The following is a 72,089-nucleotide window of genomic DNA, read 5'->3' as shown; positions in this document are numbered from 1 at the left end:
GTATTCTTCCTCCAAACCTGAATGTGAGTCGGGCTGGGTGCAGTATTCTTGGGGAGGCATTCATTTCATTCAATCTTGTCACAATATCCAACCACTGTCTTCTGGCCTTGAGAGTTTCTTGTGACATGTCTGCTGTAAGTCTTAGGGATGCTCCTTTGAATGTAATTTCCCTTTTTGATCTTGCTGCTTTCAGTATTCTATCCCTATCTATGGGATTTGTCATTGTAACGAGGATGTGTCTTGGTGTGTTTTTCTTTGGGTCTCTTTTAGCTGGTATTCTTCGGGCATGCAGTATTTGATTGCATGTAGGCTTTAACTCTGGGAGTATCTCTTTGATGATGTCTTTGACAGTTGATTCTTCTTGGAGATCTCCTTCCTGGGTTTCTGGGACTCCAATGATTCTTATGTTGTTTCTGTTGAGTTTATCAAAGACTTCTATTTTCATCTCTTCGCATGCCTTGAGTACATTTTCCATTGCCTGTTCGTTTGTCTTAATGTTCTTTTCCAATTTCTTCTGTTGTGTTGAGCTTTTCTGCATCTCATCTTCCAGTACTCCGATTCTCTCCTCAGCTGCTGATACCCTGTTGGCGAGGCTATCCATTGTGGTTTTCAGTTGAGCAACCGTATTTTTTCAGATCTGTTATTTCAGTTTGGAGTTTTCTGATTTCTGTTTTTGTGTTTTCTTCAGATCGATCTATGCTCTTTTTTGAGGTCTACAAACATATTCCATATTTCTACTCTAAACTCCTTATCTGAAAGGTTAATCAGGTGGTTGTAATTTATTAGATCAACCGAGCTTTCGTCTTCATTCTCTATGGATGGTGTTTGCCTGCGAGTTTTCCCCATTGTCACGCTTGTAGTGTGGTTTTTCCTGCGTGTTGTGGTGGGGTTCATTGATTAGGAAGAGTTCGCGGCTGCAAAGGGAAGCGAAGTGGCTGAGCGCTTCTGTTGCCTCTAGTTGCAAGTCCTCAGAGTGAACAAAGGCAGGGCAAGGTAGAGCGATCCCGCAGCCCCAGAATGCAGCTGCTCACCAGCTTCAATATGCAGTTTTTTAGGGGTGCACTCCCTAGGCCCCTGAGGAAACCTTCGGAGTTCAGAAGCACAGTTTCAGGCAGACAGAGATAGGAGTTTTCCCCGAAGTCCTCAGAGTGAACAAAGGCAGGGCAGGGCAAAGCGATTCCGCGGCCCCACAATGCAGGCACTCACCAGCTTCAGAATGCAGTGTTTTTGGGGGGTGCGCTCCCTAGGCCCCTGAGGAAACCTTCGGAAGTTCAGAAGCACAGTTTCAGGCAGACAGAGATAGGAGTTTTCCCCGAAGTCCTCAGAGTGAACAAAGGCAGGGCAGGGCAAAGCGATTCCGCGGCCCCACAATCAATTTTTACTTTTTTAATTAAAATATTTGTGTATGTGCAACAGAATGTTCTACTTAGTCACTTATCTCCATCCACATTACAGTTTTTGTTGCCTGACCTGTGGGTCTTTACACCAGGCATAAAGTTTTATTCCTTGGGCAGAGGGCAACCAACCCTCACTCTCTGCAAGGAACCTCTTGTTTTGAGTTTTGTACCACAGCATTCATCTCTACTAAGATCTACAAAGGCTTTCAGTGGCTCTAACCCTTGTTTGACTCTCTTGGTTGAGGACACAGTCAGGCAGTTTTAAAACCTCTTCTTTGTATTGATCTTTGCTTCTGGAAGATGGACAAGTGTGGCGCATATACATCTGTTATTTTCCACTCTGTGAGAGTGGTTTCCTGAGCACACACCACTGGAGAACATTTGGCTGTGTTCCTGGTCTCCTGGGAGTTCCTGGGTGCCTCGTTTGTTTCCCTGCTGATGACAGCAGCAGTTGTTTCTTACTCTAAGGAGACTCCTTTATTGTCACTGCTAAGACCGGCAAATATCTTGGCAGGAAAGTAGTATCAAAAACAGTTGAAGTGATCATTAATACCTGGGGATGACAGGCAAACAAAAGACTCCTTGTTGTTGTTAAAAATTCATAGGTCCAAAATGACTATTATTACATGTACTAATATGAAACATTTTGAACAAATAAACCATTTTGACAAAACCATTTTGAACAGGAGAGTAATACTCAGGAAAGTAATTTTTGTCACAGAAAATTTGGAATTTATATTTATTTTATTTTGGTTTTGGAGCCACACCTGGTGATGCTCAGGGATTGCTCCTGACACTGCACTCAGGTCTCACTCTTGGTGTTGTTGCTCAGGGGCTATATGGAATCAAACCAGGAATCAAACCCTGTTTGATTGTATGCAAAGATAAGGGTCTTACCCACTGTACTGTGTCTCCAGCCCCTAGAATTTATATTTTTTGGAAAACATAAAAGTCCTCTTTGTCTATGTATGAAAATTATGAAAGTATGTGGTGAACATTTTATATAACATATATTTCTGGTTTGGGCTACACCTAATGATGCTCAGGACTTATTCCTGACTCTGCATTAAGTGATATCCCCTGGCAGGCATTGGGCAACCACCTGGGATTGAACCCAAGATGGGCATGTAGGTGCTGCCATTATACTATCTTTCTGGGCCCCATGTCAAATATTTAATTAATTTTTTGTTGTGTTTTATGTCAAGAACTTGGTGGTTATTAGGGGGAAACTCTTAGCTTGGTAGTTAAGGGTTACTAATTGTGATTCTGGGAAATATGCAGTATTGGGAACCAATCTTGGGCCTCCTGCTGTGCTCTGGTCCTTTGAACCATGTCTTTGGCTTGTGGAAAACATTTAATTTAGCTAATTTATTTATTTATTTTTTTGTTTTTGGGCCACATCCAGCTGTGCTCAGGGGTTACTCCTGGCTATCTGCTCAGAAATAGCTCCTGGCAGGCACGGGGGACCATATGGGATGCCGGGATTCGAACCAAGCACCTTAGGTCCTGCATCGGCTGCTTGCAGGGCCAACACCGCTGTGTTATCTCTCCGCCCCCCCCCTTTTTTTTTGGTAATTTATTTTTTGTGGGCCACACTCAGTGGTGTTCAGAGTTTATTTTTGGCTCTGTGCTCAGGGATCACTCCTGGTGATCTCAGGGACCATATGGGGGACTGGGGATTGAACCTAGGTTGGATGTATGCAAGGCAAGCACCCTGCCAACTGTATTATCTCTAGGGACCCTGGAGCAAATATTTATTATTATTATTATTATTATTATTATTATTGGCTTTTGGGCCATACCACCAGTGCTCAGGGGTTACTTCTGGCTCTGCACTCAGGGATCATTCCTGGAAGGTCTTTGTGGACCATGTGGTATTCTGGGAATCAAAACTGGGTTGGCCATGTGCAAGGCAAGCACAATCTCCTCTGTGCTATCACTGCAGTCCCTGTGGCAAATATTTTAATAAGTGTTTTGCCTAAAGTCTTAGTTCCAAAGATATAATTCTTGTCTATTGTACCAAAATAAACCCATAAAATATGTTTGAAAACCTTAGTGTTTCCTTTCTCACTCTTCCTGATTTGTTTGTCCTGTTTCTGTAGAACCTAAAATAAATACTTTTTTTGTATACACCTATCTCTACTGGTTGCTTTCCTGGTGGTCAGTAACTTGACTGCATGGTAGACCTTTGCTGCTCTCAGTTCCACTTTCCTGGTCCCTTTGCTTCCATATCTGTTCAACTCCTCAGACCTCCACACTCATCCCCTTCTCACTGCTCACATCTTCTCTGTCGGCTGGTGCTGCTTCTCCTGTGTCACAGAAACCAGAACTACAGTAATCACAACCTCTGATCTTTTCAGACTTCTCTCTGCTGCTCACATGGGTCGCCCAGCAGCAGCTGTGTCTTCTTGTCTGGCTGCTGCCTGTTTTTAGTGTTGAGATGCATTCTCTGTGGGGCCAGCCCATACAGTGCAACCCAATCCTTACTCCTCTATTCTATCAAGGTGCGACCACACATCACTTCCATCTTCCTCAAGCCAGATTGCCACTCTGCTGTAGCCTTTCCTCTAAGATCTGCCCCACCTAAAAAGCAAAATCCTGAGCCTGGAGTGGTAGCACAAAGGGTATGTTTTTTGCCTTGCACCTGGTCAACCCAGGTTCTGTTCTCTGTATCCTACATGGTCCCCTGAGCCTGCTAGGAGTAATTTCTGAGTGCAGAATCAAGGGCACCAGATGTGCCCCCCCCCAAGAAACCCACCGAAAAACACACCAAAATTCTCTGTGGGCTAGAGAGAAAGTACACAGTTACGTAAATAACTTGTCTTACATGCAGTGGTGTAGTTCACATGATTTTCTGAGCACAACCTGAAGTATTTCCTGAGCACTGAACCTGGAGTAGCCTCTGAGCCACATCCAGCTATGCTTTGAGTTTACTCCTGGCTCTGCACTCAGGACTCATTCCTGGCAGTTCTCAGGAGATTATGTAGGATGCCAGGGATTGAATTTAGACTGGCTTCTTGCAAGGCAAGCTCCCAACCCGCTGTATTATCATTCTGTTCTCTGCACTTTGGATGATACTTAATTTGTTAATATTTGTTTAAACTGTAGTCCATCACACATATGAGAGAGGATCTAAAACAATCTTTGGATAATATAGCAAATATTGGAGAAATGAAATATTATACTGGGCAACTTTGTAACTATTTCTGTCAAGGAACAGATGATCCCTACCCACAGGAGATCCCTTTTTGTGATTCTGTTCAAGCATATTCTTTTTCTTCATTCTGAAACCTTTCTTGTGTGTTCTGTGGTTCTTTTAGGATTTTGTGTGCATTTGTGTAGAACACTGCTTCTGAAAGTGCTTACCTTTACTGTATTGTGGAATATGAGAGCACTAGTGATGGAAGTTGACATTGGTGGTGGGATTAGTATTAAAATATTATATGCTTATAGCTGAACTATCAAGAACTTTTAAAACCATATTTCTTTATTTTATTTAAAAAACTTTTTTTTTTTTGGTTTTTGGTTTTTGGGTTTTTTGGTTTTTTGGTTTTTGGCGCTCAAGGGTTGTTCCAGGCTCTGCACTCAGGAATCATTCCTGGTAGTGCTCAGGGGATCATACGTCATGCTGAGAATCAAACCCAGGTCAGCCACATGTAAGGCAAGTGCCTTAACTCCTATTCTTTCACTTCAGTGCAGACAATATCATTATCTTTATTTTTTTTTTGAAAAAATATGGAACGCTTCACGAATTTGCGTGTCATCCTTGTGCAGGGGCCATGCTAATCTTCTCTGTATTGTTCCAATTTTAGTATATGTGCTGCCGAAGTGAGCATGACAATATCATTCTTACTGTCAAGGGCCATCATCATTAACCTTGAACTTTAGGATATTCTATAAGTGCTATATATCTATCTATACATCTTTTTTAGTACTTTATAAGTGCTTTCATTGTCTTTTAGAATATAAACTCAGACACAGATAAATGTCTGTTTTCCGTAGCTCATATCAGAGTAGTGAGTGTGCTTAGTTTATCTTAATGTTTGTCAATTTTATCGATCTTTTCAAAGAACCTACCTTTGTTTTCATTGACTGCTCTCTATTGTTTTTCTGTTTTATATTTTATTGATCTTGACCCTAGTCTTTATTATTATATAGTCTTCATCATAAACATAAATAAAAGTGTTTAACATTTATTATTTTTTTCTTCTCTTTGCTTCTGGATTGCTCTAACTAATTAAGGTGAAAGCTTAAATTATTGATTTAAAATATTAAAATTAGTATTTAGATATTTATAGCAAAAAATTAAAAGTAATGCTCTATTTACATCAAGTATATTATGTTTTGGTTTGGGATCACTCCCTGTGATGCTTAAAGCTTACTTTTGGCAGGACTTTAGGTTTGGGAACTGAACCCAGGTTGATTATGTGTTAGAAAAGTTTTCTACCCACTGTACTATCCCTCAAACTTAATTTTGCTATATTTAAAGTTTTTATTTTAAATAAACCTCTGAGTGATGCTCCGAGGTTACTCCTGGCTATGTGCTCAAAAATCACTCCTGGCTTGGGGGACCAAATGGGACACTGAAGGATTGAACCACGATCTGTCCTGGGTCAACTAAGTGTAAGGCAAACGTCCTACTGCTGCACCATCATTCCGGCCCCTGAGAGGTGTGTTTTTAAAAGATATTTGATAGACCATCCCAGGATATGGAAACTTTTCTGGTCACGTTTCTTCCACTATTGGTGTTCCAAACTATTATACAATCCCCTTCCTACCTTTTATCTTTTTATTGGAAAAAGAAGGAAAAAAGGAAAGAAGGTGCTGGAGATTGAACCCAGGTTCTGAAGCTTGCAAAGCTCATGTTCATTCTCTGAGCTGCCATCGTATTTTCCATCTTTTTCTTCCAAGTGAACCTTTTACTTATCTCTAGTGTTCCAAGGATGCCTGATCATGTATGCTAATGGGCTCTGGATTAGTGTTTCTCATCCTTTTTCCAACCAAGATTCCTTCTGATCTTGTTTCCTTCTTGTCACCTCCCTGGCCTATAAGTTGCTTCCCAACCCAGTCTTCTGCCACAGGCCATATTTATGTGATTTTTGGGGGCTGTGGAATATCTGGAGACCTACAGGGGCCCCAAACACTTGTAGTAGTAATCTTGAATATGTAGTCTTGAGTAACTTATGCTTCCCCAGGTCTGCGTGTATGTGTGTTAACTGACTTTTTTTTTTTTCACTCTTTTTCTCCTCTCTGTCCAAGCAAGAGTCCTTCCGGGCCCTAAAATTTTTCATGAAGGTAGATAATATGCATCATGATGATTAAGCTGATTTACAAATTAGCCAGAAATCAGGGCCGGTGAGGTGGTACTAGAGGTAAGGTGTCTGCCTTGCAAGCGCTAGCCAAGGAAGGACCGCGGTTCAATTCCCTGGCGTCCCATATGGTCTCCCCAAGCCAGGGGCAATTTCTGAGCGCTTAGCCAGGAGTAACCCCTGAGCATCAAACGGGTATGGCCCCAAAAACAAAACAAACACAAAACAAATTACCCAGAAATGAACTGTAGAGATAGTATAGTGCGAAAGATACTTGCCTGGAGAGTACTGGCCAGGGTTCCATCCTCTAAATGTGGCTGACGTTGGTTCCATCCTCAGTACTGCATATGCAGATGGTTCCCTGAACCAGGAGTGACCTCTGAACATAGAGCTATCAGTAAACCCTAAGCACCATTCGGTGTGGTTTCCAAACAAACACCCTCCCCCGAAAAAGCAAAATCCCACACAAAAGCAAAACACAAAACCAATGCAAATAAATTAGCCAGGAAGATAGACTTTACTTAATTGTTTCAACAGTTCTCCATGGGTGTCTGCTGTTTTGAGCTGGGGAGACACAGCAGAGAGTGAGGGGACATGGTCTCGAGCCCAATGACTACTGGGATTACTTTGGATGCGTGAACTGAAACAGTGCTGAAAAATAACTGTGCTCCATAAGTAAAATGTAACTTATAGGGGCTGATAGAAAAGTGGGTAGGGCAGTTAACCCGCACATGTCTGACCCAGGTCCAAACCCTAGAATCCCAAATGGTCCCTTGTGCCACCCAGGAGTGATCCCAGATTGTAGAGCTAGGAGTAACCCTGGAACAATGCTGGATGTGATCCAAAAATCATTAAAAATTGTAGCTTATTAGACCCTGCACCTGTTTTACCCTGAAGACCAGTGTGTGCTGCAGATGGTGAGTCTTTGACATGCTTTCCCATTGGTCAGTGAGGAGGCAGTCTTAGGTGATGGCTAAAGTTACAGGAAGGTGTTTGTTGGTTCCTGAGCTGTGAGATTAACAGGCTTTGGGGTGTCTTGGAGGGCTGGGGATTCCTCAGCTGACAGGAACTGACAACTACCTGAGCCCCCAGGACTGTCAGTGCAGGGGTAATGAGTGGGATAGTGGAAAAATTGGGGTGTAGCACTAGTCCCAGAGATGACAGAGCAGGCGATCTCAGATTCTGCCTTAAGAGTCATTGCACCAGCACTTAGCACTTGTCTTTTCTGTGCCTACATTTCACAAGGACACATCCGTTGCTGTGTTCCCAGACGTCTTGCTGGGCCTTAACCGGGACTCAGAGAGCTCTGGTTAATGAGAAAAGAGCAGCATTGAGTAGTAGATCATTTTAGTGCTTTTTTGTTTTGTTTTGCTTTGTTTTGTTTTGTTTGTGGGTCACACCCAGCAGTGCTTAGAAATCACACCTGGTAGGCTCGGGGGACTATATAGGATGCTGGGATGCAAACCACTGTCTGTCCTGGATCGGCTGCTTGCAAAGCAAATGCCCTACCACTGTACTATCTCTCTGGCCCCCATTTTAGTGTATATTGTCAGCCTCTTTTTTCTTCTGTGGCAAAACAAAAAGTATGAAGTAACATTCAGGAAGGACCTATATAGGAGAGCCATGGGAAGGCCCCTGCAAGGCTGTGCCTCAATGTAGAGAAGAGAGATCTGTAATCTAAAGATGTGGAGACCTGAACCTCGTGGGTAAGGGCACCTGGCACTCTGGGGGAGGGATCTGGAGCAGCACCACCATAAGAATGAAACAATAATCCTGGTTATTGGTTCTGCTGTGACGTGTGACCCAAATAAAGAAATAAAGTGACATTAACACCACACACACAGACACACACACAAACACACACACACATCACAGAACAAAACAGTGGGTCTAATTTTGAGCATTCAGGCTATTTTGAGATACTGTAGTATGTGAAAAAGTGGTTCCTAGTGATGCCCAAATCACAGAGCACCTAAGACTCCTGATTATTTGCTTACATTAATGACTAAGGAAAGTACTTTATACAATGAGAGTTAGACAAATAAAGGTCTATTTATGGAAGAAAGGTTGAAAGGAAGGAGGGAAGAAGAAAGAGGGTGGAAGGAAGAAGGAAAGAAGTGAGAAAAAGTGAGAAGGAAAGAAGGGAAGGAAGGATGAGGAGAAGGAGGGGATGAAAGAGAAAAGGAAAGGAGAGAAGGATGGAAAGAAAAAGGGAAGGAGGCAAGGAAGAAAGCAGGGTTGGATGAAGAGAAGGGAAGAGTGAAAGGAAGAAGGGATGAAAAAAGAAAAGTGGTATGGAAGGACTTTTACCCTGCCCCTACAGGGAAGAAGCATCTTAGTGGCAAGTCTGGGTGATTGGCCATCTATCTCTTGCTTGCTGGCTGCTGTGTGGCTATGTAGAACTTTCTGGCTCCAGTGTCTGGACATTCCTAGAACTTGCCTCCTGCCTCCTCTCTGCTGACTCACAGCAAATTTCTCTTGTAGTCAGACCTGTGCTCACCCAGAACAAAGGTCATCACTTCCTGCCTACTTCTTTATAGCAAGACATCCTTTAATACACCTCTGCTGAACAACCCACAGGATAAATCCCACAGTGTCACCTTTCTCCTATTCAGTTTAGCACAGTGTACAGCAATAAATGAATGAAGGCAGATCCCAATGCTGTTATTTCCCAAACAATTACAGACCTGGTGCCTCTGAAAATAATTGTGGTCGTGGGCTCATTTCAGAAAGTATAAGGGAAAGCAAATAAGGTGAAATCAAAGGCTGAAAACAAGGGAGTGATTTGGACCTCATCTTCTGAAATACTCTATTTTCATCTGACCACAGGCAGAAAGGTGATCATTAGGGGAGACAGTGTTTTCTTTTCTAAGTGCTCCATTAACACTGTACACAGTAATGAAGGGTTCTCATCTGCTCTCTGTCCCCAGGCACAAGAGTGATTGAATTGGGTTCCAGGCAGCACCAGTTTTTTCGACCCTCCTACTCTAGGATATAAACTCAAGCTGAGCTGGGGACTGATGAGGCCAGACAATTGGGGAGATGAGCAAGCTCACAAGATTAAATGGAAAGAGAAGCTGGACCTTTGAGTTTTCTAAAATGTGAAAACATTCATTTCCTTGCAAGCAGCTATCAGGCTTTCGGCCCCTAGGGTAGGTGTACACCCCCCCCCCCCAAATACACAGGAAGATGCTTTTGAAAGTCTGAAATCAATGTATAAGTGATTGTGTAAGATTTGAAAGAATAGCAGACCTGAGTCAGGTTGCAAAGTGTTCCTGGCAGCATTAGCCAGTGTCTTAACCACTCTGGAAAAGAATAAGGGACCAAGTTTATTATGTATTCAAAAAGTGGATGAGTCCATGAAGGGACACTAATAGTTGCCAGCCACTGACCCTTGAGACCCTATGACCTCTGGCCTCAGCAGAGAGTTGTTCTCATCACATAGAAGGAAATGCTGGTGTGGAAGCTTTGATCCCTTACCCTAGGTCATGCAGTCTGAGAGGTCAGAGCGAAGACTCAACTCTGGATCAGGCTTGGACCTCTCTCAACCCTCTTCTTTTGGTCTTCTCTCATACTAATGAAGATGTCCTTAGCTCTATTTAAAATTTGACCCCAGTTGTGTCTGTCATTGGCCAACGGACTAGCATTTTTTATGCTTGTTTCTTGTAAAAATTACCATTAAGTTATTTAAGGTACTAAAGACAATCAACTTTCAAAGAAAATATCCTAGCTCATAGGTGATTGGATATAACATCAAATCTATAGTAAAAAAAAAGATGGCTAGGATTAGGGAGATAGTACAGGGAGCAAGGCACATAGCCAACCAGGCTTCTTACCCAGCACCACACATGGTCCTTCTAAGATTGCTAGCAATAACTCCTGAGTAAAAACCAAGAGTGATCTCTGAGTACTGCCAAGTGTTACCAAAGCACCCCACTCTGATTATGCATGACCAATTGAATGGACTAAATCTAATATATCAGTGTCATATTAGAACTCTGAAATAAGTCAGTCATGTTGTAAAAGTCCTCTTTTTTTTTTAATTTTTATTTTGATCATAGTGGCTTACATATTGTTGACAATAATATTCTAGGTACATATTCACATAAAATCAGGGGGGATTCCCATCCCTAAATTGTCCTCCCTACACCTCCGTTTTTGCCTACACCTCTTTTTGTCCTACCTCCCCCCAGGGTGGCTAGAATATGTGATCCCCTCTGTATCTGACCTACTACTTAGTAGTCTTGCATCAGTCTGGTCTTGGTGCCTCCCTTATTTCCCCCTCTAAGTGGGGGCAGGGCTAGCAGTTCAAGTTAGGTGGTTTTGCCTGAAAAGGAGAAAATGAGTAAACTGGGGTAAGAGTCTAATATCCCAAAAATGGGCAGAATCCTTCTAGAGGTTCTCCTCATCGATTTGGATAATGCAGGAGAAAAAGAAGGTGAAACACCCCATCAGTACCAAAAGAAGTGTCAAATATCCAGTGAGGACTCCCGTTATATCGATAAGCACCACAATAAACTGATAAAAAATACAAACAAAAACAAACAAACATATGAACAACAAAAAAAAAAACAACAAAAACTCGCCGTGGTCTTGAAATAAGAGACATGGTGTAGCACATAATGAAAGAAAAGAAAGGAAAAAAAAAACACACACACACACAAAAAAAATAATTGGGGACAACAATTTCAATAATCACATCCGAACCGAGAAATCGACCAAAATAGCTAGGTAAATAAAATTAATAATAACAATAATAAATGAAGGTAATATATATATATATATAAATATCCAAGGTTTTGTGCTTTTTGCATTTTTGTTTTTTCCCTCTGCCCTGGCACAGTAAATATTGGGGTCATTCGAAACAGAATTCACTTGCCCTATGAGCTATGGGGATTCTCCGTCCTTGGAGTATACTGTCATGGGATCAGTTCTAGGCTTTGCTCAGGATCATTACTCTCCCGGTGGTGTTTTTTCTTTTTTTTTTTTTTTTTTTTTTGGTTTGTTTTTTTGTGTGTGGAAGACTTCTGCTTTGTCCAGGGTGATACATTCAGAGCTCTGCGTTGAGTGGTCTCAGTATCTGTACAACTCCTGAGGTGGGCCTTATGGTGAAGTCAGTCTTTGTGAGTCTAGAGGTTCTGTTGCCTCAGTGCCAATTGGATCCGTCTTCTGTGGTTGGTGATCTTGGTCTTTGCACTGAACCTAGGATGGCATCTAGGATAGTGTCCTTCTTTGTGCTTCCAGAAGCCCCTTTCCGTTACAGTTGTCTCTGCCGGACCTTTGGAACTGGGGATCATGCTTATTGTGTCGGTCTTAGTTCCAAGCCTAGACTAGGGCTTTTTGATTGGTCCCAAGATGTATACAGTCTGGTCGTGGTTCTAGCAGCCAGTCCTCTGTAAATCACGATCTTGGCTTTTGGACCTACCAAAGGGTGCCACGTCTTCTGGTTTTGTCTTGTCGTTAGCTGGTAAAGTAGGCTAAACTGCTCTAAGGTCAAGTTGTTCACGTTTTCTTCATTGTCGGGATATCATGTTAGCGCTGGCCCTTGTTGTTGACCCTGCAGTATTGAGGTCGTCCCAGATGGAGTTTGTTTCTTGCAGCTGTTGTGAAGAGCTGTGCCGTTTCTATGCCTGGGAACCAGGGTTCAAGGCTGGATGAATGGAATCCGATCACCTGAGGTCTAAGCTGATTCCACATGACATATTTTCAAGGTAGGAGATATCCCTGTATTGTAAACAACTATGAGCTCCTATCTCTAGTAGGTAAGAGCTCTTGTTTTTTTTTTTTTTTTATGTAAGATTTCTCCTTTATTTATTGTGCCTTTGCAGGGGGAAGTGGTGCTCCATTATATTGTCGGTGTATTTGGGGTGGACAGAGTGGGTAACATAAATAGGTCACATACCCAAATACGATTAAGAAAAAAAAATTGCATGTGCCCACAAATGTATATGTAGGGCAAACATTTAAAAAAAAAAAAGGAAATATAATGAGTTAGTGAAGTTTTTAAAGGACCAAAGTGGTGCAAAAGACTACTTTACATTTGGGGGAGAACAGGTAAAGAGGTGGTGTATTACAGGTCTTATGCCTATGTTGGAAGTACTGTTTATCCCCTTGTCTTTTGGATTTTTCTTGTGGTGTGTGGGTTCCCAGGCATCTTCCAATCTCACCCCCTGACCTTCTTCAGATTGGTATAAGTTTGCAACAGGGAGGTCTTGGAAGAGTTCTTGCATTGGGGATACTATTGGACCTAAGTCCGGTTTCAAGAAACAGTCCACTTTATGGGGAGTTGGTAGGGAGGGTCTCGCAGCATGAGTCCACAGGGGAGTTGGCTGTCTTTTCTTGCAGGAGATGAGGTGTGGGTTCGGCTGGGTGTCCCCTCCCCTGGGTGCTGGGTACTGGGTCGTTGGGTAGGAGGTCGATCTTGATGCCTAAAAGATTAAGGACTGAGGGTGGAGAGTTTTATTATGGTGGGAGATCTGGATGGGATTGAGGGGTGAAGGGATAGTTGGATTTCCGGGGGGGAGAAAGGGGAAGGTATATGGGAGGGGTATGAAGGAAGAGAAAAGAGGAAATACCGTAGAAAGAAAGGGGGAAGAGAAAGGGAAAAAAGTAAAGAGAAGAATAGAAAACAAAAAGAAAAAAGAAAAGAAGAAAAAAGGAAAAAGGAAAAAAATATATAAAATATATATATATAAAAATAATAATAATAAAGAAAAAAAATAAAGTAGTGAGAAGAAAGGAGAGAATAACAAGGGAATTTTGGTTTGGCTGAATGTGTTCGATGGCTAGAGAGTACGTCGCGGGTACTGCTTTGGTGGTCTGACTGGTCACGTGCATCAATTCCTAAAAGAAGGTTTAACCTAGAAATAAAGTGTATGTTAAAGAGTTTTCTCGTGGTCATCTCGTAGTGCAAGCAAGGTACGGTATCTCGTGTGGTATCCCGAGTTGCCATCTTAGTTTGTCCGCCCTTTGTATCTAAGGGCGCCTGTGGACAGAAAAGCTGAGAGGTTATTTAATATATAGTAAGGTAAAGGGAGTAAAACGTAGTGTTATGGTATGTTGCCATGGCATTCCGTGATTTCCCGTGGTGTTCTATATTTGTGTTCCTGTTAACGATCTCTAAGGGGTTGTTGTGGACCTTTGTTGTAGGAGTCTGATTACATACCTGTTCTCTCTATGTTACTGTTTTCTTTGCGGTATAATGTGCAGTCAAGAGTTTGCGTTATTCCTTCTTCGTGTTTTTTGGACACTGCTCCCATGTATATGTTGACTATTACAGTGTTCGGAGTTTCTACCCTGTTAAACCCTGTTATCTGATTGTTAGGTATTAGTTATGTATAAAATATATGTTCTAGGTGTTTCAGAATAGTGCTACCATTCTGTGTTTCTCTTTTGTCTTCTGACTTACTTCGTTTAACATAACATGATCTAGGTCCATCCACGTTGCTGCAAAGTCTGTGATTGTATCATTTCTAACTGCCATGTAATATTCCATTGTGTATATGTACCACATCTTAATGATCCATTCATCTGTTGTTGGACATCTAGGTTGGTTCCAAGATTTGGCTATTATACTGAGTGCTGCGATAAATAGTGGGGTGCATACGTATTTTGGAATGAATGTCCTTCCATCTTATGCCTAGGAGAGCAATTGCGGGGTCAAATGGCAGCTCGATTCTGAGTTCTTTGAGCACTCTCCAGACTTTCCTCCATAGGTGTTGGACTAGGGGGCATTCCCACCAGCAGTGGATGAGAGTTCCTTTCATACCGCATCCCCGCCAACAAAGGTTGTTTCCGTCATTTTTGATGTGAGCCATCCTCACTGGTGTAAGGTGGTATCTCATTGTTGTCTTGATTTGGATCTCCCTGATGATGAGTGAAGGTGAGCATGTTTTCATGTGTTTGTTGGCCATCCTTCTGTCTTCCTCAGAGAAGTGTCTATTCATTTCATCTCCCCATTTTTTTATAACTTTGTTTGGTTTTCGGGGGCTCAGCTTTCTGAGTGCTTTGTATGTTCTAGATATTAGCCCTTTATCTGATATGTCGAGTGAAAAAAATTTTTCCCATTCTGTTAGCTGTCTTCTTGCGTTAAGTAGGGTTTCTTTTGCCATGCAGAAGCTTTTTAGTTTGATGTAGTCCCATTTGTTTATATTTGATGCTAACGTTCTTGCCATTGGTGCTCCATTCTCAAAGACCTTTTTGATATATAGGTCTTCGAGTGTTTTGCCTATTTTATTCTCGATAAACTTTATAGATTCGGGTCTGATTTCAAGGTCTTTGATCCATTTTGAGTTGATTTTTGTATAAGGAGTAAGGTATGGGTTGATTTTCACTTTCGTACATGTGGTTTTCCAGTTGTACCAACACCATTTGTTGAATAGGCTTTCTTTGTTCCACTTCAGATTCTTGCCTCTTTTATCAAATATTAGTTGGCTATATATCTGGGGGTTTATGTCTGGGAATTCTGTTCTGACCCACTGGTCTGAGGTCCTGTCTCTGTTCCAGTACCATGCTGTTTTGATTACTATGGCTTTATAATATAGTTTCAAGTTAGGTAAGGAGATGCCTCCCAGCTTCTTGTTTTTCAGTATTTGTTTGGCTATCCTGGGTCTTTTGTGGTTCCAGATGAATTTTGTGAATGATTGTTCTAATTCTTTTTAGAATTGTGTCTGGATTTGGATAGGGATTGCATTAAATCTATATAGGAGTTTGGGTAGGATAGTCATTTTGATTATGTTAATTCTACCTATCCATGAGCATGGGATGTTCTTCCATTTCATTAGATCGCCTTCAATTTCTTTCTGAAGTATTTTGAAATTTCCCTGGTATAGGTCTTTCACTTCTCTTGTAAGGTTGATTCCTAGATAATTGATATTTTTTGATACTATCTTAAATGGAATTGTATTTTTAATCTCTCTCTCCTCAGCTTCATTTTTTGTATATAGAAACGCTACTGTCTTTTGTGTATTGACCTTGTAACCAGCCACTTTGCTGTATTGGTTAATTGTTTCTAGGAGTTTTACTGTGGACTCTTTAGGGTTTTCGATGTATATCATCATATCATCGGCAAATAGAGATAGCTTGTGTTCCTCTTTCCCAATTTGAATTCCTTTGATTTCCTTCTCTTGTCGGATTGCTATTGCTAGGACTTCTAAGGTTATATTGAATAAGAGTGGAGAGAGTGGACAGCCTTGCCTAGTTCCTGATCTTAGTGGGAATGCTTCTAGTTTCTCACCATTGAGTATAATGTTGGCTGTAGGCTTTTCATAAATAACTGTAACTATCTTGAGGAAGGTTCCTTCTAATCCTATTTTGCTGAGTGTTTTTAACATGAAAGGATGTTGGATTTTGTCAAACGCCTTCTCTGCATCGATTGATATGATCATGTGGTTTTTGTCTTTCATGTTGTTGATGTGGTGTATAATGTTGATTGATTTGCGTATGTTGAACCAACCTTGCATTCCTGGAATGAATCCCACTTGATCGTGATGTATGATCTTCTTGATAAAGTGCTGGATTCGGTTTGCTAAGATTTTATTGAGTATCTTTGCATCTATGTTCATTAGTGAGATTGGTCTGTAGTTTTCTTTTTTGGTAGTGTCTTTGCCTTCTTTGGGAATGAGTGTGATATTAGCCTCATAAAAGGAGTTGGGGAGGATTCCTGTTTTTTTCTATGGTTTGGAAGAGCCTATGGAAAAGTGGTAGTAACTCTTCTTGAAATGTTTGATAGAATTCACCTGTAAATCCATCTGGGCCTGGGCTTTTGTTCTTAGGGAGTTTTTTAATTACATCTTCAATTTCCTCTGAGGTGATTGGTCTATTTAGGATCTCTAGATCTTCCTTTTCCAGTCTTGGAAGAGGGTGTTTTTCCAAGAATCTATCGATTTCTACTGTGTTCTCTAGCCTAGTTGAGTATAGTTGTTCATAGTATGATCTCATGAAATGTTGTATTTCTTGGGGTTCTGTTGCAATATCTCCCCTTTCATTCGTGATCCTACTGATTTGGGTGTTTTCTCTCTTTTTTTTGGTGAGTTTTGCCAATGGTTTGTCTATCTTGTTTATTTTTTCGAAGAACCAACTCCTGGTCTCATTGATTTTTTGTATTGTTTTCTTAGTTTCTATGTTGTTTATTTCTGCTCTAGTTTTTATTATTTCTTGCCTTCTGGATGTGGTTGGATTTCTCTGTTGCTGTTGTTCCAATTCTTTGAGGTGATCTTTTAAACTGTTGGTTTTGTTATTTTCCTGTTTCTTGACATAGGCCTGTATTGCTATGAGTTTCCCCCTAATTACTGCTTTTGCTGAGTCCCATAAATTTTGACATGTTGTCTCTTCATTGTCATTTGTCTCAAGGAATCTTTTTATTTCTTCCTTGAGTTGTTCTTTGATCCAGCTGTTGTTGAGCAGCATGTTGTTTAATCTCCAGGTATTAGTTTTTCTCCATTGCTTCTTCTTGACATCGATTTTGAGCTCTGTTGCATAGTGATCTGAGAGGGTACTTCTAATGATCCTTACCTTTGTGGTCTTATATAGGTTGGCTTTGTATCCTAAGACATGGTCTATTCTGGAGAAGGTTCCATGTGGGCTTGAGAAGAATGTGTATTCTACTTTCTGGGGGTGGAGGGCTCTATATAAGTCTATTAGCCCTAAATCTTCTAATTTTTCATTCAGAGCTCTTATTTCTTTGCTATTTTTCTGTTTGGTGGATCTGTCCAGTGGTGATAGTGGAGTGTTGAGGTCCCCTGCTATTATCACATTTCCCTTCATGTGTTTCTCCAGGTTTGCCAGCAGTTGTCTCACATATTTTGCTGATTCTACATTAGGTGCATAGATATTGACCAGGGTTAGTGTTTCTTGATCTAATGTTCCCCTGATCAGTAAGTAGTGACCCTCTTTGTCTCTGACCACTTTCTTGAGGTTGAATGCAATTTGGTCTGATATGAGAATGGCTGTCCCTGCTCTTTTTTGTTTTCCATTGGCCTGAATAATTACTTTCCATCCTTTGATTCTTAGCCTATGCTTATCCTGTAGCTGTAGGTGTGTTTCTTGTAGACAGCAGAAGTCCGGTTTATTTTTCCTAATCCAGTTCTCTACTATGTGTCTTTTAATTGGAGAGTTTAGTCCATTAACATTTAGGGAGATTATTGAGAGAGAGGACTGTTGTGTGTTGGTTGTGTTGTAGGGTGGCTTTTGTTACAATCGGGGGTTTGGATTGTGTAATTCATCTCTGAGTAGGTCGTTTAGGATCGGTTTTGTTTGGACAAATAGTTCTAGTTCGGTCTTGTTTGAAAATGTTTTCAGTCTGTTCTCCCATATGAATGATAATTTTGCCGGATATTGGACTCTAGGTTGGAAGTTTCTTTCATTCAGTCGTTTAAATATGTCGTTCCACTGTCTCCTTGCTTGGATTATTTTGATTGGGAGATCTGGTTTGATTCTTATGTCCCTACCTTTGTACTTGAGGTTTTTTTTTTCTCTCTTATTGCCTTAAGAAGTTCCTCTTTCTCTTTGTTTTTTGCCATTTGGATTACTATATGTCTTGGTGTAGTTTTATTAGGATCTATTTTACCAGGAACTCTCTTGATTTCCTGGATTTGCCCTGAAGTTTCATTCCAAAGGGTGGGGAAGTTCTCTGCTATTATCTCTCTGACTACTTGTTCTTCTCCTTTCCCTATTTCCTCCCCTTCTGGTATACCCACAATTCTTAGATTGTTTCTTTTGTCCTTGTTCATTAGGTACTGGACTTTTCCTTCCAGTGCTTTGCCTTTTATTTCTTTGTTGGTTTCTTGGTCATTTTTTGTTTGCAGTTTTCCTTCGAGTTCTTCGATGTGCTTCTCCAACTCTGTGTTTCTGCTAGTAAGGCTTGTTACTTTGTCTGTTAATTCCTTCACTTCTTTTTGTATGGACTCTCTCATACTCTTTAACATTTCTTCTTTAATTTGGGTGATTTGTTCCTTCATAGCTGTTTTATACTCGGTAGCTAAAGTTTCTCTCATTTCTTTAATTAGTTCTTGCGTTTCCTTCTTCATTGCTGCTTTTAGGTCGCTTTCCCACAGATCTGTGCGTTTTGGCAGACTTGGAAACTTGTTAAGGTTTGTCTCCGTATCTTCAGATCTTAGGGTTCTCTTTGATTTACCCATATTTCCTTGTGTTTATTGCTGTGCTTTAGAGTGCTGTTTCTTCCACTTTCAGCCTGTTTTGATCCCCTGTGGTGTGGGGATGGGTCCCCTCCCTGAGGGTGGATCTAGTGGTACTGTTGGGTGGGCTTGTTGCGGTTTGGCTCCTCTTGTGCTCCTTCTGTGGTCTGATTCGTTGCTTTGCCTTATTGTTGCCAGCTATTTCTGGGAGGTAGGAGATTCTCGACGGGGGGCGGGGCACGTTCACGCTGTCTGCGTGAGTGACCGTACCTTCTCTACCTTCCCGTGGGCAAAGGAGCCCCAGCAGGAGCAGGGCAGCCGTTTGCGGGGTCGGAGTGGGTGGGCGGCCCTTCCCTACCTTCCCGGGGACACGGGAACCCCAGCAGGAGCGAAGCAGCCCTTCGCGTGGTCGGGGCGTGCGGGCAGGGCTTCCTTACCTTCCTGGGGGCAATGGGACCCCAGCCGGAGGAATGGAGCCGTTCGAGCGGTCGGGGCTGGCGGGCGGGGCGTCCTTACCCTGCCGGGGGCTAGGGGACTCCAGCCGGAGAAATGGAGCCGTTCGCGCGGTCGGGGCTGGCGGGCGGGGCGTCCTTACCCTGCCGGGGGTTAGGGGACCCCAGCCGGGGAAATGGAGCCGTTCGCCGTAGGGTCGGCGGGCGGCTGGCGGGCGGGGCCGTAAAAGTCCTCTTTATAGATTTTTGGGGGGTGTTTGAGGGCACACCTGGCAGTTCTCAGGACTTATTCTTGTCTCTGTACTCAGAGATCACTCCTGGTGAGACTTGGGGGACCATATATGGTACCAGGGATTAAACCCAGGTTATTCATGTGCAAGGCCAGCACCCTACCTGCTATACTATTATTTCTGGCCTTATTTATTTTCCTTTTCCCTTTGTAGTGATGGTGATGGCCTTGGTTACCTATACCCTTGATCTGGTGTTCACTCATGTTCTGGTTGTAATGATTGCCAAAAGAAGGCATGTCCTGTAGCTATAATACATGTGATCCTTGAATACACTTGTCCACACATCTTGTGATGCTTGCTGGGGGCTCCAGACTTCAGTTGAGGTGCTTAATGGCGTTGGATGGGAGATCCCAGGCTTGATCTCAGCCCAAAGTCCTAAGGTACCAGAAGCAGAGCCACAGGGACTGTGCACTTGGTGCATGTGGAATGACTGTAAGAACCCAATTCATGCTTCAAGGCAGGCACTGCTCCTTGCCACCTCAGAGTCCTTAATCCAAAAGCCTTTTAGGTCTAACTGGCACTTCTGATCTATTGTGATAGAAGCCCAGTACTCTCTCCTTTCTCTCCTGGGTCCTGCATTACTGGTTTGCTCCCCTTTAGTTGTGGTGCTTGCATATATATGATTTCTGAAGTGAGCAATATTTTAAAACATGTTCTAAAATCTTCTACCCCCCTTTTTGTGTTTTTGGGCCATACTTGATGATGCTCAGGCTATCACCTCTGGCTTTGCACTCAGAGATCACTTCTGGAGCAGCTTGAGGGAACATATGGGTGCTAGGGGTCATTATTTGGATAAAGCAAAATTGTAGACTTTTGCATGTTAATATTGTAGCTGCCACTTTATGATCACATAATATAATGTATAATGTATAATATTTGCTGTGGACATGTGGTAATTGTGGCTTTGACTATGTTGAGGAAAGTTCCTTCATTCCTTTATTCCCATTTTTTTTTTTTTTTTTGGTTTTCCGGCCACACCAGGTGACACTCAGGGGTTATTCCTGGCTATGAGCTTAGAAATCACTCCTGGGGCCGGAGAGATAGCATGGAGGTAAGGCATTTGCCTTTCATGCAGAAGGTCATCGGTTCGAATCCCGGCGTCCCATATGGTCTCCCATGCCTGCCAGGAGCAATTTCTGAGCATGGAGCCAGGAATAACCCCTGAGCACTGCCGGGTGTGACCCAAAAACCACAAAAAAAAAAAAAAAAAAAAAAGAAATCACTCCTGGCTTGGGGGACCATATGGGATGCCAGGGGATTGATGACAGTCCGTCCTAGGCTAGCATGCAAGGCAGATGCCCTATAGCTAGCACCACAGCTCCGGTCCCATCTCCATTTTTTTGAGATGTTTTATCACAAATGGTTGTTGGATCTTGTAAAATGCTTTCTCTGCACTCATTAATATGATCATATGCTTTTATTTTTCTATCTGTTGATATGTTGTATCACATTGACTCATTTGCATATGTTAAACCATCCTTGGACCCCTTGGATTAATCCTACTTGGTCATGATGCATGACCTTTATGAGTTGTTGGATTATATTTGCTAGTATTTCATTTAGAATATTTGCATCTGTGTTCATCAGAGATATCAGCCTATAATTATTATTATTGTGGTGGTATTTCTGCTTTTGGTATCACAGTGACATTTGCTTCATAGAGTGTTTATTTTTCTTCAATTTCCTGAAATGGATTGACAGTAAATCTTAAAATGGTTGAAAGAATTCACAGTGAATCCAACTGGGCATGGGCTATCTTTTTGGGAAGACTTGATTACCATTTAGATTTCTTTTAAAGTGACAGGTTTGGTCTACTAAGACAATGATAGATGGAACTGATGCTGAAAGGGGAGAAACTAACAGGTAAGGTACCCCTTCATTTACAATAGTACAAACCACAGAGAAAGAAAGAGAGATGGGGAGAGAGAGAGTGAGAGAGAAGTAATTTGCCTGCTCTAGAGATAGGCAGGGGTCTGTGTGTGGGTAGGAGGTGAGAGGGAAAGGGGAAATATCAGTGATGGTGATGGGAAGGTACCCTGGTGAAGGTTTAAACCCAACAATAAACAAATTTGTAATTATAGTGCTTAAATATAGCAATTAAAATTAATAAAAGCAACAGGTTTGTTCAGATGTTCCTTATCTTTTGTTCAGCTCTTGAAGGTTCTAGGAATCCAAGAATTTATTCATATCTTCTAGATTCTTGCATTTTGTGGCATAAAAGTTTTCAGAGTAATATCTGATGATTCTTTAAATTTCTGTGGTTTCTAGGTTTCAATTATCTTATGCCCCTCCTTTTCATTTCTAATGTGGTTTATTAGTGTTCTCTCTTTCTTTTGAATCTTGTTAGTGATTTGTTGATCTTGTTTATTTTGTCAAATAACCAGCTCTCATTTTCATAGATATTTTAAATTCTAGACATTAATTTCTGCTCTGAATTTTATTATTTCATTTCTCCTATTACTTTGGGCTCCTTTTGTTGGTTATTTTCCAGTTTCTTAAGATGTGTAGTCAGGTCATTTATGTGTATCCTTTTTTCCTGATGAGTGCTTGCATAGCTCAGAACTTTACTTTTAACATTGCATCACTTAGTTCCTCAAATCTGGTAGGTTGTGTCCTCATTTGTTACTAGTAATCTTTAGATTTTCTTTCTACTTCCCAGGTTATTCAATATTAGCTGTTTAATTTCTAGATGTTTGTGTTTTTTCCCTCCATTTATGTTTGTGATTAACTTCAATTTTCAGTGCATCATGGTCTGAGAAGATGATCGATATGGTTTCTATCCTCAACTTTGTGGAAATATGTTTTGTGTCTCAGCATGTGGTCTATCTTGGGATATATCTCAGTGCATTGGAGAAGAATGCATATTGGAAATATTCAGTTTTAGAGGCAAGTAAATCTCTATACATGTATTAACTAAATCCTTCTCTTTCAGTTCTTTCTTAAAAGCAAGTATTTCCTGTCTGAACATTAGTCTAGTTGATCTATTGAGAGGTGACAAAGAAATAATGAGGTCTCAAACTACTATTGTTTTGCTATCAAGGTCCATCTTCAAGTTGATTAGCAGTTATTTTAAGTATTTTGCTGATTACTCAGTAGGTGCATATGTTTAGGAGTGTGGGTTTATCCTGATGTATATATCCCTCAATCATTAAAAAACGGCTTTTTAGGGGCTGGAGCGATAGCGCAGTGGTAGGGTGTTTGCCTTTCATACAGCTGATCTAGGATAGACCTCTGTTCAATCCCTGGCATCCATATGGTCCCTCAAGCCAGGAGCAATTTCTGAATGCATATCAGGAGTAACCCCTGAGAAACACCGGTGTGGCTCCAAAACAAAAACAAAACAAAAAAGGCTCTTTGACAAAAACTCAATTCTGAACAATTTTGTAACAATGGTGCTTAAACAAAATTATTATAAAAGAAATGGCTCTCTGGGGCTGGAGCAATAGCACTGAGGGTAGGATGTTTGCCTTGCACACAGCCAACCTGAGTTCAATCTCTGGCATCCAAGCCTGTCAGGAGTAATTTCTGAGCACTGAACCATGAATAACTCCTGAGCATTGTTGGGTATAGTCCCAAAGCAAAAACAAAAACAAACAAACAAAAAAAAACCACAAAGAAATGGCTCCCTCTGCTTCTTTACCATTTTGAGTCTGAAGTCTATGTGGTCTGATACTAGTCTGACCACCTTTATGAGGGTGTTATTTGCTTGAAGGATTGCCTTTCAATTTCAAGGATTGTCTTTGACTTTGTGTTTACTGGAGAGAGCATAGACCATGTTCATGAGTCCCAAAGAATTCCAGCAAAAAGAGACCTAAATAGAAGTTCAATTTTTATTTATTCCTGCCACTTTGTGTTTCTTTCTTTTCTTTCTTTCTTTCTTTCTTTCTTTCTTTCTTTCTTTCTTTCTTTCTTTCTTTCTTTTTTCTTTCTTTTCTTTCTTTCTTTCTTTCTTTCTTTCTTTCTTTCTTTCTTTCTTCCTTTCTTTTTCTTTCTTTCTTTCTTTCTTCTTTCTTTTTCTTTCTTTCTTTCTTCTTTCTTTCTCTTTCTTTTCTTTTCTTTCTTTCTTTTTTTTCTTTCTTTCTTTTCTTTCTTTCTTTCTTTCTTTCTTTCTTTCTTTCTTTCTTTTCTTTCTTTCTTTCTTTCTTTCTTTCTTTCTTTCTTTCTTTCTTTCTTTCTTTCTTCTTTCTTTCTTTCTTTCTTTCTTTCTTTCTTCTTTCTTCTTTCTTTCTTCTTCTTCTTTCTTTCTTTCTTTCTTTCTTTCTTTCTTTCTTTCTTTCTTTCTTTCTTTCTTTCTTTCTTTCTTTCTTTCTTTCTTTCTTTCTTTCTTTTTGTTTGTTTTTGGGCCACACCCGGCGATGCTCAGGGGTTACTCCTGGCTGTCTGCTCAGAAATAGCTCCTGGCAGGCACGGGGGACCATATGGGACACCGGGATTCGAACCAACCACCTTTGGTCCTGGATCGGCTGCATGCAAGGCAAATGCCACTGTGCTATCTCTCCGGGCCTAGTTACTGTAAATCTTAAGGATGCTTTTTTGTAATTTTCTTCTTTGATCTTGCTGTTTTCTGTACTTCATTTCTATGGTTTGCATCAAGATGATCGTGGAGTACTTCTATTTAGGTCTGTCTTAATTGGTATTTTTTGGACCTCATTTCTCAGCAGTGATATATTTGACTGTAGCTACTTCATCAGGGCTGCCTTCCTGTACCTCTGGGATCCCGATGAATCTTATGTTGTTTCTTTTAGATTCATTCCCAAATTTTCTTTTCAGATGTTTATTTGTTTTAAGGTCCCCCCCCTCCCATATTTGTTGTTGTCTGGAGGTTTTCTGCACCATATCTTGGAGCTTATTAATTCTCTTCTCAGCAGTAGTTCTTCTGCTAATGAGGCCTTCCCAACAGTTTTTCATTTAGGCTATCAATTTTTTCAGTTCTTTAATTTTTTTTTTTTTGGCTTTTGGGTCACACCCGGCGGTGCTCAGGGGTTACTCCTGGCTATCTGCTCAGAAATAGCTCCTGGCAGGCATAGGGAACCAAATGGGACGCTGGGATTCGAACCAACCACTTTAGGTTCTGGCTTGGCTGCTTGCAAAGCAAATGCAAGTGCTATCTCTCCAGCCCCCAGTTCTTTCATTTCTATTTTGAGATTTTTGCATTTTTTTCTTTCATATCATCATGTTTTTTTGGTAGTCCATTCCATTGTGCCTTTGATTTTGTAACATATCCTAAGCATTTAGACTATGAGATGTATAGGTGGCTGTTACTGACTGAGTCTTCAGGATTACAGTCTTCACCCATTACTCGTGGTGGAGTTCTATGTTCCTTTATCACGGTTCTTTTTGTTGTCTGGGGGCATGTCTTTTCCATTTCGCTCTCAGCTTTCCTACCCCTGACAGGGAGGTCTCTTGGGCTCTATTGAGGGAGAGCAATTTTTTGGTTTGGCCCCTGATCTTTGGGAGAAGATAATTTCTGTTTAGTGGTGCATGGAATTTGGTGTTTTGCAGGCCTCTCTGACAACTTTTCCCTCTCATCCTACTCTGAAGGAGAGAAACATCCTGTGTTGTTAAGCCACACTTTAATTTTTTTCTTATTTCATAGTTTTGTTACTGGGTCCTGGAGCATTATTTTGTGAAAACTTTTGGAGTAACTATCTTTCAATTACTGTATTTTTCATACCTTAAGATTCACTTTCCCCCCTGTAAAGAGGGGTTCAGGGGAGGAGAGCATATGCTAACCACCTGACATCTGCAGTGTTATTCCCCCTTTATTGTGCAGACATACCACATAGTATGACTGATCAGGTTAATGCACTTTCACCATAGCATATAGAGCTTTCATTTAAGACTATTTGATCAAGGGGCTGGTGAGAGAGCATAGTGGTAGGGCATTTACCTTGCAAACAGCCGATCCCGGTTAATGCACTTTCACCATAACATATAGAGCTTTCATTTAAGACTATTTGATCGAGGGGCTGTTGAGAGAGCACAGTGGTAGGGCATTTACCTTGCAAATAGCCGATCCAGGATGAACGGTGATTCGAATCCTGGCATCCCATATGATTCCCCATGCCTGGCAGTAGCGATTTCTGAGCACAGAGCCAGGAATAACCCTTGAGTGCTGCTGGATGTGACTCCCCCCCCCCCCGACTATTTGGTTGATGCCAAGACTTTTAGTTTTTTATATTAAAGAAAAAGTATTGAAAATGTTTTATTTTTTAAATTTCTGATATAAAAACAAAAGTTAGGTAAATTGTTTAACTAGCTGTGGATCAGTGTATTGTAAATATACTTTGGCCTTGCAGGCTGGTTGTTTCCAAATACCATCTCCTGACATCTCTTGTTTTCCTGTCTAAAAACTATGTGTGTCTTATGGTCAGATGTGTCTTATAGAGCAAAAAATATGGCACTTCTACTATCTCTTAATTTTTCTTTTCTTATTTTATGAAAGTTTTATGACATGCACATATAAATAAGAGATGATATGCATAAATTGATATATTTATTGTGACTAAATTTGCAAATCATCCATTGCTTATGCATTTAATATGTTATTTAAAATCTTGATCTAAAATTTTCTGGTAGGCATTCACATAAAATAAAATGCTTGTTATAGTAAATCAGTTGAGTTTTGTTTTATTTTGAGGCCATTAACAGTGGTGCTCAAGAACTATATGGTGCTAGGGGACCATGGTGCTAGAAGATTAAACTCAGACCTCTCACATGCAGAGCTTGAACTCAGCCTATTAAGTTTTCCAATAAACAAATTTTTGATTAAGAATTAACATAACAGGGCCTGGAGAGATAGCACAGCGACGTTTGCCTTGCAAACAGCCGATCCAGGACCTAAGGTGGTTGGTTCGAATCCCGGTGTCCCATATGGTCCCCCGTGCTGGCAGGAGCTATTTCTGAGCAGATAGCCAGGAGTAACCCCTGAGCACCGCCGAGTGTGGCCCCCCAAAAAAATACCAAAAAAAAAAAAAAAGAACATAACAGGGGCCGGAGTGATGGCACAGCAGTAGGGCGTTTGTCTTGCACATGGTTGACCCGGTATGGATTGCGGTTGGATCCCCTGACGTCCCATATGGTGGTCCCCAGAGCCAGGAGTGATTTCTGAGCTCAGAGCCAGGAGTAACCCCTGAGCATCACTGGGTGTGGCCCAAAAACCAAAAAAAAAAAAAAGAATTAACATAACAGGAGCAATCCCTGAGTGTCACTCAGTGTAGTCCCACACCAAAAGGTATTAATATAATAGGCTGGAGAGGTAATAAGACACTTGCCTTGCAATCAGTCAACTCTGGCTCAATCCTTGGCCCTGCATATCATCCCCTAAGCATGGTCAGAGGTTCCTTTGGAGAACAGTCCATGAAGCTCTGAGCACCTCTGGGTGTAGTTCAGTTTTCCCCATACACAACAAAAAATTAATATAGCAAAAACTAAAATGATATTTTCCTAAATACATATTTACTAGTCAACAAAAATGCATATATTACAAAAATTGCAAATCATGCAGCTTTGGTCACTTTCCCCTGCGAGACTTCTATATGTTATACATCATCATAGATTCAGTTACAATTGCAGCGCTATTTACAATAGCCAGACTCTGGAAACAACCAAGATGCCCTTCAACAGATGAGTGGCTGAAGAAACTGTGGTACATATACACAATGGAATACTATGCAGCCATCAGGAGAGATGAAGTCATGAAATTTTCCTATACATGGATGTACATGGAATCTATTATGCTGAGTGAAGTAAGTCAGAGGGAGAGAGAAAGACGCAGAATGGTTTCACTCATCTATGGGCTTTAAGAAAAATGAAGGACATTTTTAACAGTATCTCAGAGACAAGAGAGATGAGGGCTGGTAGGTGCAGCTCAGGACATGAAGCTCATCACATAGAGTGTAGTTGCAGAGATGACTACACTGAAAACTATCATAACAATGTGAATGAATGAGGGAAGTAGAAAGCCTGTCTCGAGTACAGGTGTAGGGGGGTGGGGAGGAGGGAGATCTGGGAAATTGGTGGTGGGAATGTTGCACCGGTGAAGGGGGGTGTTCTTCACATGACTGTAATCATACAACTATAATCATGTTTGTAATCACGGTGTTTAAATAAAGATAAAAAAAAAAGAATCTGGGCCCGGAGAGATAGCACAGCGGCGTTTGCCTTGCAAGCAGCCGATCCAGGACCAAAGGTGGTTGGTTCGAATCCCGGTGTCCCATATGGTCCCCCGTGCCTGCCAGGAGCTATTTCTGAGCAGACAGCCAGGAATAACTCCTGAGCACCGCTGGGTGTGGCCAAAAAACCAAAAAAAAAAAAAAAAAAAAAGAATCTTTTAAGTTCTAAAATTTACCTGTCAAAATTGTTTTTACCAAAATGCTCATTTCTGGTATTGAATGAATCCTTACAATGTATAGACTTACTGTACTCATGCCCTGCGTGAATTGCCTTTCAGAATCCCCAGTATTAAAGATGTAAATGCACAAAGCTACAAGGCATGGAAGTATAGAATTGAACTCAGAATTCTGATACCTGATTACCACTTTTTATCCATTTAACTAACCTACAGCATGAGACTTAAACAAAAACATTATCGAAGGAAAAGAGAAAAGTGGAAAACAAACTGATCTTGATTTCTGCTTCTCATTCTTTTTTGATTTCTTCATTTTTGAATTATTTGTTTTTCAGTCTCCTTGAGGTCTTCTCCCCCAACATTATATCAAAGGTATATCAGCTCCCCAAATGGATTTCCACTGGGGCATCACCAAAGGGAAGGATTCCATGAAGTAGATACTCTTTAAATTTAAAATGATGTTTACTCAATAGCCATGATTTCCCTGGTGGTGCCACAGGTGGGTGAACAAAGAACCTTACCCTCTGCTCTGTTCTTGGTGGGACAGAAGTGAGGCTGTGCTCTACGTGAAGGAGAGATGAAGGCAGGGTGTCTGTCTGTGTGAGAGCTGATATGTGTGGAGAAAAGGGCAATTCTGAGACTGATTGGGGCCTTTACCCTGAGGCAGGAAATGGGCTAGGACATGTCTATAGACGCAGAATCAGCCCAAACTTGATAGCTGCTGGCAGCAGGAAATTGGACATCATTGCCTATTATTTCTGGTGAGTACTTCCTGTCTCAAGAGGAAGAGCTGACAGCGAGGCACATTTCCCTGCTTACTCAAGGAATGTGTTAGCGTATTGGGCTGATCAGGAGGGCCCTGTCCGTGCTTGTCAGGGCACTGTGATAGTGGCCATGCCCCAGGAAGTCCTTTGGGGAGTTCACAGGGCAGGAGAGAGGATGTTTATCTTTGATGGGACTGGACAGTCCCACTTTCTAGCTTCCTTTTGCACCCGACCTTCCTGATTTTCTTTTTTTCCTTTTTTTTCCTTTTTCTTTTTCCTTTCCTCTCCTCTCCTCTCCCATCTCCTCCCCTCTTCTTTCTCTTCCTTCCTTTCTTTCTTTCTTTCTTTCTTTCTTTCTTTCTTTCTTTCTTTCTTTCTTTCTTTCTTTCTTTCTTTCTTTCTTTCTTTCTTTCTTTCTTTCTTTCTTTCTTTCTTTCTTTCTTTCTTTCTTTCTTTCTTTCTTTCTTTCTTTCTTCTCTCTCTCTCTTTCTCTCCCTCCCTCCCTCCCTCCCTCCCTCCCTCCCTTCCTTCCTTCCTTCCTTCCTTCCTTCCTTCCTTCCTTCCTACCTTCCTTCCTTCCTTCCTTCCTTCCTTCCTTCCTTCCTTCCTTCCTTCCTTCCTTCCTTCCTTCCTTCCTGTCTTTTCATGGAGGCACACTCGCAGGACTTACTCCTGACTGAACTCAGGATCAATCTCCTGGTGCTTGGAGGATCATAAGGAGTGCCAGCAAACACCTTTCCTACCTCTCCTTTCCCAATTTCTTTTCAAGGGAACTGACCATTATTTTAAGAAAACTAATCTAGATAAATTCTCTTAAGTTTTAGTCCCAAGGAATTCAGAAGCTCCCTGAGATATGGGGGTTTTATATTAGCAAGCTTTGACCAGTGTATGTGATACAGACCACAGTTCCCATTTGTCCTGCCCACGTTTCTGTGGTGATTTAAATTTCAATGGAAACATTTCTATTACTACAGATGGTTTTTAAGGGACCATAGAGATATTACCGCATTGTGAGGCTCTTCTCTTAGAAACAGTCAATTCAGTTTTGATCTCTAACATCACATATGGTCCTCTGAGCGCTTCTAGGAGTGATCCGTGAGCATAGACCAGGAGTTAGCCCTGAGCACACCCAGGTGTGGTTCAAACCACCCCTCATCTTTAACCCTCCCCAACAAAGACTGTGGAACCTAATGTATATTCTTTGCAAACTCATTTGATTAACATCATTCTTTCTTTGTTTTAAGCAACAAAGAGAGCAAGAGAGAGCAAAGCTCTCTCCAGCCTTTTCTACAGACACATGGCCTCAGTTATATACAATGGCTTCAATGCTCTGTGTTGCTATGCAACAAAATGCATCCTATCTGCACCCTTTCTCTGTTGTATCCTATTTCCGTTCAACAACTCAAAATAACTAATCGAGTGCTTCAACATGCTACTTCCTCCTTTCTACAGAGTTGAATATCTATCAAGTATCTTCCTGGGTTTCCTAATCTCTTCCTGTTACAGCTCTGAAAAAATGTGTTTGCCCCAAATTGATTTTCCTCATCACTTCCTATTTACATCAGCCCACTCAGCTCGAAGGCAGGCAAAAATATACACCCATGACTCACACAGCTGTTAGCTGAGGGGGAGAAAAAGTGTTGGCTGATTGTATGAAATTTGAGACCAAGCTGTCCTATAGTGGTCAGGTGCAGGGGGTTCCTGTTTGTCCCCCTTATCATGGTATTGTACCCAAGTAGATACTAGTATAAAAAATCATACAAATTAAAAATCATACATACAAAAATACTTAACAATCAGCAAAGCCATTCCTCATCTCCAGACCTAAGAAAGCGTCTAAGAAACTAGACTTGTCTTACTAAGTAAGAGAAACAATTTGAAGATATGGAGTAAAGTGTATAAGGAGAAAATTAAATCCTCAAAAATAGGAACAAAAAGATAGCTTTTTAAGAGTCTAGTCTTTTAAAGACTAAAGGTCTTATTTGGAATTGTCCCTCTTGTTTAAGCACTAGGAAATTATACTCACTTATGGATTCTTTCAAAACTCATTTCATGCCCTCTTAATTCATGTCATTTTTCTTACCCCTGGCAGTCACAACTCTCAAATAATTAGACAAAAGTTTGCCTGAGAAATCAGTGCATGTGGTGTGAGCAATGAAAGCATTGAGATTTGGAGAGGTTGAACAAAACATTTGTCACTCCTTGCCTTTTCTTGAGTTAAGTGTCTTTTTAATTTTTTTTTAACCTTGCTCATCCCTTGAGTTTAAGTTTCTGAAGAGAAATCTAATGTCTAGAGTAAAAGCAAGTATAGACCTGAAAATTCAGAGAACATTTTAAGTTCATATTTAGGTTCTTTTTCCAAATTAGAAAAAAAATGTAAAGGTTACTACATTTCATGTGTTGAAACAAAATGTGAAACACTCAGGATCAGAACTCCTGATTATTAGAACTCTTGGTTAGGTTCTTTACCACACTGTTGCTTAGATATTCAAAACATTGATAATTACTTTGCCTCTTTATCACAAGGGAGTTGAGTAATGTGTAGTTTCAAGTTTCATAAACTATTTATTCATGGGGACTCTCATTACTCATGAGACCCTGCCATTGTGGCCACAACATCAGATAGTCCTTTGGGACACTTTAACTTTGTTAAATGGGTGAGTTTGACATGGGGAAAGCTTACACTTTGGGCAGCAGGAAATGTCTGGCCCCCAGGGAGACCCACAAATTAGAGCTATACTTGCTGTGCCTTTAGTCACAATTGTTCCTGTCCATTGTAGTCATTGGGGTGGGTGGTGGGAAGATTCTGAGCATATTAAGGTAAATGTTGATGTTCTTTGACCAAGCGAAAATAAGAAGTAGGTGGAATGTTGCTAACATAGAGAGGTTAAAGTCATTTAGGAAAGTGGTCTTTGATCATTTAGACTATGACTTTATGACTTTGTATTAGTCTGCTGGTATAAAAAAGATAAAAACAACTGTTCTACATTGAGTAGAAATAAAAAATGATCATATTTAAACACTAAATTCAAAGCCAAGGACAACAGCATTGATACCCAATCTACAACAAGCTAGACTCAGAGGGGAGCACTTATACTAGCAGCCGGGGGGGGGGGGGGGGATATGTGATGTATGCTGGGAATAGGGGTGGAGAGAGGACATTGGTGATGAGAATGCCCCTGATTCAATGTAACTATGTACCTAAATATTACTATGAAACATTTGTAGTCCACTTTGGTCAAAATAAAAATTATTAAAACCAACCAAACAATTGTTCTACTAACTGGATTATAACTGCCAGTTTTGGATCCCTGATTGGGTCAGGCATGAAAAGGTTGAAGGACACTGATTTAGAATATATGAGTGGATATATATATACACCTATATTTCTGTGTGTATTTATGCGTCTGTATATAGAAAACAAATATATGTGTATTTATGTAACATGTGTGTATAGGCAATGAGCATACATTTATGTTTTATGTTAAAGGAAACTCTTTCCCCAGTCTTTGGTCTGTTTTGCAGGCTCAGGAATATTTAGTCCACCTTTTATTTTATCCCTTAGACTATTTCATTCTTTCATTTTAATCTACAGATTTAAAACATGCCTTTCTATCTTGATCTGAAGACACGCTGCTTAGATAATGAGGCCTCAGAATTCAAGTCCCTGTGCCCACGTCAGAGCCAGTGCTTGAAGAGCAGCCAGGAGTAGGAAGGAACTCGGTGACTTGGGTGAGGCCACCTGAACTTTGATGACCTTTCAGCATAGTTAGAGACTGCTGAAAACTGGCCAAAAGCTATTTCCATGCTTAAATATTACGTTTTGATAGTTCTCTAATTATTAGAGTAAAGCATATTCATTGGAGAACTTTAAAGTGACAAGAATTTAAAGTGAGATTTCTATCTGCAAAGCAGTTTATTTAATTGGATGGATCAAATAGGACCCTCAAAAGATTCTGGAATATGGTTGGTCTTATGTATGAAGAGGTATGACTTAGAAAATTTCTTTCAGGGAGAAGTCAGCTGGGGCAAACCAGAGGAGAAATAGTAGGCAAATTTGCCCCAAAAGGAGACATTGGGTGACACAAAGCAGAATGATTGGGTTCCTTATAAGATTAGAACATTTTGAGAACATTAAATAAAACTTGAGATAATTTATCTCCGAGTCATAATGTTGTCAGGATTGCTAACTGGCCTGCGTGCTTTTCCGTTGAGCCATCACCATCCTAACAAATAATTTGGGCCACCAGAGACAGTTCTGTGATGGAGTATGAATAAATTAAATTCTCTTTTAAGAATTGAAGTTAGGAACTGGCCTTTGTTACTAACCTTCTCTTAAAGACACCTTTTCTTCCTTTAAACTCTTACTCATTTTTCAAGATCTAATCCCAATATTCTTTCAAGTACTTAGATATGCCCCAAGTCTAATTCTTCATACCCAGAAACTTTTTCTTTTGTACTTATATTACTTTCTAATTGCATGGTTAGTACTTAATCATCACTTGCAGGCATTGTACATTCTTGAAATTATCCCCCCTTCCCACTTTCCTGTGAACTCATCAATTATAAAGATCATGTTCTGTCTTTCTATGCATTCTGGGAGCTCATCAAAATTTATTCATCATAGTAGATGCATAACAAATTTGATCATACAAATGATGTTTTCACAAGCCATATTGCAAGTTAACAGTATACAAGTCACTAATAAAGTCAAATACAATGATATTTTATTTCACAAGACTCTTTCCTTCTCTCTCTTGATTGCAATATACAAACTGGGGCATTTGACCTCAACCTATAATATCTGTAAGGCCCTGGTTTCCTTAAGGTCTATTCTTTGCTTTCATTAGTTCTCTTAAAACTCTAAGAACAATTTCTTTCTTGTGGGAGGGAGGTTGGTCAGAGATACTCAGAGCTTATTCCTGTGTCTGTGTTCAGGAATGACCTCTGGCATGTTCAGGTGTTCACATGTAGTGCTCACATGTTCATATGTAGTGCCAAGAACTTGAATCAGGGTGGGCGCCATCACAGCTGCATGTAACACAGTTCCTTTACTACCTGTACTATTTCTGTGGCACTAAGAACTAATTTCTTATTCCTATCTTATTCCTATCACAATACTCTTTTCTCTCTTGGTTTTCTCTGTCTTCCTCAGAATTTTCACAGCTACTTCTATAATTCAGTTAATCATTCAGTAGGTCTTGTGTTCTCAGAAACCGTCCTATTTCTGGGGCTGGAGAGATAGCATAGTTGTTGGGTGTTTGCCTTGCAAGTCTCCTATCCAGGACAGACTGTGGTTTGATTTCTGGCATCCCATATGGTCCCCAGAGCCTGCCAGGGGTGATTTCTGAGCAAGAGCCAGAAGTAACCGTTCAGCACCGCCAGGTGTGACCCCTCCAACAAACCAAGCCAAAACAAAAAGAAACCATCCTATTTCAAAGAGTAAGCATTTCAATTTCATCATTCATCCTACTTTATGTTTTTTTTTTTTTTATAAAACTTAACCATTATTTGACATTGTGATAAACACAATCAAGTATCCTGATCTTGCACCAATCTGCAAAAACCCTATTTTCAAATAAAGTCATATTTAGAGGTATTGGGAGAGAAGATTGGATAATTTATCTTTTAGATACACCTGTCAAGTTTCAATGACTATCATTTTTATTTGAGGGGGCACATCCCAGGAGGCTTAGGGCTTATTCCTGGCTCTATACTCAGGAAATACTTCTAGCATTGCTCAGACCATATGAGATGCCAGGAATTGAACATAGGCTGGCTACATGCAAGGCAACTGCCTTACCTGCTATATTATTGCTTTAGTCATATCATTATTCTTTGGGAAAATAATAGAGTACAAAATCTTGTACCAAATGATAGTTAAAATCCCTTTGTTTTCTTCAATTGTCTTAGAAAATAGTTCCTAATACGACTGTCTGCCTACATGGAAAGACTTAGGGGCCACTTGCTGACTTGCATTAACAGTAAGAGAACAATAGTCAGCACCCCATCTCTGGAAAGGAAGGAAAACACTTAGATGACAGAATTCTCCCCCGTTATCTTTGCTACAATATTTTCCCCAGTTATTTTAGCTTAAAAGAGTCAAAAGGAAAAATTTCTGGATTGTGTTTCAGTAAAGGAAAACTTTTTTTGTGTGATGTGACCCTCTAGCAAATATTACTGGCTCTTCTGCAGTAAGGTAAAATATTTTTGTTTTAGGTAAATATTATTTATAAAGTGAAACATAGAGATACCTCACATCAGGATGCTTTTCACTGGGGCAGGAAATCAAATTAAGAGTTGAAGCACATTCCTTCTGGAAGGTCTGTTAAAGGAAGGAAGTTCTCTGAGTTTTTTTTTTTTTATTTATTTTTTATTCCTTCTGTACAGACTTGGTTTCTTGGAGTCTCATTTAAACAAAACCAAACCAATTCTTCCCCTCTTACTCCCCCAATTCCCAAACCAAACTATAAAATTTCCTGTTGGGTATTCAGGACTCACCTGAAAAAAATTGAATGCTACATCCATTATAAGTGCAAAATACCCTTGTCATGTTACAAGATGTATTATACATTGTCTTGGGGAAAAAGAAGAGTCACATCAAGAAAGATCAGGCATGTACAGAGTTTGGATTTTATTAGAAGAAATTAGCAGTGACAGGGAACACTAATAAAAATGTTCTGCCAACTGGACTAGCCCAATGAAATCATTTGATGTTTTAGGGAAATAGGGTTTTTTGTTTTTTGATAAAAAATTCTTTTGCTTATTTCAGCAACTCAAAGAGGTTAGGTCGCTGCTGTCTTTCCTGTTGATGGTAAATTGAATTCATGACTTGTGCCATTGAATTCATGACTCACATTGAAGGAATAAAAACAGAACTGCATTAGGCACATCAGCAGAATAACAATTTTGTGAGATTATGTGATAAGAAATCTGAGAAGGCATTAAAGATGATATACCCCAAAGAAATAAGTTCTACTAGTTGGCTCAGGTTACTATACAGGGTTAATAGGATGAAGATCTTGGGTTTATTTCCAACATTGAACTTGTCATAACTCTAGGGTTTGGGCTTTGACTTTACATTGTGTTCACTGTATTCTGTGTTGTCATTCTGTAACTGTTTTAGGTGCTCACAGGAAGTTTCACAGCCTAACTAGATGGTACAGCCACAAGATAAAACTAATAAAAATCTCTCCTGGTCCTGAGTGACTTTAATTAGATGTAAGAAATCACTTCATTTCATTGGTTTTAGCATAAGGATGAGATAAAATAAGTGTTCAGTTATTTTTCAAAAAATATTTTTGAGACCAATGTGAATTGCAAGTATTTCACAGTTATATTTAAGTACATAATGACAGTGAATTAGGGCAATTCCCACCACTAGTGTTGACCTCCCTTTGCCACTGTTCCCAGCATGCATCCTATACCTCCTCCTTTAGTCCCCTGGACTGCTAGTTTAACAGGTCCCTTTTGTGTATAGCTTGTTGTAGTTTGGGTCTCTTGATTCTACTGTTGTTGACTTTGAGTTGGGTATTTAGGTTTGACCATATTTTATTTCCACTCAATGCTCCTGAGATTGCTTGGCCCCTGGTACCATTCACTTTTTTTTTTTTTTTAATTTGTAGAAAGACATATGAGGCAGACCAAGATGATTCACGTTCTATGGTTCTGTTTAAAAAAAACAACAACAACAAATAGTCAGGAGCCCCTGTTTAAAAGATATAAATATAAATAAAATTAAAAGAAGAAAAAAAGAAAAGTAAAGGGAGGGGGCTGATGTGGCAAGTTTTTTTTTTTCCCATAGGCACAGTAAATATTGGGAAAATTAGAAAGGAAATTTTCTTGGCCTAAGAGATACAGGGTGTCTTCACCCTTGAAGAATACAGTCATGATACTGACTACAGGCTCTGGATATGTACGTTGTCAAACCCCAAGGTCTTTCTGTATGGTATAGGAAATGTTCTGTTCAGTCATGGCTATCAAAGTCAGTCCTCTGTAATTAGATATCTTGGTTTTTGCACAGATCCTAGGATAAAGTCTAGAATAGAGTCTTTCTTTATGGTCCCAGGAAAAGTTCTGCTCAGTGGTGATTGTCTTCTGTAATTAGTGATCTTGGTTTCTGCACAGATCCTACAATGGCGGGTCTTCTCATTTCATCTCACCATGCGGGTGAGGTAGGGCAACCTGCCCTTAGATCAAATTGTTGCTGGTTTCCTCGTTATCAGGTTGTTGTATGAACCTACCCTGGAACAAGTTGGTGCCAGAGCGGTATTAGAGACCCCCCCTCCAGGGGGAGTTTGAGTCCTGGTGCTGGTGCAGGGAACTGTGCAAGTTCTAAGGTTGTGGGATCTGAGGTTCAGGGTTGGATGGTCAATGCTCAATCATATGAGATCTAAGTCGAGTTCCTATGACAAATGTCCCGGGTGGATGACACTCCTGTGTTATAAAATTTATGGTTCTTATTCCCATTAGATAAGAACTTGTTTATATACATAAGATTTCCCCATTTTAGTGTGCCTATACAAAAAAGGAATGATGTCATATTATATTTTTGGTGCATTTGGGGATAAAAATGACAAGCTAGGGGCCGGAGAGATAGCATGGAGGTAAGGCGTTTGCCTTTCATGCAGAAGGTCATCAGTTCGAATCCCGGCGTCCCCCGTGCCTGCCAGGAGCAATTTCTGAGCATGGAACCAGGAGTAACCCCTGAGCACTGCCGGATGTGACCCAAAAACCACACACACACACACAAATGACAAGCTATACAGTCTCTGTGCCCTGGTTTCCATCTGACCTCTTATCCCAAGAAGGACTTTTCTACTATAATATTTTGCTAAGCAGAACCAAAACAAGCCAAAAATAAAAAAGGATGGAAAACGCTATCTCTACATTTGGAAATAAACACACTTAGAGTTATAACTACTAAGGAAATAAATATACAAAGAAAATATAGATATACCCAGTAAGTCTTTTGAGATAAACTGGTGGGGGAGGAATAAGATTCAGGGTACATTTTTGTCCCACACCCATTGTCTTGTTGAATCTGAGAAATGGTTTGCAACAGTAAGGGATTAGGTAGTGTCTTCGAGCTGGGGGTCCCTCTGGAGATGAATCCAGTAGCAAGCAAAGCTCACTTTGAGGGTAGGTGAGAGAAAAAGGGCCGCATAGAGTGTGTCAGCAGGAGTGGTGACTGCAGCTTCCATTTAGGCGAGAGATGTGGAGCTGAGACAGTGTTTTTTCACTTTGGGAGCTGGGTGGCAACTTAATGGGACAGGGGGATGGTTTCGGTTCCTAAGGAGTTAAGAACTGTAGGTAAAGAGAGTTAAATAGGAAGATAATAAATCAGGATTGAGGGGTTGAGAAGATAGAAGGAGTTTTGAACAGGGCGAGGGGAGGAGGGATAAAATATATACAGGGGCTATATACAATATAGACATGGATTAAGGAGTCCACTGCGTATACACTCACACCCACTTATAGACAGACATTAGAGATCTATTCATAGGCTGTAGTTGGAACCTGACCCTTATAAGATGGATCAGAGTATTCCTCTATTTTTTAAATTAAAATATTTATTTAAAGGCCGGAGTGATGGTGCAAGCTGTAAGGCGTCTGTCTTGCCCGAGCTAGCCTAGGACAGAGAGCAATTCAATCTCCCAGTGTCCCATATGGTCCCCCAAGCCAGGAGTAATTTTTGAGTGCATAGCCAGGAGTAACCCCTGAGTGTCACCAGGTGTGCCCCAACCCCCCCTCCAAATTTATTTAAGCACCACGATTACAAACATGTTTATAGGTGGGTTTCAGTCATAAAAATGTACATCCTTCTTCACCAGTGCAACCCATTATGTAGATTGGGTGGTATTTGAGAGGCAATTTGGGTTTAGTTATTTATTTCAGCTTTATTTCATATACAGAAATTCCAGGTGTTGTGAGTTTGTTTACTTTGATTTCATCACTGCAGATACAATAATTTCATAAGTTACCTTGACTGCTTTGAATAGAGTATAAGAAACCAAGAATGAAAACAGGGAGAAGCTTGGAGGAGCTATGATATTGGGTACAACTGAATGAGTAACAGTAGAGAGGGAGAAAGTAGATGGATTCAGAATCTGGTTTGGAACTAGAACCAGCAAGATTCACTGTTGGACTGAATGGATGAAGGGAACATAAGGTCACTCCTGTCTCTTTGACTTGAACAACTTGAGGTGTTGTAAACTTTTCTGGGAAATATAAGACTGGTGAATGTAAGGGAGTATCATTGGTAAGAAGCATGACATCCATGAGGAAATATAGGAAGAAATAGGAGAGCAAATAGCATCGAGGGGAAGATGATTCCAAGATGGTGTTATAATTGGGCAATCAGGCCCTATCTTTATTTATATTCTCTCTCTCTTTTTTTCTCTTTTCCACCCTTTATCATCTCTGATGATTAAATATCTTGCTTGTGTAGTGTTTTTCTTAGATTAAAAAAAGTACAGTACACAGGGCACTGACCTTGCACTTGATTGACCTGGAGTCAACCTCTAGGATAGCATATGGCCCCCCATATAGTCCTCACTAGCAGGAGGGAGTACAGAGCCAGGAGTAAAACCCTAAGCATTGCTGAGAGTGGCCCCAAAAGAAAAAAACCTAAAAATTTAGTATATAACAACTGTATTTCTCTTGTAGAAAATTGCTTCTTTCTTTTTACTTTAGCTACAGTTTTGATTGGCTATTACGATATAGACAAGGTTAATAGAATCACTGGCCAGATGACTGAACTATTCTCCCTTCTCTCTCTGGAGTTAGGCAGATACCACTTGGCCCAGTACCATCACACAGTTGGTCAGCTGGTGGGATCAAACCTCTATCCGTAGTCATCTTGTGGGCTTGAAACCAAGTGTGATTCAAGTGGCTGACCACATTATTTAGTTCTTTAAATAAAATTGTCAAACATCACTGTGGCCTGTTTGTTAAAAAGAAGAAAGTAAGAAACTAGCACATGTTGCCTCAGATGGAGAGACTAAAAGGACACCTGTAGAAATCCTTCCCAGTCTATGGGGCTTGTACTCAAACTGCATTTATCAGCTATTTCTTTGAAGCTCACAGCCAGAATCAAACTGCCTGTGCAGGTTAACCCATAAGATCTGTGTCTCAAGTGATTGGAAACTGAATTGAAGCAGACATTGAAGCAGCCCCACAATAGGTTGGGCAAGAGATCATGAACCTTCTAGGAAAAGGACTGTTAGAAATTCAGAGAGGGCTTAGAGAGAAGGAGCACACTGAAGAGATGAATTTAGAAGAATTAGCTAGTGGGTATGTGTTGTTGTGACGAGTTTCTAGCTCACACAGGAGATAAATGCTGGTTGAATTAATCAGTGTAGGAACTACACTTGTAATTAGACATGTATCCTACCCCAGTTGGAAAAAAACAAGTATATTGTATCTCAGTGGCTGTTTTCTTAGGATTTGTATACTTAGAACTCCTGTTCACATTATCCTGACATAAAAAAGTAATATTCAAATATGCTTGTGTGTTTCCAAAGATACTCTCCAATGATACATTAGTTTCCTTGGAGATTAAAAATGAGGTGTTTTAATCTCCAGAGATTAAAAACAAGTTCTCCAAAGATATTAGAGTTATAAAAAACATTTTTAACATTCACATTCCTTGACCATTCAAGTCATCTCTTACTCCTTTTAAACAATACATTTGTATAATTTTCTGACTATAATTGTTCTTTGTGATGATATTTCCATTAATTTAGGGGTGGCCATATCTGATGATGCTCCAGAATTACACCTGGCTCTGCACTCAAGAATCACATCTGATAGGACTATGGGTACCATATGGCATGTCAGGGATCAAACCTGGGTTGGCTGCGTGCAAGGCAAGCTCCCTATCACTGTATTATCACTCTAGCATTAATTTTTTAGAGCACTTGGCATATTGAACATGTACAGAGTAGGACTGATGTTCTGTATTTCATGAATAGAATTTTAAGTTGTCTGCATTTGACTACAGATCTACATACTACTAAGATCAATTGCTAATTATAGTAGTTGGCTGCCTCCATTGCAATGTCAATAACAAAGTTAGTGCCCCTTATGGAGCACTTCAATATAATTGACATCTGTTTTCAAATCTGGTAGAATAAGCTTCCTTTCCTTTCCTATTTACATTTGTGTTGGAGAATAATCAGGGAGATACTGAAAACAAACCATATGTTCAATGACAATAAATGCTTCAAATAGTCTCTTTGGACATATAGTTCATTAGGAGGAGAGCAAATGATTAATGTGGATCATTTTATGGCTTCCATGTGGATGAAAGGATTTGAGCTGCGCTCTCTTCTTGCCTGTGATGCACTGTTGACTGACATACACTTCTGGTGTCCACTATTACATAAAATAAAAGAGCAGATGATCTGTTTGCTGAGATAGCATTTGCAAAGGAAACTTGCAGTAGGTCAGAGCTAATTTAAATTTATTTCCTCCACATTCTACTGCACAAATCTTTTTATATTTATTTGGTTGTTTTGAAGTCATGAACAGAAGATTATTCATGGAACATTTTTTTTTTGCCCCAGACACTTAGAGTTCCAAAAAATGTAAGGTCAAAAATGTAAGACCAGGAAAAAAAATTTAGATACAAAAAAATGGGGTCGGAGAGGTGGCGCTAGAGGTAAGGTGTCTGCCTTGCAAGCGCTAGCCAAAGAAGGACCTCGGTTCAATCCCCCGGTGTCCCATATGGTCCCCCAAACCAGGAGCAATTTCTGAGTGCATAGCCAGGAGTAACCCCTGAGTGTCACCGGGTGTGGCCCAAAACCCAAAAAACAACCAACCAACCAAACAAACAAAATCAAAAGAAGTCGTTTGTAAATAATAACTACTGATAATGTTGCTGATACTGCCAAGAATTTAAAGCTGATTGAATCTCACGTGTATTGGTTCAGCAATTTATTCACTATTGATGCTTAAAAAATTTAAACAGAACATATTTTTGACTTAGCTTTTCATGTTTTTGAATTTATTAAAATAGTTGCCTCTTATTCATATTTATTTTTTCTTCACAATGTTTTCAGATAGTAGGGCAATGGAACATTTCTTAGCTTTGCTTTTATTTCTAAGTATTACCTACCACGAATTTTTTCCTAGAAGTAGTTGAGTCATACTTGCTGGCCATCATCTTTCTAATCTGTGTGATAAATGTCCTCCTTCCCACACAGGGACATCCTGAGTGCAGGAGGAGATAACTCTGTGACAGTGTTTGGGATACAGCAGTTTCAAAGCAAATGTTTCTTTTCTTCCTCTCTTCTTTCTTTCCTTCCTTTTCACCATCTTATTTCCTTAAAAATTGTCCTACACTTCCCTCATAGCAACAAATAACTTCACAATCCATTAAGAAATGATTTGTGATGAAAAACTGCCCTGGATTTCTCCCCACACAAGAATATCTCAAAAGACTCAATGGAGAAGCCTATATTTCCTTTATGTGTATAATACCTCCATAATAATACCCCCTAGTCTTTTTATTCTCAAAAGAAAGTGTCATAAACAGCATTGTTTTTTAAATGCCTTTTTAAAACGTAATTTTATTTATGTCTTTTATTGTATATGTATATATATTTTTTTTCTTTTTCTCTTTCTTCAACCTCACCTGTTTTGGTTCTGCTTGGTACGAAAACCTACAAGAAAAGTCTCGCCTGGGATAAAAGCTCAGGTCAAAACCAGGGCACAGATATTGTGCAGACTATCATTCTCACCTCCAAATCCACCAGCAATATAATATGTCACCATACCATTTTGCATAGGCACTCTAAATAAAGGAAAATGTTATACACAGAAACAAGCTCTTATCTACTAGGGATAAGAACCCATACTTTTTATAATACAGGATCACCTCCCACCCTGAACATGTGTCATGTGGACCCAACTAAGACTCCATCTGATTGGACAGCGACCGTCCAACCCAGAACCCCAGAACCCAGATGTGGAACCTACACAGGTCCCAGCAACAGCACCATGAACCAGACTCCTCCCCGGGGAAACTCCAAATGCTGTCCCAGCACCAACTTTCACCAGTTAATTTTATTATTTTATTTTATTATATATATTTTTTGGTTTTTGGGTGACATCTGGCAGCGCTTAGGTGTTACTCCTGGCTCTACACTCAGAAATCGCTCCTGGCAGGCTTGGGGGACCATATGGGATGCCGGGATTCGAACCACCGTCCTTCTGCATGCAAGGCAAAAAAGCCTTACCTCCATGCTCTCTTTTAACATGACATCCTGACATGAGGAAACGGCAACAATTTGAGCTAAGAGAAGGCTGCCCTATCTCATCACCTAATGGTATGATACAATTAGGAGACATGTTATCCTTTGCCCTTAGCAAAATCCAAAATCACTATTTACAGAACACTGACAAACATGAACTGAACAGTACCTATCAAGGGACCAATGAGAAAGTTCCTAGACTAGGCCTCGGCCTAGGATTCATACTAAAACCAAGATCTCTAATTACAGAGGTCTGACTTTGACAACTGCGACTGAGCAGAACTTCTGGAACCATGCTGAAAGACTATAGCCTAGGACCTGAGCAAAACCAAGTCCACTTATTACAGAAGACTGATTACAACAACAGTGATGGAACAGAAATCTTAGAACCGTAAAAAAAGAACTCTCTCCTAGCCTTCGCCTAAGACCTACGCAAATAACAAAATCTCCAGCTACAAAGGTGGGATGTCATCATCCAATCTGAGTGGAAAGTTTTCTGGCACCATAAAAAACCTTGGGGTGTATAAATGAGTTAATATGGATCCTGTAGTTGTTCCCATGGCAGTATGCTTCAAGAGTGGAGAAACCTTGTATCTCTTAGGCCAAGGAAATTCCCGTTGTAATTTCCCCAATATTTACCATGCAATGCAAAAAAAAAAAAAAAAGGAAGAAAGAAACACAACCCTTTTTTTTAAAAATTATCTTTATTTAAACATCATGATTACAAACATAATTGCAGTCATATGATTACAGTAATGTAAAGAACACTCCACTTCACCAGTTCAAGATTCCCACCACCAATTTCCCAGATCTCCCTCCTCTCCACCCAGCCCACATCTGTACTCGAGACAGGTTTTCTACTTCTCTCATTCATTCACATTGTTATGATAGTTATCAGTGTAGTTATTTCTCTAATTGCACTCATCACTCTATCACTTCTTGTCATGAGCTTCACCTATCAGCTCTCATCTCTCTTGTTTCTGAGATACTGCTAAAAATGTCTTCCATTTTTCTTAAAAACCATAGATGAGTGAAACTATTCTGCATCTTTCTCTCCCTCTGACTTATTTCACTCAGCCTAATAGATTCCATGTACATCCATATATAGGAAAATTTCATGACTTCATCTCTCCTGACGGCTGCATAGTATTCCATTGTGTATATGTACCACAGTTTCTTTAGCCACTCATCTGTTGAAGGGCATCTTGGTTGCTTCCAGAGTCTGGCTATTGTAAATAGCACTGCAATGAATATAGGTGTTTGGAAGGGATTTTTTTGTATTGTATTTTTGTGTTCCTAAGATATATTTTTAGGAGTGGTATAGCTGGATCATATGGGAGCTCAATTTCGTTTTTGGAGGAATCGCCATATCACTTTCCATAAAGGAACACAACCCTTTTTTAAGAAGTTGCTGGTCTGGTTTTTGTTTGTTTGCATCTTCTTTTTTTTTTTTTTTTTTTTTTTTTGGTTTTTGGGCCACACCTGGTAACGCTCAGGGGTTACTCCTGGCTATGTGCTCAGAAGTTGCTCCTGGCTTGGGGGACCATATGGGACACCGGGGGATCGAACCGCGGTCCGTCCAAGGCTAGCGCAGGCAAGGCAGGCACCTTACCTTTAGCACCACCGCCCGGTCCCCCCCCCTTTTTTTTTTTTTTTTGGTGTTTGCATCTTCTTAGCTGATGGTTTTGGTTTTTGGTTTATTCTTTTTAATTCATTTTGTACTTTTGTTGTTCCCTTATTATTTTATTTTATCTTGTCTTGTTTTGTTACCTTTTTCTTCTTTTTTTCCCTTTCTTCCTCAAATGGATATTTACAACACCTAGATGAACTCCTCCTATATCTTTTCTTATATCTACAATAGAGCCAAATTACTGGAATCGCCTTGATCAGCCTCATAATCAGAGGGAGAAAATGGATGGTACCAAGACCAGACAGCCATATGTTCACTTGATAGAAATAAAAAATGATCAGACTTGAATACCAAGTCCAAAGTCAATGACAGCAGAATTGATACCCAGTCTACAATAAACTGTAAGGGGGGTGGGGATTGCTGCATTAGTATTACAGGGGTAAAGGAGGGAGAAGTGAGATGCATGTTGAGAACAAGGGTTTTGGGAAGATAACACTAGTGGTAGAAATGACCCTCATTTATTATCACTATGTGCCTTAAATATTACTGTGAAAGATTTGTAATTCACTTTGACCACAATAAAAATTAAAAAAAAATTTTGTGGGGCCGGGCGGTGGCGCTAAAGGTAAGGTGCCTGCGCTACCTTGGAAGGACCGCGGTTCGATCCCCCGGTGTCCCATATGGTCCCCCAAGCCAGGAGCAACTTCTGAGCAGACAGCCAGGAGTAACCCCTGAGCGTTACCGGGTGTGGCCCAAAAACCAAAAAAAAATAAAAATAAAAAAATTTGTCCTAGTTGCATGTCTCAAATCTATTACTCTTAAATGTTATCATCCTTCTCAATTTCAATTTGTGACTGCTTTCATCTTGTCATAATAAAGACAAGTGACTTTTTATTCAATAATTGGTGAGAATAAGAAACACAAAGAAAAGGGAGGAGAAAATAAGGAAGGGTAGAGTTTGTTTTAGTAGTAATACTGTTCATTTTTGTTTTATATAGTTTATATTCCTGAACAATAAGGTCAGTAAATATGATAAATAAAGAAGTTTGGTAAAATTCTATTCAATCATTGTTTAATATATATACATCTACTGTGGTATTATTATAATCCAGGTAATACTTTATTATGTGTTTCGGAAGTGAATTGTTAAAAAATAAGTTTTTTAAAAATATTTAAAGGAGGAGAGAGCTTAAAGGATTGAGTGCATGCTTTATTATGTGGGCGGTTCAGATTTGATCCCTGACACTGCATGGCTCACCAAGCACTTCCAGGGAGCAACCCTTGAGCACTAAGCTAAGAGTATCGATGAGTGCTGCTGGGTGTGTCCCTAAAACCAAAGTCAAAATTGAAATAAATTAATTTTGAGAAAAATGTACATTCACTTGCCATTATATGGAATAATACAAAAGCAGTGATAGATTATTCCCATTCCTCCCACATTGTTACATTTTACAAAATTCTGGTACAGTCTTACAGCCAGGAATGAATGAACCCACGTATTCATTCCCTCAAGGTTCTCTCATGTTGCACTGGGTAGCCAAACTCACTTCCCTGTAATTCACCTCGCTCTCAGAAAAATCTGTTCTCTATTTCTAATACTTTGTTTAAAAATGATTACTACAGGGGCTGGAGCAGTGGCACAGCAGTAGGGTGTTTGCCACGCATCCATCCTTCCTTCCTTCCTTCCTTCCTTCCTTCCTTCCTTCCTTCCTTCCTTCCTTCCTTCCTTCCTTCCTTCCTTCCTTTCTTCTTTTTTCCTTCCTTCCTTCCTTCCTTCCTTCCTTCCTTCCTTCCTTCCTTCCTTCCTTCCTTCCTTCCTTCCTTCCTTCCTTCCTTCCTTCCTTCCTTCCTTCCTTCCTTCCGACATGATTTTTTTATATTAGTGTACATTGATTCATTACTGATATATAGGGTGGAGGAAATGGTATGACATTTTTATGTTAGTATACTTTTTTCATTGCTAATATATACCCATGTCAGTGATTTTTGTATGTTTATCTTGTATCCCTAACCTAACTCAACTTACTTGTTTTAGTTTTCTTATAGAGTTCTTTAGATTCTCAACATATAGACAAACATAATATCACACAATAGGATGGGATTGTTTAATTTCTTCCTTTTGGATCTGTTTTCATTGATTGTTTCTTGCCATATTGCAACGTGTATTACTTTCAATACTATGCTTGTGGGGTGCTGATTCTTCACAGTTTTGTCTATCTCCTCTCCATTCTTCTATCCTATTTTGTTTCATATGGAATGAATTGTGTTTGCACTTAATGGGAGTAGAGAAAATGCATTTGACCCTATTATCTTCCTAGAAATAGAGGTCTTATTCAATAAAATTATGTGTAAGTATGTACTCAATATCTTTCAAATTTCCTCTGGATATCCTGGTAGTTCCAAACATTTTCAACTAGTCTTTGACTTCCTCTTTTCTACTGCTTGCTTTCCACTTTTCTGTGTGGACAAATTCATTTGAAGCTAATTCAGTGTGGCAGAAATTGCAGTGTAATATGGAGTATCTTTTGGAATAGCGCATCCAGCAGTGGTATTCAGGGGGTTACTCTTGGCTTTGCACTCAGAAAATACTCCTGGCAGGCTAGGGGACCATATGAAATGCTGGTTCACCCAAGTGCAAGGCAAATGTCCTAGCCACTGTGTTATCACTCTAGCTCCAACAATTTGTAATATTTTTAATTTTACTATTATTATTATTATTCAACTCTGTGATATAGAATGACATTATAAGTAATACTATAGGCTATAGATTTATAGGTAATATTTAAGATTAATTTGCATTAAAATATTAAAATTGTTTGCAAGGCAAGAATAATTTAATATTTACAAAACCTTATATAAATTGAAAATGCATAAACCAGAGTAATGAGGCTCATAAAACTGTTAATATTAATGGGGAAACCTTTGGGAAAACATGGTGAAAAATCAAAGAAACTTGGAACCTAGATTTAAATGAGACTAGTTAATGATGAAAAAATTGGCATTTTAAAGTTTCAATCTCTTTTTAAGCCAAACTTATTCTATTCTTAAGACTTTAACTTTATATCAATTTATTCTTAAGACTTACTTTATATCAAAAGACTATTAACTTTATATCATTAATTAAAATAGAATGCCAGGACATAGAGAATACAAGCACTTTTCTTTTGGGTTTTGCATATATAAAGAATCAAGATAGCACACATAACTATATTTATGGATGAGTATAGAAACACCCACTTAGGGGGCCAGCAATAGCATAGTGGTAAGGCGTTTGACTTGCACATGGCCAACACAGGATGGACTCCGGTTTGAATCCTGGCATCCCATATGGTTCCTGAGCCTGCCAGGAGTGACTTCTGAGTGCAGATCCAGAAGTAACTCCTAAGTGTAGCCAGGTTTGACCCAAACAACCAAACAACAACAGCAACAACAACAAAATACCAACATATACACATATCTACTTTTATAATGTTTTTTAAAATTAATTTATTGATTAACCTTCAAATTTGGAAAAAACATAAATGGAATATATTCAATGCTCAAAAGAAGTAGATGTAAAAGTTGAATGTAGAAAAGAGTAATGTAGACATAGAAAAATTACATCACAGTGACTGAAGTGATAATATAGTAGGTAGTATGTTTGAATTGCATATGGTCAGCCTGGCTCTGTTCCCTAGAACCCCATTTGGTCCCCAGAGCCCACCAGGAGTTATTCTTGAGTACAGAACTAGTACTAAGCCCTGAACACTAATGGGTATTTCCTCCAAAATACATGACTGTAAATGTGATGGTAGGTACAGATGAAAGTTGTAGAATGAATTTTCTCTGAACCTGGATGCTCTTAGGTTTAGATGTAGCATGTTTGAATGGTGAAGCACGCTCTCTTGACTGTTTTTTTTTTTTTTGAGTTTTTTCTGTAATATTTATAAAAATGTATCAAGTTTGTTGAAATCATTAGCTATTTTTTTTTTTTTGGTTTTTGGGTCACACTCGGCAGTGCTCAGGGGTTACTCCTGGCTGTCTGCTCAGAAATAGCTCCTGGCAGGCACGGGGGACCATATGGGACACCGGGATTTGAACCAACCACCTTTGGTCCTGGATCGGCTGTTTGCAGGCAAATGCTGCTGTGCTATCTCTCCGGGCCCAATCATTAGCTATTTTAAAAGTATCTGATTTGAAGAAAAAAGTCAATTTAGGCCAGGCAAATTATATATAAAATAGCCTGTGGATTATTCTATTTAAGCCTAGTTTTTCAAATTATATTTTATAATATTTATAAATATAATATAAAAACATACAGATAATTCTGTGTAAAAATTCAGTTTTACTAATGGCTGATTATTATTCCATTATATTGGAATATACAGATAATAGTCCATATTATACAGACATGCAGAGAAGTTATTTCAAATACAAAGAAGCTCTACTTCATTTTGCCCACATGGTCTTCTTCAGGCTCAGTGATATTCTCATGCTCAGCTCTGGAAAATTCTATGAAAGGAAGAGAAAATGTAAGCTGAATTCTGGGCTCTTGCAATTTGTACTGAGTGCAGAGATAATGTGAGCCCATGACACAACCAATGGGCTTCTTTTTACTCTTAGAAATGGGGGGATAGATTTCTTGAAGAAGTCATCAGATTGGGGTTGGCAGAATTGGTCTTCAGTTACAGCTACTTGTTAAATGCTGTTGCAAATGATGTATTTAGTTCTGATCAAGCATTTGCCCAGGAATATGCTGAGTCTTATATGCATTGCACTATTGCATTGGTTGGTGGAGATCTCTTTCCCCTTTCCTTCCTCCTGAACCTTTTCCTCCTCCACCACTTTCTCCTTTCCTTTTTTCTCCTTTTTCTGCTCCTTTTCCTCCTTCCCCTCTTTTTCCCTTTCCCTTTCCTTTCTTCTTCCTCCTTTTCCTCCATCTCCTCTTTCTTATTTTCTTCTGTTCCTCCATTTCTGCTCTAACTGCACACCTTCCCACTTACATCCCCACCACCATTTTGTGACAAGCTTTCTACCATGAACTAGTCCTCCTGACCCTCGTCTCTATTGTATTTGAGCATTGTTGCTACATTATGATTTTTAAGAATCTTAAAAAATGTATGTGATCATTCCATATCTATTACTCTTCCTCTGACTCTTTTTACTCAACATAATAATCTCCATAGCTATGTATAAGCAAATTTCAAGACTTATTTTTTCCTAATGGCTTATTAGTGTTTTATTGTATTAGAATAGACAGATGCTCAGATCAATGGAATAGACTCAAATATCTGATACAGATCCTATGGTATATACTCAATATTTGGGACGGTGTGGGTTGGGCTACACCCAACAAAACTCAGGGGTTACTCCTGGCTCTGCATTTAGAAAACGCCCCTGGTAAACTTGGGGGACCATATGGGATATTGGGAATTGAACCCAGGTCAGCTGTGTGCAAGGCAAGTGACCTATTGCTGTGCTATTGCTCTGGCCCTTATAATCAATTAATCTTTGATAAAGGATCAAGAAATACAAAGTGAAGCAAAGAAAGACTCTTCAATAAGTGATGTTGGAAAAACTGAGTAGTTACATGCAAAAAAGCAAACTCAGACCTCTAATGCTATGCATAAAAGTAAAATCAAAATTGATTAAAGACTTGGATATTAACCTGAATTCATAAGGTTAAAAGAGGAAAAACTGAGGAAGAACTCTCCATAAAATTGGAACTAAGGGCATCTTCAAGGATGAAGCACCACTGGTCAAACAAGTGGTGGCAGAGATGAACAAATGGGACTACATTAAAATAAGATGCTTCTGAACCTCAAAGGAAATCATCAGGTTACAAAGACAGCCAACAGAATGGGAGAAGTTAGTTATAAAACCCTCTTTGACAAAGGGTTAATATCAAAGATAAATAGAGCACTGGTTGAACTTCCCAGGGGAAAAAAGCATTCAACCCTATCCTTGTATTGGGAAAAGAACAGAAACTTTCTCAAAGAAGAAATACAGATGGCTAAAAGGCATATGGATTAATGCTCCTCATTACTAATCATCAGGGAAATTCAAGTCAAAGCAACAGTGAGATATCACCTCACACCACAGAAACTGGTACAGATCAAAAAACAAGAACAACCAGTGCTGACTCAGATATAGGGAGAAAGGGACTCATTCACTGCTGGTGGGAAATGTCTACTGGTCCAGCCATTTTGGAAAACAGTATGGATATGTCCCCAAAATTAGTAGTTTACCCATTATACTATCTCTCTAACCCCATGTGTTTTCTTTTATTGAGGGGTTATCTAACAAGACCAGGTAGCTACTTAGCACTTGAAGTCATTCTAGAACCAGGTTATCTGAGTCACTTTTCCCCCTATTTACTGTCATATAATCTTAATAAAATCTCAGTTGAAATATAATCACATATACATGTGCACCCAGGTTTTCTCCAATAGAATATTTATAATAACAAGTAGGTAGCATTTTCAAAATTTTAACAAGAGCTTTAGTTCTTAGAATTCCAGAATAAGGTCAAAGATTTTGCTGCTACCTAGCATTCCCAAAGAAGTAACGACTAGAAATGGGGTATGTCAGAATGTTTAGAAAAATTTCCAAATTATTGTTTGCCTCTCACTATGCTGACCAATTTATTTGTGATTTAAGTATTAATGGCATAATGGGCCCGGAGAGATAGCACAGCGGTGTTTGCCTTGCAAGCAGCTGATCCAGGACCAAAGGTGGTTGGTTCGAATCCCGGTGTCCCATATGGTCCCCCGTGCCTGCCAGGAGCTATTTCTGAGCAGACAGCCAGGAGTAACCCCTGAGCACCGCCGGGTGTGGCCCAAAAACCAAAAAAAAAAAAAAAAAAAGTATTAATGGCATAAGTATATAAAATGTTATAGGTAGACTTGGATAGCACAACTGTTTTCAGTAATAAATAGATCATGAGGTTTGCTTTTTTCTGCTTCCCAAGTCCTGATCCCAGTAATCCCATGCACCAACTTGTCCATTGTCTGTGCTACTCTGGGCATAGAGGGTGCTGAACTCGCTGCTTCTAAATCCATTCACCAAGAGGAGCTCCAATAGAATAAGTCTGGATTGCTTGGGCCCCTAAGTAACAGTTTAGGAATTGGTACTCTTATTATTAGCAATCTAATAGAACATTCAAAAGTCACTAAAATAGAGAGTTTAAATAATATCCATATAATTCAGGGAAAGCATACCATGGCCTTAAATACTCAGATGGGAATTTCCATTTAAAAACCTGCTGCAAGTGTTTCTTTAGTATTTCCTGAGATTCCAATATGATGGAATAATATCAAGACTCAGCAATGTATTTGCATATCCTTTTGTTTTGTCAGGAAATGTAAATGTACTCCCCCCAATCCCCTTTCTTTAATCCTTTGAATTTCCACAACATTGCTTGCAGCCTCAGAGGTACACACAATTACCTGAAATATTGATTTCTTCTAGGAAAAACTCCAATTTTCCCAGATAGAAATAATATTTTAATGTTTCTCAAAAAATACTTTACTATTGGACTTTGTGGAGTTATCTAAATACTAGAAGATTTTAGATTTCTAGATATTTTCATATCTGTAAGATATAGAAAGTTTTTAAAATCTCTCTATACCTCTGTAATTCAGGTACAAATTTCCCACCACCACTCTTCCATGTTAAATATATTGACAATTAGAAACCTCTATACACATTCTCTCTCCTGTAAAAAAAAAAAACCTAGTGACAAAAGGCATTTAATATTCAGTACAAAAAGTACAGTTTGCTTGCATCAGAGCATAAAAGAGATATTAAGGAGTCCCCCTCCTTTTTTTAGACCCATAGGCTTTACAAGAAGCTTACAATAATTAAAATGGTGACTTATAAGGAATAGTTTACTTTAAGAAAATTGGGTATTAGAAGGAGGTAAAGTGATATGAATGATACCCCTTCAGTAACAATATTGCAAACCACAGTGTCTTAGAGAGGGACGGAGGGAGAGATAGAGAAGAAAGAAGTAGAAGAAAGAAAGGAAGGAAGGAAGGAAGGAAGGAAGGAAGGAAGGAAGGAAGGAAGGAAGGAAGGAAGGAAGGAAGGAAGGAAGGAAGGAAGGAAGGAAGGAAGTAAAGAAGAAAAGGCTGGAGTGGTGGTGCAAGTGGTAAGGTGTCTGTCTTGTCCATGCTAGCCTAGGACAGACCATGGTTCAATCCACCGGCATCCCATATGGTCCCCCAAGACAGGAGCGATTTCTGAGTGCATAGCCAGGAGTAACCCCTGAGTGTCATTGGGCGTGGCCCAAAAACAAAAATCAAAAAAGAAAGGAAGGAAGGAAAGAAAGAAAAAGAAAGGAAAGAAAAAGGAAAGAAAGAAAGAAAGGAAAGAAAGGAAAAAAGGAAAGGAGAAAGAAGAAAGAAAAAGAAAGAAGAAAAAAGAAAGAAAGAAAAAAGAAAAAGAAAGAAGAAAGAAAGGAAGGAATGAAGAAATAAAGAAAGAAAGAAAAGAAAGAAAGAAAGAAAGAAAGAAAGAAAGAAAGAAAGAAAGAAAGAAAGGAAGAAAGGAAGAAAGGAAGAAAAGGAAAGAAAGGAGACCAGGTCTCTTACAAAAATCAGGACAGCTAGCCATAGGACCCCTGGGCTGACCACTTTGTCCAGGCGAGCATGATTTCCCCCACACCAGGCGGGTCTTCAGGGCCACGCCTGGTTAATCTGGCCCTGGGAGGAGGGGGTGAGAAATTCCTTCCTAGGCATCCAAAACCTACAGAGGCTTGGCTGGGCTCAGAACACTCCGAATGCCAGGATTTCTTGGTGTGTTTGCCTGGTATGTTGGGGGCTCTGGGCAGGACAGCTAGCCATAGGACCCCTGGGCTGACCACTTAGTCCAGGGGAACAAGATTCCCCCCACACCAGGCGGGTCTTCAGGGCCACGCCTGGTTAATCGGGCCCTGGGGGGAGGGGGTGAGAAATTCCTCCCTAGGCATCCAAGAACTACAGAGGCTTGGCTGAGCTCAGAACACTCCACATGCCAGGATTTCGTGGGCTTTTGACTGGTATGTTGGGGGCTCTGGGCAGGACAGCTAGCCATAGGACCCCTGGGCTGACCACTTTGTCCAGGCGAGCATGATTTCCCCCACACCAGGCGGGTCTTCAGGGCCACGCCTGGTTAATCTGGCCCTGGGAGGAGGGGGTGAGAAATTCCTTCCTAGGCATCCAAAACCTACAGAGGCTTGGCTGGGCTCAGAACACTCCGAATGCCAGGATTTCTTGGTGTGTTTGCCTGGTATGTTGGGGGCTCTGGGCAGGACAGCTAGCCATAGGACCCCTGGGCTGACCACTTAGTCCAGGGGAACAAGATTCCCCCCACACCAGGCGGGTCTTCAGGGCCACGCCTGGTTAATCGGGCCCTGGGGGGAGGGGGTGAGAAATTCCTCCCTAGGCATCCAAGAATTACAGAACCGCGCGGGGGCTCACGCCCCCGCGCGTACTTCATGTACTTCATGTAATCAGAATATTCCTTATTCTTATGTTATGTTTTCCGTATACAGAATGTTTATTTTGTATTCTCCCCTTTCCCACACCCCTACAAAGCTCTTTTTTACTCCTTAACTCTCTAACCCCCTCTCAAACATCACTAACCTAGTTTACTCTTTTTAACTTCAGTAGTGTACAATCCTAATCACACTCCAAAGCTGTGCATTGTGTGTGACAACCCCAAACTGTTTCAAGATACATAAAATGGACACGTATTTCTTTAGAATATTTTGTGTTTTTTCTCTGACAGCTATAATTCTTACTAAATGTTGTCTTATACAGTGATGATTCTAACCACTTTTTATCTTCTCTTTTTGAGCTGTTTAACAAGGAATTTTGGTGGAAGAGTCTCCCAGTTTAATGCTTATGATTGAACCATGTCTTGGGAATCATTGTAATTGTTCTTATGGCCCCCATATGCGCCAATAACACCATGTGGCATTGCTTCTTATTTGCATAGGCACATTAAAATGGGAAAATAGTATAAATACAAATAAGATCCTATCTAATAGAGATTGGAACACACAAATCTTGTAGTGCAAAGGGACCTTACACCCTGAACACTGACATAACGACCTGGCACAGACCTCAGAAGAAAGGGCATATTCCATTCTCCCCTGAACCAGGAAAGCCATCCACGAAACATCCAGGCTGGTCTATAACATCACCTGGAAGCTATCCTCTACCACGGAAGACCTACACTGCTCAGACCTCGACCTGCTCAAAAGAGACTTCCCTTAACACTGAGAAGACTTAACAACAACAACGACCTGCTTACAGGACAGGGCTCCCTGCATTGCCCTTTGATTGTGAGGTGAAAGGAGAGGATGCTCCACATCCTGACTTCAATGTAAGATATGCAGATTCCAGGATCTTTAATACAGAAACATGATACCAACAACAGAGACTGTGTGAAAAATAAAAGTTTGTTGGCACTACAGACAATGTATTGGATTGGACGATCTAGCTTGCCTGGAGCCTAGACTTCGTCTTGTGCCAAGAAACTTCAGGGGTCTGGTCTCTTTGTACTTAGGCCAAGGTTATTTCTTTCCATGTCCCTCATATTTTGGTGGGCCTATGCAAACAACAATTGCCACTCTAACACCATTTTTACTGTGCTCCTTTGACTCTAATCCTTAAAAAGAACTCACTTAAAATTTGAGGTTAACTTAAGCTAATATGCATGTATATGGAAATGTAAGAAAATACTATGCCTGTAATGTTTAACGAGTTACGTAAGTTTTATGGCTTTAGATTGCCTTGTGTACTGTTAAGAAATATTATAATGTGTTACAATCTGGGGACTTGAGGAACAAAGTAATTGTACATGGATTCTGTCTTATTTATCTTAATGTTCTTTGGCTGAAATTTCAAAGTTAAGATATCAGCAAGGGGACTTCTGAGAATTATGTTATGGGTGATTGTCCTTCCACTGTAACTTTACCTTGTCCTCTTTCTTTGCACCCTTGTTCTCATAATTAAAAATAAAAATTAAAAAAAAAAAAAAAAAAAAAAAAAAAAAAAATCAAGATTTCTTAGTGCAGAGGCCCAATTCTGACAACAGAGACTGAGCAGAACCTTTGGAACCATAATTTCCTAGACTTCAGCTTAGGGAACAAGCAAAAACATGAAGCACATGATACAAAAAACTGAAGGAACAGTACCTCTAGAACCTTAAAGACTCTATCCTAGGCCTTGTCCTAGGACCTGCGCAAATACCAAGATTTCTTGCTACAGTGGCCTTATTTTGTCATCCAGAACCGAGAGGAAAGGTTCCTGACACCACAAAAAACAAACAAACAAACAAAAACCTGGGATATGGCAATGAGAAGGTATGGAGCCAGTGGTTGTTCCCATGACAATATGCTTCAAGAGTGGAGAAACCCTGAATCTCTTAGGCCACAGGAATTTTCTTTCTTCCCCAATACTTACTGTGCCTATACAAAAAAAAAAAAAAAAAAATGGTGGGGTAACACCAAGCCCTGCCACTGCACCACTTTTTCTGGTTTAGTTTTGCTTTATTTTTTGTTTGTTTTTTGATATTATTTCACTTCTCTTTTTTCTTCCACTTTTTTCTTTCTTTTTCACTTTTGTGGATATTATTTGGTAATTTTTTTCTTTTTATTTTAGTAGTTGATACCAAGTTTTTTCTTCTCTTTTCCTTAACTTTTTTTTTTTTATCTCCAACAGAATAGCATAACTTGAATCATTCAGCCTCATAAAATAAGGGGGGGGGGAATGATACCAGGACCAGTCATAAGAACATGTTGTGTAAATAAAAAATGACCAGACTGGAACACCAAACAGAATAGATACCCAACCTATAATAACCTGTAAGGTGGAGACCACTAGGATTCTGGGGGGGTAAAGGAGGGATACGTGGGAGACAAGCTGGGAACAGGAGTGGAGGGAGAACAACATTGGTAGTGGGAAAGCCCTTCATTTATCGTCACTATATACTGTAAATAATTCTGTGTAATGAACTTCAGTCACAATAAAAAAGTAAAAAAAAAAAGAAAGAAGAAAGAAAGAAAGAATGAAAGAAAGAAAGAAAAAAGAAAGAAAGAAGAAAAGAAAGAAAAAGAAAATGTCTTCCATAGTGTCAGGCAGGGGGAGAGCAAGGATAGAGTAAGAAGGGGACACAATGGTTGTGGGTGAAGATCTGAGTTTTGGACAATATATGACTGAAACTCAATCAGGAATAACTTTGTTTCAACTATCTATCTTATGTGATTCAATTAAAATTTTATTTTATAAAAATGTGCTCTGAAGTATTATTAAAGAATCAAGTAATCTATTTTAAAATAGTAATTAATAAGAATTTGGTTTTACATTACTCTTGTTAATATCTTATCAAAATAATACACACTATTTGTTGAACAAATACTAACTGGAAAATAAAGAAAGCTAGACTAGGGAACTCCCTTTGATGATATGATAAAGAAAAGGTCTCCTTTATTTCTTATACTTAAAAAAAATAAACAGATGCATCCAGAAACTACAGGGGCAGGGCTGGGCTCAGAGCACTCGCATGCCAGGATTTCTGGGTCTTTGACTGGTATGTTGGGGGCTCTGGGCGGGACAGCTAGCCACAGGCCCCCTGGGCTGAACTCCTAGTCCAGGGGACCAAGATCCCCCCAAACCTGGTGGGTCTTCAGGGCCACGCCTGGTTAATCGGGCCCTGGGGGGAGGGGGGAGAAATCCCTCCCTATGCATCCAGAAACTACAGGGGCAGGGCTGGGCTCAGAGCACTCGCATGCCAGGATTTCTGGGTCTTTGACTGGTATGTTGGAGGCTCTGGGCGGGACAGCTAGCCACAGGCCCCCTGGGCTGAACTCCTAGTCCAGGGGACCAAGATCCCCCCAAACCTGATGGGTCTTCAGGGCCACGCCTGGTTAATCGGGCCCTGGGGGGAGGGGGGAGAAATCCCTCCCTATGCATCCAGAAACTACAGGGGCAGGGCTGGGCTCAGAGCACTCGCATGCCAGGATTTCTGGGTCTTTGACTGGTATGTTGGGGGCTCTGGGCGGGACAACTAGCCACAGGCCCCCTGGGCTGAACTCCTAGTCCAGGGGACCAAGATCCCCCCAAACCTGGTGGGTCTTCAGGGCCACGCCTGGTTAATCGGGCCCTGGGGGGAGGGGGGAGAAATCCCTCCCTATGCATCCAGAAACTACAGGGGCAGGGCTGGGCTCAGAGCACTCGCATGCCAGGATTTCTGGGTCTTTGACTGGTATGTTGAGGGCTCTGGGCGGGACAGCTAGCCACAGGCCCCCTGGGCTGAACTCCTAGTCCAGGGGACCAAGATCCCCCCAAACCTGGTGGGTCTTCAGGGCCACGCCTGGTTAATCGGGCCCTGGGGGGAGGGGGGAGAAATCCCTCCCTATGCATCCAGAAACTACAGGGTCAGGGCTGGGCTCAGAGCACTCGCATGCCAGGATTTCTGGGTCTTTGACTGGTATGTTGGGGGCTCTGGGTGGGACAGCTAGCCACAGCCCCCCTGGGCTGAACTCCTAGTCCAGGGGACCAAGATCCCCCCAAACCTGGTGGGTCTTCAGGGCCACGCCTGGTTAATCGGGCCCTGGGGGGAGGGGGGAGAAATCCCTCCCTATGCATCCAGAAACTACAGGGGCAGGGCTGGGCTCAGAGCACTCGCATGCCAGGATTTCTGGGTCTTTGACTGGTATGTTGGGGGCTCTGGGCGGGACAGCTAGCCACAGGCCCCCTGGGCTGAACTCCTAGTCCAGGGGACCAAGATCCCCCCAAACCTGGTGGGTCTTCAGGGCCACGCCTGGTTAATCGGGCCCTGGGGGGAGGGGGGAGAAATCCCTCCCTATGCATCCAGAAACTACAGGGGCAGGGCTGGGCTCAGAGCACTTGCATGCCAGGATTTCTGGGTCTTTGACTGGTATGTTGGGGGCTCTGGGCGGGACAGCTAGCCACAGGCCCCCTGGGCTGAACTCCTAGTCCAGGGGACCAAGATCCCCCCAAACCTGGTGGGTCTTCAGGGCCACGCCTGGTTAATCGGGCCCTGGGGGGAGGGGGGAGAAATCCCTCCCTATGCATCCAGAAACTACAGGGGCAGGGCTGGGCTCAGAGCACTCGCATGCCAGGATTTCTGGGTCTTTGACTGGTATGTTGGGGGCTCTGGGCGGGACAGCTAGCCACAGCCCCCCTGGGCTGAACTCCTAGTCCAGGGGACCAAGATCCCCCCAAACCTGGTGGGTCTTCAGGGCCACGCCTGGTTAATCGGGTTCTGGGGGGAGGGGGGAGAAATCCCTCCCTATGCATCCAAAAACTACAGGGGCAGGGCTGGGCTCAGAGCACTCGCATGCCAGGATTTCTGGGTCTTTGACTGGTATGTTGGGGGCTCTGGGCGGGACAGCTAGCCACAGGCCCCCTGGGCTGAACTCCTAGTCCAGGGGACCAAGATCCCCCCAAACCTGGTGGGTCTTCAGGGCCACGCCTGTTTAATCGGGCCCTGGGGGGAGGGGGGAGAAATCCCTCCCTATGCATCCAAAAACTACAGAACCGCGAGGGGGCTCGGGCCCCCGCGCGTCCTTCATATATTAAGAGTATTCCTTACTGTTATGTTACGTTTTACGTATCCAGAATCTTTATTTTGTATTGTGCCCTTTCCCACATCCCTACAAAGCTCTTTTTTATTCCTTTACTCTTTATCCCCCCCAAACATCTCTAATCTACATTACTCTTTTTAATCAGTAGTGTACAAGCCTTAACAGAGACCAAAGCCGTGTATTGTGTGTAACAACCCCAAACTGTTTCAAGATACATAAAATGGACACGTATTTCTTTAGAATATTTTATGTTTTTTCTCTGACAGCTATAATTCTTACTAAATGTTGTCTTATATAGTGACGATTCTAACCACTTTTCATCTTCTCTTTTTGAGCTGTTTAACAAGGAATCTTAGAGAAAGAGTCCCCCAGATTAATGCTTATGATTGAACCATAATTGTTCTTATCACCCCCATATGCGCCAAGAACACCACGTGGCATTGCTCCTTTTTTGCATAGGCACATTAAAATGGGAAAATAGTATACATATAAATAAGATCCTATCTAATAGAGATTGGTACAAACAAATCTTATAGTGCAAAGGGACCTTACACCCTGAACATTGACATAACGACCTGGCACAGACCTCAGAAGAAAGGGCATTTCCCTGAACCAGGGAAGCCATCCACAAAACATCCAGGCTGGTCTATAGCATCACCTGGAAGCAATCCTCTACCAAGGAAGACTCTACACTGCTCAGACATTGTCCTGCTCAAAAGAGACTTCCATTAACACTGAGAAGACTTAGCAACAACAATGACTTGCTTACAGGACAGGGCTCCCTGCATTGCCCTTTGATTGTGAGGTGAAACCAGAGGACGCTCCACATCCTGACTTCAATGTTGGATATACAGATACCAGGATCTTTAATACAGAAGCTTGATACCAACAACAGAGACTGTGTGAAAAATATAAGTGTGTTGGCACTACAGACAATGTCTTGGATTGGACGATCTAGCTTGCCTGGAGCCTAGAGTTGGTCTTGTGCCAGGAACCTTCAGGGGTTGTGTCTTTTTGTATTTAGGCCAAGGTTATTTCTTTCCATGTCCCTCATATTTTGGTGGGCCTATGCAAACAACAATTGCCACTCTAACACCATTTTTGCTGTGCTCCTTTGACTCTAATCCTTAAAAAGAACCCAGTTAAGATTTGAGGGTAACTTAAGCTAATATGCATGAATATGGAAATGTAAAAAAAATGCTATGCCTGTAATGTTTAAGGAGTTATGTAAGTTTTATGGCTTTAGATTGCCTTGTGTGCTATTAAGAAATATTATAGTGTGTTACAATCTTAATGTTCTTTGGATGAAATTTCAAAGTTGGGATATCAGCAAGGGGACTTCTGAGAATTATGTTATGTATTGTCCTTCCACTGTAACTTTACCTTGTCCTCTTTCTTTCCATCCTTGTTCTCATAATTAAAAATAAAAAAATTAAAATTAAAAAAAAAGAAATAAACAATAATATCTATTAATAAATTTATAATCTTGGGGAGTCTCTAGCAGCATGGGGTTTGGCAGGCCTCCGCCATGCCAGAGGCCTTCCTAACCAGGCCTGGGGGGGGGTGCGGGACTTGGGTGACCCCAGCACTCCTCTACTGCCTTGCTCCAGATCTCCAGGGCTTTCCTGGGCCACATGCCTGCGCAAGCCAGTGAAGTGGGTCCTTTGGTGGAGCTTGAAGGTACCCTAGGCTTTCCCCCATTCCCCACTCCTTAGGGAGGGGCTGGATGGGGGCCCTGAACTTCCGGCCTCTCAGGTTCTTGAAGCAGTCACTGATAATCTCTTACCAGTCTGTATTTTCAAAACCGTGAGGGGGCACGCGCCCACGCGAGCACAAGATCCATTAATAGTACTCACTATCATTGAATTATGTTTTTATGTATGCAGAATGTCCATTTTGTACTCTGCCCTTTCGCACACACCTAGAAAAATCATTTTTCTCTTTAACTCTCACTCCCTATTATCATTACTCCACATTTACCCTTTTTAACTTAAGTACTGTAGAGTTCTAAGTCACAGACCAAGTGGTGTCCTGGATTTAACACCCCCCCCAACAACTATTCCAAAAGGTATAAAAAGGACACGTATGTCTTTTCAGCATTTTATGTGTGTTTTCCTTGACGGCTATAACTCTTGCTGAATATTTTCTTATACAGTGATGATCCCTCCCCCCCCCTTTTATCTTTTCTTCTCTTTGTGAGAAGAAAATAGGGAATTTGGTGAAAGAGTCCCTCAATTTAATGCTTATGTTTGAACCAAGTCATGGGTATTGTTGGACGTGTTCTTACGCCCCCATATACTCTGATTTGCCACGTGGCTTTATTTCTTGTTTGCATAGGCACATTAAAACGGGAAAATACTATATATACAAATAAATTCTTATCTAATAGAGATGGGAACACACAAATCTTGTAGTGCAATGGAACCTTACACCCTGAACATTGACATAAAGACCTTGCACAGGCCTCAGAAGAATGGGCATTCTCCATCCACCCCTGATCTAGGGAAGACATCTACAAAACATCCAAGGTTGTCTATAACATCACCTGGAGGCAATCCTCTACCAGGGAAGACTCTACTGCTGCTCTTCATTCACATCAACCTACTCAAAAGAGACTTCCCTTAACACTGAGAAGACTTAACAACAACAATGACCTGCTTTCTGTATTGCTCCTGAATTGTGAGGTGAAACTAGAGGATACTCTACACCAGCCTGACTTCAATGTAGGATGTGCAGATTCCAGGTTCTTTAATACAGAAACCTGATGCCAACAATAGAGACTGCGTGAAAAATAAAACTATATTGGCACTACAGTCAATGACTTGGATTGAATAAACTAGTTTGCCTGGAGTCTAGAATTGGTCTTATGCCAGGAAACTTCAGGGGTTAAAACTTAAGCAAGGATTTGAAGAAAACTATACAGGATCACCAGTTTCTTTTACAGAATCAGCTGAACAGTATTCTGCTCAGATGAATTCTTCAGTCTGACTTCTGAAAATTTTGGCAAAGTTCATGGAATTTTAATGTATAAAGACTTTCTCAAATATTGGGATGATGTAGAAACATTCCAGGCAAGAGAAGATGATGTTCTGATTGCAACCTATCCCAGATCTGGTACAACTTGGGTTAGTGAAATTGTAGACATGATCTACAAAGAAGGTGATGATAAAAAGTGCAGAGAAGATGCCATTTTTAATAGAATACCTTTCCTGGAGTGCAGAAAAAAGATGCACTAAATGGAATTAAGCAATTAAAACTGACGGCATCTCCAAGACTTGTGAAGACTCATTTGCCACCAGAACTTCTTCCAGCCTCATTTTGGGAAAAGAATTGTAAGATTATATATGCGTGCCGGAATGCAAAAGATATGGCTGTTTCTTTTTATTATTTCTTTAAAATGGTACCTATTCACCCAGATCCTGAAACTTTTTCAGAGTTTGTGGAGAAATTTATGAATGGTCTGGTTCCATATGGTTCTTAGTATAAACATGCAAAATCATGGTGGGAGAAGAAAAATAATTCACAAATGCTATTTCTTTACTATGAAGACCTTAAAGAGGATATCAGAAAAGAAGTAATAAAATTGATACAATTTCTGGGAAGAAAATCTTCAAAGGAACTTGTAGACAAGATTATACAACATACTTCATTCCAGGAAATGAAGAATAATCGAACTACTAATTACACAATGCTCCCAGATGAAATGATGAACCAAAAGATATATTCCTTCATACGCAAAGGGATTTCAGGAGACTGGAAGAATCACTTTACAGTAGGTCTAATGAAAAATTTGATGTACACTATGAACAGGAAATGAAGGGTTCCACACTGAAATTGAGAACTGAAATCTAATAATTAGGATTCCTTTTAAGACATATAAGATTCAGATTTTCTTCTCTGTTTTGTTTCTATTATTTTTATATCCTACAGTTATGTCAATTTTTCTAAATCAAAAACACCCTTCTTCATAAATTTTTTTCTAAAGTGCCTCAATAGAATATTATATCTATAATAAATTATCTAAGTGGCAAAATTGGGATATTTGATAAAATTTAAATTTATACTCTGGTGAAATAGAAGGATTTTTTTCAGCATTGTTTTTTTCTATAGCTATGTTTTTTATGGTGTTATTCTTTCAATGTTTAACATGGTTATGTTATACATTGAATTAGAAATTGAAAATTATGATTTTGCAGAGATATGAAGCAGAATCTCAATCTATAAAATCAAAAGTTTTTATTCACTTTTCCAGTAACCAGCATCTTATCTTATTTAATATATTGTGCTATTATTATATATAATTTAATATTATAGTGCTATAACCTTTTCTTAATTTATAGTTATTTAAAACTCATAACTAATAATATGCACTTAAATAATAAACCTGGTGTCTTTAAAAAAATAAGTTTATAATCTTAAAATAGTTTACTTGTTGAAACATGTGATAAAGAAAGCATTCTTTTTGTAAAAAGAAAGCATTCTTTAAAAAATGAATATGTATTTCTCTAAGTCCATTGTTTGAAATAAAATATTAAACTGATAAATTCTTTCTCATCAACAAATGTATTTCCCAAATCAAGGGTAGCAATTCTTAGATGATATGGTCAGAAACTTATCTCAGAGTAATCAAGCTAAGAATTGGATAGAGATCATTTTAAAGCCAGGATAACTCACAGGATTAAGTACATAAACTTGTTAATTAATTAAGAAAGTTTCATATGTAGTGGCTGTTATATTCCTATTAAGTTACTTAAAGATCAGGGAAACAATTAGGACAACGTGTTACTGTCAAGTATGTGATAAGGGGCTGGACAGAGTAGAAACATGTTGCCCACTTGTAAACCAAGTAAATTCTACATCTACGATGTGTCACAAATCTTACTACTGACTCCCTAATGCAATTGTTTGCTTGCATTGTGGCAATAATTTCAGTCCTCTCTGTATCTCCTTTCATTCAGGTCTCTAAGAGAAATTTTATTTGATGGAACAAGGAGATAGGCACATCATAATCAGTAGAACAAACCCAAGAAACTTTAGACTGTGATATGTGTCTTTTTTCCCTGTAAAAAATAGCTTAACGGGCCCGGAGAGATAGCACAGCGGCCTTTGCCTTGCAAGGAGCCGATCCAGGACCAAAGGTGGTTGGTTCAAATCCCGGTGTCCCATATGGTCTCCCCCGTGCCTGCCAGGAGCTATTTCTGAGCAGACAGTCAGGAGTAACCCCTGGGCACTGCCGTGTGTGGCCCAAAAACCAAAAAAAGAAAACCCCCCCAAAAAACTTAACATTGTTTTTGTAATGTTATGTTTATGGCTGGTGAAGATTTGAAAATAACCTCTTAACCAGCTGTCATGGATGGTTTTTGACTGTTGAATTGTGATTTCTTGGCTATCTGGGAAGGCAATAGAAAGCAAATGATCAATTTTTAAAAAAATTTCTTACTCTCCATTATTTATATAAAGATATTGAATTTAATAAAATGGTAAATTTGAAAAGTTTCTTTTTTAAATTTTTTTTGTTTGTTTTTGAGCCACACCCAGCAGTGCTCAGAGATTAATCCTGGCTATCTGCTCAGAAATAGCTCCTGGCAGGCACGGGGACCATATGGGACTCCAGGATTCGAACCAACCACCTTAGGTCCTGGATCAGCTGCTTGCAAGGCAAACACCGCTGTGCTATCTCTCTGGCCTCAATCTTTTTTTTTTTTTTTAATTTTTATTGTGGCCAAAGTGAGTTACAAATCTTTCACAGTAATATTTAAGGTACATAGTGACAATAAATACGGGGCATTCCCACCACCAGTGTTGTCCTTCCTCTACCCCTTTTCTCAGTATGCATCCCACTTCTCCCTCCTTTACCCACCCCAGGATGGTTTCCACTTGTACAGCTTGTTGTAGATTGAGTATCAAATCTGTTGTCGTTGACTTTGGGTTTGGTGTTCAAGTCTGATTATTTTATTTTCACTAAATGTTCATATGACTGTCTGGTCCTGGTACCATCCATTTTTTCCTCCCCTCAAATTATGAGGCTGAGCAAAATGATTCCAGTAATATGGTTCTGTTGGAGGTATAAGAAAAGGAAAGAGCAAAAAACCAACAAACATGCACACCCACCCCCCAAAAAAGAAAAAGAAAATACAAAAAGAAAACAAAAAAAAACTAAAAGGGATCATCTAAGTCTTATAAATATCAATTTAGAAGAAGAAAGGGAAAAAAAGGAGGAAAAAGTAATAAAACAACACAAAAGAAAAAGAAAAACAAAAACACCTACACACAAAAGAAGAAAAAAAAGATAAAACAATAACGAGCCTTCCTGGAGCAGGATTTTTAGCCGGCACGGGCACGCAGCTGGCAGGCCTCCGCATGTGCCAGCGGCCTATTGGCCCGGCCTAGGGTAGGGGGGCCCGGACCTAGGTCACCCGACCCCACTCTCCCCCATTCCTCCGGATCTCCAGGTGGGTTCCTGGAAGGAGCTGATGGGGCACCCTGGGTTTTCCCCACTCCCAGGCCGGGTCCGGAGACTGGCCTAGGGTGGGGCTTAGGGGGTGGAGTTTGATCTGGTGGGTGGCAGATAGCTGCTCAGCTATACTCAGGCTGTCACTGGCAATTTCATACCGGTCTACATTTTGCAATCCGCGCGGGGGCTCCTCCCAACCATCAGTACCCCAGATTTACCCTTCTTAACTTCAGTAACACACAGTTCTAATCTCTGACCTAAGACATACAGTAGATCTAACAAATCCTAGAACTATTTAGAAGGACACAAATTGAACACATATTGAACACATATATCTTTTGAATATTTTATGGGTATTTTCTTTAACTGATATAACTCTCTATATATTCTTCTACCATGATGTTTCTATCCACTTTTCATCTTGTCTTTTCTTTGTAAGCTGTTCAGTAAGGATTGTTGTTTGAACTGTCCCTCAGTTTGATGCCTTTGATTGAACTATGTCATGGAAATTGCTGGTCTTGTTCCTATTGCCTCCAGATGCACCAATAACACTTCATGGCATTGATCCTTGTTTGCATAGACACATTAAAATGGGAAAACACCATACATACAGATAAGTTCTTATCTAATAAATCTCAGTACAATGTACCTTACACCCTGAACATTGATATAATGTCCTGGCACAGGCCTCAGAAGAATGGGCATCCTCCATTCACGCCAGAACCAGGCAAGCTATCTACGAAACATCCAAGGTCTTATATAGCAACAGCTGGAAGCAGTCCTCTACCAGGAAAGACACTACCAAGGGTCTCACATCGACCTCCTAAAAAGAGACTTCCGTTTACACTGAGAAGACTTGACAACAACAATGACCTGCTCTACAGGACATGGTTCTCTCTATTGCCCCTTAAGTGTGAGGCGAAACGAGAGGAGGCTCTGCACCATCCTGACTGCAATATGGGATATGCAGACTCCAGGATCTTTAATACAGAAGCATGATACCAACAACAGAGACTATGTGAGGAATGGAGGTGTACTGCCACTACAGACGATGACTTGAATTGGACAAACTAGTTTGCCTGGAGTCCAGAGTCAGTCCTGTGCCAGGAAACTTCAGGGGTAGGGTCTCCTTGTATTTAGACCATAATTTGTCTTTCCATGTCCCTTATGTTTTGGTGGGCCTATGCAAACAAATGCCATTTTAATACCGTTTTTTACTATGTTCCCTTGACTCCAATCCTTAAGAAAAACAACCCACTAAAACTTTTGAGGTTAACTTAAACTAGTAAGCATGTGCATGGAACTAGAGAAATGTACTTTGCCCTCAATGTTTAAGGAGTTACATAAGTCTAATGTCTTTAGATTATATTGTGTGCCACTAAAAAATAGTATGTACTACAACTGGGGATTTGAGGGACAAAGTAATTGTATTGTACATGGGTTCAGTTTTGTTTTTCTTAATGTTCTTTGGCTGAAAGTTTAAGGCTGGGATATCATCGATGGGACTACCGAGAATTCTGTTTATGGGTGATTGGGCTTCCACTGTAACTTTACCCTGTCCTCTTTCTTTGCATCTTTGTTGTCATAATTAAAATAAAAAAAAGAAAAAAAACAATAACAAAAACAAAAAACAAAGAACAGTCAAAAAGCCCCAAAGCAGCAACTACTTAAAAAGGCTTGTATTTCTTCTTCTTCTTCTTCTTCTTCTTCTTCTTCTTCTTCTTCTTCTTCTTCTTCTTCTTCTTCTTCTTCTTCTTCTTCTTCTTCTTCTTCTTCTTCTTCTTCTTCTTCTTCTCCTTCTTCTTCTTCTCCTTCTCCTCCTCCTCCTCCTCCTCTTCTTCTTCTCCTTCTCCTCCTCCTCCTCCTCTTCTTCTTCTCCTCCTCCTCCTCTTCTTCTTCACAATAAGTATTGGGGAAATTAGAAAGGGAATTCCCTTGGCCTAAGAGATACAGGGTTTCTCCATCCTTGAAGTATACTGCCATGGGAACTACTACAGGCTCTATACATGCTCATTTTCAACTCCCCAGGTCTTTTTATGTGCCAGGAAACTTTCCGCTCAGTTGTGTATGATAACATCAGGCCTCTTAGCTAGAGATCTTGGTATTTGCATAGGTCATAGGACGAAAGCTAGGAGATAGATTTTCTTTACGGTTCTAGGATTTGTGTATCATCACTGTTGTTGTAATTAGTCTTCTGGAAGAAAAGTTTCTTTTTTGAAAGAAAGAATTAAACCAAGATCAGGAAGATCATCCAGAATACATTTTTTTTTGCAGTGGTTTGTATTGGTTTTGGTCTCTGTGTAACTACTTTTTTATTTAAAAATACTTTTTCTAACTGAGAGAACATAGTTACATTAGTGGTTATGTGTTTGGTATAGAGTTAACAGTAAACTCCACTAGTACCAATGTCAAAGATCTTCTCATCTTTCTTCTGTCTTTATGTAACTTCTCATCTTGCCCTTCATTCCCAACCCAACCACCTTAGCCCATTACTTTGGTTCTGTTAAGGTCTAAGGGTTTATTTTAATTGAAAACAGTATATTCTCTTGCTTTGTTTCTTTTTTTTCTTTTCTTTTTTAAATATCTTTATTTAAGCACCATAATTACAAACATGACTGTAGTTGGGTTTCAGTAATAAAAAGAATGCCCCCCTTCACCAGTGCAACATTCCCACTACCAATGCTCCCCATCTTCTTTCTCCCCCACCCTCTGTCTGTATTAGAGACACGAATTCTACTCTCAGTCATTAACATTGTCATGATAGTTGACATGGTCCTTCTAGCCCTTATCTCTATTATCTCTGGGCATTATTACAATAATGTCTTTTATTTTTCTTAAAACCCATAGATGAGTGAGACTATTCTGCATCTCTCTTACTCTGACTTATTTCACTCAGATTAATAGTTTCCATGTCCATTCATGTATAGGAAAATTTTATGACTTCATCTTTCCTGATGGCTACATAATATTCCATTGTGCATATGTACCACAGTTTCTTTAGCCATTCATCTGTTGATGGACATCTTCGTTATTTCCAGAGTCTAGCTATTGTAAATAGTGCTGCAGTGATTATAGGTAGGTGTCAGAAGGCATTTTTGTATTGTGTGTTTGTGATCCTAAGGTATATTCCTAGGAGTGGTATAGCTTACTTTGTTTTATTTATTTATTTTTTAATTTATTTAAACACCTTAATTACATACATGATTGTGTTTGGGTTTCAGTCATGTAAAGAACACCACCCATCACCAGTGCAACATTCCCATCACCAATGTCCCAAGTCTTCCTTCGCCCCACCCGACCCCTGCCTGTACTCTAGACAGGCTCTCCATTTTCCTCATACATTCTCATTATTAGGACAGTTCAAAATGTAGTTATTTCCCTAACTAAACTCATCACTCTTTGTGGTGAGCTTCCTGAGGTGAGCTGGAACTTCCAGCTCTTTTCTCTTTTGTGTCTGAAAATTATTATTACAAGGGTGTCTTTCATTTTTCTTAAAACCCATAGATGAGTGAGACCATTCTGCGTTTTTTTCTCTCTCTCTCTGACTTATTTCACTCAGCATAATAGATTCCGTGTACATCCATGTATAGGAAAATTTCATGACTTCATCTCTCCTGACAGCTGCATAATATTCCATTGTGTATATGTACCACAGTTTCTTTAGCCATTCGTCTGTTGAAGGGCATCTTGGTTGTTTCCAGAGTCTTGCTATGGTAAATAGTGCTGCAATGAATATAGGTGTAAGGAAGGGGTTTTTGTATTGTATTTTTGTGTTCCTAGGGTATATTCCTAGGAGTGGTATAGCTGGATCATATGGGAGCTCGATTTCCAGTTTTTGGAGGAATCTCCATATTGCTTTCCATAAAGGTTGAACTAGACGGCATTCCCACCAGCAGAGGATAAGAGATCCTTTCTCTCCACATCCCCGCCAACACTGTTTATTCTCATTCTTTGTGATGTGTGCCATTCTCTGGGGTGTGAGGTGGTATCTCATCGTTGTTTTGATTTGCATCTCCCTGATGATTAGTGATGTGGAACATTTTTTCATGTGTCTTTTGGCCATGTGTATTTCTTCTTTGTCAAAGTGTCTGTTCATTTCTTCTCCCCATTTTTTGATGGAATTAGATGTTTTTTTCTTGTAAATTTCTGTCAGTGCCTTGTATATTTTGGAGATTAGCCCCTTATCTGATGGGTATTGGGTGAATAGTTTCTCCCACTCAGTGGGTGGCTCTTGTATCCTGGGCACTATTTCCTTTGAGGTGCAGAAGCTTCTCAGCTTAATATATTCCCATCTGTTAATCTCTGCTTTCACTTGCTTGGAGAGTGCAGTTTCCTCCTTGAAGATGCCTGTAATGTCCTGGAGTGTTTTGCCTATGAGCTGTTCTATATATCTTATGGTTTTGGGGCTGATATTGAGGTGTTTAATCCATTTGGATTTTACCTTCGTACATGATGTTAGCTGGGGGTCTAAGTTCAATTTTTTGCAAGTGGCTATCCAATTGTGCCAACACCACTTGTTGAAGAGGCTTTCCCTGCTCCATTTAGGATTTCCTGCTCCTTTATCAAAAATTAGGTGGTTGTATGTCTGGGGAACATATTCAAGCCTATTCCACTGATCTGAGGACCTATCCTTATTCCAATACCATGCTGTTTTGATAACTGTTGCTTTGTAGTACAGTTTAAAGTTGGGGAAAGTAATTCCTCCCATATTCTTTTTCCCAATGATTGCTTTAGCTATTCGAGGGTGTTTATTGTTCCAAATGAATTTCAAAAGTGTCTGATCCACTTCTTTGAAGAATGTCATGGGTATCTTTAGAATGATGGCATTAAATCTGTATAATGCCTTGGGGAGTATTGCCATTTTGATGATGTTAATCCTGCCAATCCATGAGCAGGGTATGCGTTTCCATTTCCGTGTGTCCTCTCTTATTTCTTGGAGCAGAGTTTTATAGTTTTCTTTGTATAGGTCCTTCACATATTTAGTCAAGTTGATTCCAAGATATTTGAGTTTGTGTGGCACTATTGTGAATGGGGTTGTTTTCTTAATGTCCATTTCATCCTTATTACTATTGGTGTATAGAAAGGCCATTGATTTTTGTGTGTTAATTTTGTAGCCTGCCACCTTGATATATGAGTCTATTGTTTCTTTTTCTTTTTTTTTTTTTTTAGAGTCTATTGTTTCTAGAAGCTTTTTGATAGAGTCTTTAGGGTTTTCTAAGTAGAGTATCATGTCATCTGCAAACAGTGAGAGCTTGACTTCTTCCTTTCTTATCTGGATTCCCTTGATATCCTTTTCTTGCCTAATCGCTATAGCAAGTACTTCCAGTGCTATGTTGAATAGGAGTGGTGAGAGAGGACAGCCTTGTCTTGTGCCAGAATTTAGAGGGAAGGCTTTCAGTTTTTCTCCATTGAGGATAATATTTGCCACTGGCTTGTGGTAGATGGCCTTCACTATATTGAGAAAGGTTCCCTCCATTCCCATCTTGCTGAGAGTTTTGATCAAGAATGGGTGTTGGACCTTATCAAATGCTTTCTCTGCATCTATTGATATTATCATGTGGTTTTTATTTTTCTTGTTATTGATGTTGTGTATTATGTTGATAGATTTACGGATGTTAAACCAGCCTTGCATTCCTGGGATGAAACCTACTTGATCGTATTGGATGATCTTTTTAACGAGGCATTGAATCCTATTTGCCAGGATTTTGTTGAGGATCTTTGCATCTGCATTCATCAGTGATATTGGTCTGTAATTTTCTTTTTTGGTAGCGTCTCTGTCTGGTTTAGGTATCAAGGTGATGTTGGCTTCATAAAAGCTATTTGGAAGTGTTTCTGTTTGTTCAATTTCATGAAAGATTCTTGCCAAGATTGGCAGTAGTTCCTCTTGGAAAGTTTGATAGAATTCATTAGTGAATCCATCTGGACCTGGGCTTTTGTTTTTCGGCAGACATTTGATTACTGTTTTAATTTCATCAATGGTGATGGGGGTGTTTAGATATGCTACATCCTCTTCCTTCAACTGTGGAAGATTATGAGTCCAAGAATTTATCCATTTCTTCCAGGTTCTCATTTTTAGTGGCGTAGAGTTTCTCAAAGTAGTTTCTGATTACCCTTCGAATCTCTGTCATATCAGTAGTGATCTCTCCTTTTTTATTCCTGATATAAGTTATCAAGTTTCTCTCTCTCTCTTTCTTTGTTAGGTTTGCCAGTGGTCTATCAATCTTGTTTATTTTTTCAAAGAACCAACTTCTGCTTTTGTTGATCTTTCGGATTGTTTTTTTAAGTTTCCACTTCGTTGATTTCTGCTCTCAGCTTTGTTATTTCCTTCTGTCTTCTTATTCTTGGGTCCTTTTGTTGAGCATTTTCTAGTTCTATTAGCTGTGTCATTAAGCTACTCAGGTAAGCTCCTTCTTCCTTCCTGATGTGTGCTTGCAAAGCTATAAATTTTCCTCTCAGTACTGCTTTTGCTGTGT

General features: G+C 40.1%; 1 non-coding gene and 1 pseudogene across 1 annotated transcript; one reads left to right on the top strand and one right to left on the bottom strand.

Moving 5' to 3' along the window:
• Window positions 1–5,126: 5,126 nt before the first annotated feature.
• Window positions 5,127–5,233, bottom strand: LOC126005555 (U6 spliceosomal RNA). Its single transcript, XR_007494604.1, has one exon. It is a non-coding gene; the product is annotated as a U6 spliceosomal RNA (small nuclear RNA).
• Window positions 5,234–39,896: 34,663 nt separating this feature from the next.
• Window positions 39,897–63,034, top strand: LOC126004340 (sulfotransferase 1E1-like; annotated as a pseudogene).
• Window positions 63,035–72,089: the final 9,055 nt, after the last annotated feature.

This window comes from Suncus etruscus, chromosome 3 (assembly GCF_024139225.1).
Source record: "Suncus etruscus isolate mSunEtr1 chromosome 3, mSunEtr1.pri.cur, whole genome shotgun sequence".
NCBI lineage: Eukaryota > Metazoa > Chordata > Mammalia > Eulipotyphla > Soricidae > Suncus > Suncus etruscus.
This window is presented reverse-complemented; position numbering and strand designations above follow the sequence as displayed.